Source organism: Sciurus vulgaris (assembly GCF_902686455.1).
Source record: "Sciurus vulgaris genome assembly, chromosome: X".
Lineage (NCBI taxonomy): Eukaryota > Metazoa > Chordata > Mammalia > Rodentia > Sciuridae > Sciurus > Sciurus vulgaris.
In genome coordinates this window covers 49525424-49597512 of record NC_136471.1, presented here as the reverse complement: position 1 = coordinate 49597512, position 72089 = coordinate 49525424, and the positions used below count along the sequence as shown (strand labels likewise).

The 72089-nt window shown below is 37.6% G+C and overlaps 2 protein-coding genes across 9 annotated transcripts; one reads left to right on the top strand and one right to left on the bottom strand.

The window, feature by feature from the left end:
- The first annotated feature begins 15574 nt into the window (after positions 1-15574).
- On the top strand, positions 15575-37833 carry CSTF2 (cleavage stimulation factor subunit 2). 3 transcript variants are annotated; one of them, XM_079124064.1, is made up of 16 exons: positions 15575-15711; positions 16768-16846; positions 17196-17365; positions 17965-18101; positions 18727-18846; positions 19135-19272; positions 21955-22078; positions 25714-25773; positions 28482-28541; positions 28725-28826; positions 29190-29331; positions 30080-30255; positions 30519-30811; positions 34329-34424; positions 35204-35329; positions 37617-37833. In XM_079124064.1, the coding sequence occupies exons 1-15, from the start codon at positions 15654-15656 to the stop codon at positions 35324-35326; spliced, it is 1878 nt and encodes a 625-aa protein (XP_078980190.1). In that variant the 5' UTR covers positions 15575-15653; the 3' UTR covers positions 35327-35329; positions 37617-37833. The 3 variants fall into 3 exon arrangements, with proteins under 3 accessions (XP_078980190.1, XP_078980188.1, XP_078980189.1); XM_079124062.1 differs by lacking the exon at positions 28725-28826; XM_079124063.1 differs by lacking the exons at positions 28482-28541; positions 28725-28826.
- Positions 30820-64499, bottom strand: NOX1 (NADPH oxidase 1). 6 transcript variants are annotated; one of them, XM_079124066.1, is made up of 13 exons: positions 58291-58425; positions 54521-54616; positions 49639-49749; positions 49311-49395; positions 48853-49001; positions 48568-48749; positions 48351-48483; positions 45529-45621; positions 44392-44627; positions 44017-44179; positions 43442-43588; positions 43125-43249; positions 30820-31607 (listed from the first exon to the last, which is right to left on the bottom strand). In XM_079124066.1, the coding sequence occupies exons 1-13, from the start codon at positions 58333-58335 to the stop codon at positions 31580-31582; spliced, it is 1593 nt and encodes a 530-aa protein (XP_078980192.1). In that variant the 5' UTR covers positions 58336-58425; the 3' UTR covers positions 30820-31579. The 6 variants fall into 6 exon arrangements, 5 of the variants coding, with proteins under 5 accessions (XP_078980192.1, XP_078980193.1, XP_078980191.1 ...); XM_079124067.1 differs by lacking the exons at positions 30820-31607; positions 58291-58425 and adding exons at positions 39685-40881; positions 63028-64499; XM_079124065.1 differs by lacking the exon at positions 30820-31607 and adding an exon at positions 39685-40881.
- Between the last annotated feature and the right edge of the window lie 7590 nt (positions 64500-72089).

The window sequence follows — 72089 nt, the reverse complement described above, 5'->3', positions numbered from 1 at the left end:
GAACATACAAAATAAAGACAGAATTTTAAAGGCTGTGAGAGAAAAGAACCAAATTACATTCAGGGGGAAACCAATACGGATATCAGCAGATTTTTCAATCCAGACCCTAAAAGCTAGAAGGGCCTGGAACAACATTTACCAAGCCCTGAAAGAAAATGGATGCCAACCAAGAATCTTATACCCAGCAAAACTTACCTTCAAATTTGACGACGAAATAAAATCCTTCCATGATAAACAAAAGCTAAAAGAATTTACAAAAAGAAAGCCAGCATTACAGAACATTCTCAGCAAAATATTCCATGAGGAAGAGATGAAAAACAAAGAAGCAAATCAGCAAAGGGAGGAATTATCCTAAAGGAATTGTCAAATAAAGGAGGAAACAAGTTGTGTCAAACAAATAAATAAATAAAATTTTAAAAATGAACCAAATGACCAGGAAACCAAATCATATCTCTATAATAACCCTGAATGTTAATGGCCTGAATTCATCAATCAAAAGACATAGACTGGCAGATTGGATTAAAAAGAAAGATCCAACAATATGTTGCCTGCAAGAGACTCACCTCATAGAAAAAGATACCCATAGACTAAAGGTGAAAGGATGGGGAAAAACATACCATGCACATGGACTCAGCAAAAAAGCTGGAGTATCCATCCTCATTTCAGATAATGTGGACTTCAAGCCAAAGTTAGTCAGAAGGGATAAAGAAGGTCATTTCATACTGCTTAAGGGAAGCATAAATCAGCAAGATATAACAATCATAAACATCTATGCCCCAAACAGTGGCTCATCCATGTATGTCAAACAAATCCTTCTCAATTTCAGAAACCAAATAGACCATAACACAATAATACTAGGTGATTTTAACACGCCTCTCTCACCACTGGACAGATCTTCCAGACAAAAATTGAACAAAGAAACCATAGATCTCAATAACACAATCAATAATTTAGACTTAACGGACATTTATAGAATATACCATCCAACCAAGAGCGAATACACTTTCTTCTCAGCAGCACATGGATCCTTCTCTAAAATAGACCATATATTATGCCACAAAGCTAATGTTAGCAAATACAAGAAGATAGAGACACTAGCATGTATTCTATCAGATCATAATGGATTGAAATTAGAAATAAATGAAAGAGTAAAACACAGAAACTATTCCAACATCTGGAGATTAAACAATATGCTATTATATGATGAATGGATAACAGAAGATATTAGGAAGGAAATTAAAAAATTCTTAGAGGTAAATGAGAACAAAGACACATCATATCAAAATCTCTGGGACACTATGAAAGCAGTACTTAGAGGGAAATTTATTTCATGGAGCGCATTTAATAAAAGAAGTAAAACTCAACAAATAAACGACCTAACACTACAGCTCAAAGCCCTAGAAAAAGAAGAACAGAACAGCACCAAAAGTAGTAGAAGACAGGAAATAGTTAAACTCAGAGCTGAAATCAATGAAATTGAAACAAAAGAAACAATACAAAAAATTGACAAAATAATAGTTGGTTCTTCGAAAAAATAAACAAAATTGATAAACCTTTAGCCACACTAACAAAGAGAAGACGAGAGAAAACCCAAATCACTAAAATTCGGAATGAACAAGGAAATATCACAACAGACAAGATTGAAATACAAAACATAATTAGAAGCTATTTTGAAAATCTATACTCCAACAAAATAGAAAATTTTGAAGGCATCAACAGGTTTCTAGAGACATATGAATTGCCTAAACTGAACGAGGAGGACATAAACAATTTAAATAGACCAATTTCAAGTACTGAAATAGAAGAAGTCATCAAAAGCCTACCAACAAAGGAAAGTCCGGGACCAGATGGGTTCTCAGCTGAGTTCTACAAAACCTTTAAAGAAGAGCTCATTCCAATACTTCTCAAAGTATTCCATAAAATAGAAGAGGAGGGAACCCTCCCAAACTCATTCTATGAAGCCAATATCACCCTGATACCTAAACCAGACAGAAACTCATCAAGGAAAGAAAATTTCAGACCAATATCCTTAATGAACATTGATGCAAAAATTCTCAACAAAATTTTAGCAAATCGCATACAAAAACATATTAAAAAGATAGTGCACCATGATCAAGTTGGTTTCATCAAGGGATGCAAGGTTGGTTCAACATCAGGAAATCAATAAACGTAATTCACCACATTAATAGAGTTAAAGTCAAGAATCACATGATTATTTCAATAGATGCAGAAAAAGCATTTGATAAAATACAGCACCCCTTCATGCTCAAAACACTAGAAAAAATAGGGATAGTGGGAACATTCCTTAACATTGTAAAGGCCATTTATGCTAAGCCCATGGCTAATATCATTCTAAATGGTGAAAAACTGAAAGCATTCTCCCTAAAAACTGGAACAAGGCAGGGATGCCCTCTTTCACCATTTCTATTCAACATCGTTCTTGAGACTCTGGTCAGAGCAATTAGACAAACCAAAGAGATTAAAGGGATACGAATTGGGAAAGAAGAACTCAAACTATCCCTGTTCGCTGATGACATGATTATATATTTAGAGGAACCTGGAAATTCCACCAGAAAACTCTTAGAACTCATAAGTGAATTCAGTAAAGTAGCAGGTTACAAGATCAATGCCCATAAATCCAACGCATTTTTATACATAAGTGATGAATCTTCAGAAAGAGAAATTAGGAAAACTACCCCATTCACAATAGCCTCGAAAAAAATAAAATACTTGGGAATCAATCTCACAAAAGAGGTGAAAGACCTCTACAATGAGAACTATACAACACTAAAGAAAGAAATTAAAGAACACCTTAGAAGATGGAAAGATCTTCCATGTTCTTGGATAGGAAGAATTAATATTGTCAAAATGGCCATACTACCTAAAGTGCTATACAAATTCAATGCAATTCCAATTAAAATCCCAATGACGTACCTTACAGAAATAGAGCAGGCAATTATGAAATTCATCTGGAAGAATAAGAAACCCAGAATAGCTAAAGCAATCCTTAGCAGGAAGAGTGAAACAGGGGGTATTGCAATACCAGATCTTCAACTCTACTACAAAGCAATAGTAACAAAAACGGCATGGTATTGGTACCAAAATAGAAAGGTAGATCAATGGTACAGAATAGAGGACACGGACACAAACCCAAATAAATACAATTTTCTCATACTAGACAAAGGGGCCAAAAATATGCAATGGAGAAAAGATAGCCTCTTCAACAAATGGTGCTGGGAGAATTGGAAATCCATATGCAACAGAATGAAACTAAACCCATATCTCTCACCATGCACGAAACTAAACTCAAAATGGATTAAGGACCTCGGAATCAGACCAGAGACCCTGCAGATTATAGAAGAAAAAGTAGGTCCAAATCTTCATCTTGTTGGTCTAGGACCAGACTTCCTTAACAGGACTCCCATAGCACAAGAAATAAAAGCTAGAATCAACCACTGGGATAGATTCAAACTAAAAAGCTTTCTCTCAGCAAAGGAAACTATCAGCAATGCGAAGAAAGAGCCTACAGAGTGGGAGAATATCTTTGCCAATCATACTTCAGATAGAGCACTAATCTCCAGAATCTATAAAGAACTCAAAAAACTCTACTCCAAGAATTCAAACAGTCCAGTCAACAAATGGGCTAAGGAAATGAGCAGACACTTCACAGAAGAAGATCTACAAGCAATCAACAAACATATGGAAAAATGTTCAACATCTCTAGTAATAAGAGAAATGCAAATCAAAACCACCCTAAGGTTCCATCTCACCCCAATTAGAATGGCGATTATCAAGAATACGAGCAACAACAGGTGTTGGCGAGGATGTGGGGAGAAAGGTACACTCATACACTGCTGGTGGGGCTGCAAATTAGTGCAGCCGCTATGGAAAGCAGTGTGGAGATTCCTTAGAAAACTTGGAATGGAACCACCATTTGACCCAGCTATCCCACTCCTTGGCCTATACCCAAAGGACTTAAAATCTGCATACTACAGAAATACAGCCACATCAATGTTCATAGCTGCTCAATTCACAATAGCCAGACTGTGGAACCAACCTAGATGCCCTTCAATTGATGAGTGGATAAAGAAACTGTGGTATATATATACTATGGAATATTACTCAGCCATAAAGAATGATAAAATTATGACATTTGCAGGCAAATGGATGAAATTGGAGAATATCATGCTAAGTGAGATAAGCCAATCTCAAAAAGCCAAAGGACGAATGATATCGCTAATAAGTGGAGGTTGACACATAATGGGGGGGAGGGAAGGGTTAGAGTTAGGGTTAGGGAGGGGGGCAAGTATAGAGGAAGGAACTACTGTATAGAGGGTAAAGAGGGGTGGGAGGGGTGGGGGGAAGGGAAAAAAATAACAGAATGAATCAAACAACATTGCTCTATGTAAATTTATGATTACACAAATGGTATGCCTTTACGCCATGTACAAACAGAGAAACAACATGTATCCCATTTGTTTACAATAAAAAAAAAAAAAAAAAAAAAAAAAAAAAAAAAAAGAAGATGGAAAGATCTTCCATGTTCTTGGATAGGAAGAATTAATATTGTGAAAATGGCCATACTACCTAAAGTGCTATACAAATTCAATGCAATTCCAATTAAAATCCCAATGATATACCTTAGAGAAATAGAGCAAGCAATTATGAAATTCATCTGGAAGAATAAGAAACCCAGAATAGCTAAAGCAATCCTTAGCAGGAAGAGTGAAACAGGGGGTATTGCAATACTAGATCTTCAACTCTACTACAAAGCAATAGTAACCAAAACGGCATGGTATTAGTACCAAAATAGAAAGGTAGATCAATGGTACAGAATAGAGGACACGGACACAAACCCAAATAAATACAATTTTCTCATACTAGACAAAGGTGCCAAATGTACGCAATGGAGAAAAGATAGCCTCTTCAACAAATGGTGCTGGGAGAATTGGAAATCCATATGCAACAGAATGAAACTAAACCCATATCTCTCACCATGCACGAAACTAAACTCAAAATGGATTAAGGACCTCGGAATCAGACCAGAGACCCTGCAGATTATAGAAGAAAAAGTAGGTCCAAATCTTCACCTTGTTGGTCTAGGATCAGACTTCCTTAACAGGACTCCCATAGCACAAGAAATAAAAGCTAGAATCAACCACTGGGATAGATTCAAATTAAAAAGCTTTCTCTCAGCAAAGGAAACTATCAGCAATGCGAAGAAAGAGCCTACAGAATGGGAGAATATCTTTGCCAATCATACTTCAGATAGAGCACTAATCTCCAGAACCTATAAAGAACTCAAAAAACTCTACTCCAAGAATTCAAATAATCCAGTCGACAAATGGGCTAAGGAAATGAATAGACACTTCACAGAAGAAGATCTACAAGCAATCAACAAACATATGGAAAAATGTTCAACATCTCTAGTAATAAGAGAAATGCAAATCAAAACCACCCTAAGATTCCATCTCACCCCAATTAGAATGGCGATTATCAAGAATACAAGCAACAACAGGTGTTGGCGAGGATGTGGGGAGAAAGGTACACTCATACATTGCTGGTGGGGCTGCAAATTAGTGCAGCCACTCTGGAAAGCAGTGTGGAGATTCCTTAGAAAACTTGGAATGGACCCGCCATTTGACCCGGCTATCCCACTCCTTGGCCTATACCCAAAGGACTTAAAATCAGCATACTACAGAGACACAGCCACATCAATGTTCATAGCTGCTCAATTCACAATAGCCAGACTGTGGAACCAACCTAGATGCCCTTCAATTGATGAGTGGATAAAGAAACTGTGGTATATATATACAATGGAATATTACTCAGCCATAAAGAATGATAAAATTATGGCATTTGCAGGCAAATGGATGAAATTGGAGAATATCATGCTAAGTGAGATAAGCCAATCTCAAAAAGCCAAAGGACGAATGATATCGCTAATAAGTGGAGGATGACACATAATGGGGGGGGAGGGAAGGGTTAGTGTTAGGGTTAGAGTTAGGGTTAGGGAGGGGGGCAAGTATGGAGGAAGGAAGTACTGTATAGAGGGTAAAGAGGGGTGGGAGGGGTGGGGGGAAGGGAAAAAATAACAGAATGAATCAAACAACATTACTCTATGTAAATTTATGATTACACAAATGGTATGCCTTTACGCCATGTACAGAGAAACAACATGTATCCCATTTGTTTACAATAAAAAAAAAAAAAGATTACACCTCAAAGCCCTAGAAAAAGAACAGATCAACACCAAAAGCAGTAGAAGTCTGGAAAAATAATAAAAATCAGGCCTGAAATCAATGAAATTGAAACAAAAGAAACAATTCAAAAAATCGACAAAAAGTTGTTTCTTTGAAAAAAAATAAACAAAATTGATAAACCCTTAGCCACATTAACAAAGGGAAGGAGAAAGAAAACTCAAATTACTAACATTCATGATAAAAAAGGAAATATCATGATAGACACTTTGGAAATATAAAACATAATTACAAGCTATTTTGAAAATCTATACTCCAACAAAATAGAAAATCTCAAAGACATCTACAGCTTTCTAGAGACATATGATCCACCCAAACTGAATCTGGAGGACATACAAAATTTAAATAGATCAATTTCAAGCAATGAAATAGAAGAAGTCATCAAAAGCCTACCAATCAAGAAAAGTCCGGGACCAGATGGATTCTCAGCAGAGTTTTACAAGACGTTCAAAGAAGAGTTCATTCTAATACTCTTCAAAGTATTCCATGAAATACAAGAGAAGGGAACCCTTCCAAACTCATTCTATGAAGCTAATATCACCCTGATACCAAAACCAGAGAGAGAAACATCAAGGAAAGAAAACATCAGACCAATATCCCTAATGAACATGAATGCAAATGTTCTTAACAAATTTTAGCAAATTACATACAAAACCAAATTAAAAAATAGTGCACAATGATCAAGTGGTTTCATCCCAGGGATCCAGGGTTGATTCAACATCTGGAAATCAATAAATGTAATTCACCACATCAACAACCTTAATGTTAAGAATCACATGATTGGGCTGGGGAGATAGCTCAGTAAATGGAGTGCTTGCCTTGCAAGCACAAGGCCCTGGGTTCGATCCCCAGCACTGAAAAAAAAAAAAAAAAAAAAGAATCACATGATTATTTCAATAGATACAGAAAAAGCATTTGATAAAATATAGCATCCCTTCATGCTTAAAACACTAGAAAAATTAGGGATAGTAGAAACATACCTCAACATTGTAAAGACTATCTAAGCTAAACCCATGGCCAACATCATTCTAAATGGAGAAAAACTGAAAGCATTCCCTCTAAAAACTGGAGCAAGGCAGGGATGCCCTCTTTCACCACTTCTATTCAACATCATCCTTGAAACTCTAGCCAGAGTAATTAGACAGACCAAAGAAATTAAAGGGATATGAACAGGAAAAGAAGAACTCAAACTATCACTATTTGTCAATGACATGATTCTATATTAGAGGAGCCAAAAATTCCACCAGAAAACTTCTAGAACTCATAAATGAATTCAGAAAAGCAGCAGGATATAAAATCAACACTCATGAATCTAATTCATTTTTATTCATAAGTGATGAACCCTCTGAAAGGGAAATTAGGAAAACTGTCCCATTCACAATAGCCTCGAAAAAAAAAAATACTTGGGAATCAATCTAACAAATGATGCAAAAACCTTTACAATGAGAACTACAGAACACTAAAGAAAGAAATTAAAGAAAACATTAGAATATGGAAAGATCTCCCATATTCTTGGATAGGCAGAATTAATTTGTCAAAATGGCCATACTACCAAAAGTGCTATACAGATTCAATGCAATTCCAATTAAAATCCCAATGACATACCTCATAGAAATAGAGAAAGCAATCATGAAATTCATTTGGAAGAATAAGAGACCCAGAATAGCTAAAGCAATACTTAGCAGGAAGAGCGAAGCAGGTGGTATCACAATACCAGATTTTCAACTATACTACAAAGCAATAGTAACAAAAACGGCATGGTATTGGCACCAAAATAGACAGGTAGTTCAATGGTACAGAATAGAGGACACAGAGACAAACCCAAATAAATACAGTTTTCTCACACTAGACAAAGGTGCCAAAAACATACAACGGAGAAAAGATAGCCTCTTCAACAAATGGTGCTGGGAAACCTGGAAATCCATATGCAGCAGAGTGAAACTAAACCCCTATCTCTCACCCTGCACAAAAATCAACTCCAAATGGATCAAAGACCTTGGAATCAGACCAGAGACCCTGCACCTAATAGAAGAAAAAGTAGGTCCAAATCTTCATCATGTCGGCTTAAGATCAGACTTCCTTAACATGACTCCCAAAGCACAAGAAATAAAAGCAGGAATCAATCATTGGGATAGATTCAAACTAAAAAGCTTTTTCTAAGCAAAGGAAACTATCAGCAATGTGAAGAGAGAGCCTACAGAGTGAGAGAAAATTATTAACACACACACTTCAGATAGAGCACTAATCTCCAGAATCTATAAAGAACTAAAAAAACTTTACACCAAGAATACAAATAACCCGGGCTGGGGAGATAGCTCAGCTGGTAGAGTGCTTGCCTTGCAAGCACAAGACCCTGAGTTTGATCCCCAGTACTGCAAAAAAAAAAAAAAAAATAAAGAAAAAAAAAAAAGAATACAAACAACCCAAACAACAAATGGGCTAAGGAAATGAGCAGACACTTCACAGAAGAAGATCTACAAGCAATCAACAGATATATGAAAAAATGTTCAACATTTCTCGTAATAAGAGAAATGGCATTCAAAACTACCCTAAGATCCCATCTCTCTCCAATTAGAATGTCTATTATCAAGAATACAAGCAACAACAGGTGTTGGCGAGGATGTGAGGAAAAAGGTACACTCATACATTGCTGGTGGGGTTGCAAATTGGTGTAGCCACTCTGGAAAGCAGTATGGAGATTCCTTAGAAAATTTGGAATCGAACCACCATTTGACCCAGCTATCCCACTCCTTGGCCTATACCCAAAGGATTTAAAATCAGCAAACTACAGTGATGCAGCTATATCAATATTTATAGTGGCTCAATTCACAATAGCTAGATTGTGGAACCAACCTAAATGCACTTCAATAGATGAATAGATAAAGAGACTGTGGTATATATACACAATGGAATATTACTCAGCCATAAAGAAGAATAAAATTATGGCATTTTCAGGTAAATGCATGGAGTTGGAGAATATCGTGCTAACTGAAATAAGCCAATCCCTAAAAACCAAAGGCTGAATGATTTCTCTGATAAATGGATGATGATACATAATGGTGGTGGGGGACAAGGAGGTAAGGGAAGAATGGAACAAGAATGGATTGTATAGATGAAAATGAAGGATAGGGAGGGGCGGGGGGAAGGAAAGATAGAATGAGACAGACATCATTACCTTATGTGTATGTATGATTACACAAATGGTATGACTCTACTTTGTGTACAACCAGAGAAACAATAGTTGTCCCCCATTTGTATACAATGAATTAAAAAAAAAAACCTAAATACCAGTAAAATTTAGCACAGTTTAATTTATCTGGCATATTTGGGGAATAAGGAGTACAAAAAAAGTTTTTGTTGTTGTGTTGTTTTTAGATGATGACAATATTTGCTTTAAATATTAAAATTCTTCTTTAATCTTCAAAAAAAAGAGGTAGATGGAAATACAACTAAGTCATTAAGAACCCTTGAGTTAAATCTCCAGTACAAAAAAAACAACAACAACAACAAAAAGAGGGCTGGGGGTGTGTCTCAGGAGTAGAGGTCTTGTCTAGCATGTATAGACCCTGAGTCCGATCTGTAGCACTGGGGAATTTGGAGGAAGGTCAGACAAATAGTCCAATGGAACAGAATAAAGGGCCTACAGAAAATCCATATATCTACTGGCAACTGATCTTTCACAAATGTACTAAGAACACACATTGGAGAAAGAACAGTTCTTTCAATAAATAGTGCTGAGAAAATCAGAAACCCACATACAGAAGAATGAAATTTGATCCCTACCTCTCACCAACTACAAAAAGCAAGTCAAAATGGATTAAAAAGTTAAATGTAAAATCCAAAACTATGAAATTAGTCAAAGAAAACATGGGCAAAATACTTAAGAACATTGAAATGGGCAAGGATTTTTTTTTAACAAAATTCCAAAAGGAAAGGAAACAAAAGCAAAAACAGACAGATGGGATTGCTTCAAACTAAATCTGCACAATAAAGGAAATAATCATCAAAGTGAAGAGATGACCTACCGAATTGGAGAAAATATTTGCAAACTATACATCTGACAAAATGTTTATATCTAGAATGTATATTGAACTAAAAAAACTCAACATAAAAAAAACCAAATAACCCAATTTTAAAATGGGCACTAGACCTAAATAGACATTTCTGAAAAAAAATAGCCAACAGTGGTGTTGAAAAATGGAAGCATCACTAGTCACCATGGAAATGAAAATCAAAACCACAATGAGATTTCACCTCACTCTAGTTTGAATTACCATTATCAAAAAGACAAAAGATAATAAGTGCTGGTAAGAATGTGGAGAAAAAGAAAGTCTTGCACACTGGGACTATAAATTAGCACAGACATTATGGGAAACAATGTGGGTGTTCCTCAAAAAAATAAACCTAAAAATAGAACTAGTATATGATCCAGCAGTCTCACTACTAGATATATATATCCAAAGGAAATGAAATCAGTATGTCCTATGTTTTTTTCCTCTTATCCCTCTGGTGCCAGAGATTGAACTCAGGGGCACTCGACCACTGAGCCACATCCCCAGCTCTATTTTGTATTTTACTTAGCGACAGGGTCTCACTGAGTTACTTAGTGCCTTGCAGTTTCTGATGCTGGCTTTGAACTCCCAATTCTCCTGCCTCAGCCTCCCAAACCACTGGGATTACAGGCATGCACCAGCATGCCTGGAGCACTCCCATATTTATTGCAGCACCATACAGAATAGTCAAGAAATGGAAACAACATGAACGTGTTATTATCTGGTGAATAGACAGACACAATGTGGTACATATGCACAATGGAATATTATTCAATAGTAAAAAATGAAATTCTATCATTTGTGAAACATGGATGAACCTGGAGGACATTATACTAAGTGAAATAAGCCAGGCACAGAACTAGTGCTGCATGGTCTCATCCATATGTGGAATCTAAAGATTTAATCTCATAAAAGTTGGGAATAGAATGCTGGTTACCAGAGTCTTGGGGAGAGTTGAGGAGGGTTGAGGGATGGGGAAAGGTTGATCAAAAGGTGCTAAGTTATAGTTAGATAGGAGTAAGAAGTTCTGGTGTGCTATTACAGAGTTGGGCGAATATAGATATTGATAAAGTACTCTACATTTCAAAAAGCAAGAAGAAAGTTGAATGTTCTCAACACAAACAAATGTTTGAGTAGATATGCTTACCCTGATTTAAACAATACATAATGTATACATGCCCAAGGTACCACTTAAATATGTACAATTTTATGTTTTTATTTGTCAATTAAAAATAAATTTAAGCTGGGTGTGGTGGTACATACCTGAAGTTCCAGGTACTTGGGAAATTGAGGCAGAAGAATTCCTTGAGCACAGGAGTTAGGACCAGCCTAAATTTTTTAAAAGGATATTATCAACCAAGTGAAAAGACAACTTAAGGAATGCAAGAGAATATTTGCAAATCATCTACGTGATAAGGGGCTAATATCTGGAGTATAAAGAACTCCTATGACTCAAAATTAAATGAAAGCAAAGTTTGATTTAAAAAGGATCAGAGAATTGAAATCGAATTCCATGCATGAATGAGTGTGTTGGGATAAACCTACTACATATAACTATAAAGTTCTAATAAAAATAAATAGATAAAAATTTTTAAAAAGAAAAATGGTCAGGGGACATGAATAGAGATTTCTCCAAAGATATACAAATGACCAAAAACACAGGAGAAGATACTCAACATCACTAATCATTAGAGAAATGTAAATCAAAACCACAATGATTACTGGGTGTGGCAGCACACACCTGTAATCCCAGTGACTTACAACATAGATGAACATTGAAGACATGCTCAGTGAAATAAGCCACCCACAAAGGGACAAATATTGTATGATTCCACTTATATGAGTTACTTAGAGTAGTCAAATTCACAGAAACAAAGAATTGTGGTTACCAGGGGCTGGGAGGAGGGAATGGAGAGTTAGTGTTTAATAGGTATAGAGTTTCATTTGGGGAAAACTTTCTTAAAGTTCTAGAGATGGATGACGGTGACAGGTGCACAACCTTATGAATGTACTTCATTCCTAAAAATGGTTAAAATGGTAAATTTTAAGTTTATAGGTGCATTTTACCACAATAAAAAAGATATCATACTAAAACTACCTCATGGGTTTTGCAAGAATCAGATGAGATCCATGTAGAAAAGACTTTTAATCTATACATCCTGTCACAAAAGTTAGCTCTTAGTCATTATCACTCCCATTTCCCCAACCTGATAACATTATTCATGTACTCTACGGAGCCATGTTTACCAAGCAGCATACTGTTGGAGTTTGAGTGCTATCTGATGATATTTACCTCTCATTTTGCTAAACCCTGGATGCTGTATTCTAGGTAACAACATCCTAGAGTTCTGGTTATGAAGCTGAACCAAATTATATGCTCTACACTTTTCCCAAATATGTTGAGTCATTTGCAGTTTCTCAGTTATACTGGGTGACAATGGATAACAGTGGTTAAGCAGCCTCTGGCACCAGAGCAACCTGTTCAAACCATGCCTTAGCTACTTGTTGTGGGGCCAAAAGCAAGTTACTTAAACTTCTTTAAATTTGTTAATCAATAAAATAGTAGTGGTAGGCAGAAGTTAAGATGACCTCCAACATTTCCTGACCCCCTGATAATATTGGCATGCATGATTGTAATGGATTTTACTCTCATGACTTCGTTGTTACATAATATAGTTGATCTCAACACAAGAAGATTATCTGGGCAGGCCTGGCCTAAACACAAAAGCCTTTTAAAAGCAGAATACTGGGCTTGGTATGTAGCTCAATGGTAAAGCATTTGCATAGCATGTGCAAAGCCCCCACTTCAGTCCCCAGCACCACAAAAAATCAAAATAAATAAAATAAATAAAAGCAGAGTATTCCCCAGTTGGTCACAGAAAAGGAAGTAAAAGATTCAAAGCATAAGGTTTTAATGTGCCATTATTGGTTCTGAGATACAGTAGTATCAGTCTGTAGACAAGGACCAGAGAGAATCTTCTAGGAGCTAAGAAACACTCCCCCTGAAAATAATCAGCAAGGAAACAAGAACCCCAGTCCCATGACCACAAAGAACCAAATTCTGCCAATAAATATGAAGTAGGAATCTAATTCTTCCTCCAGAGACTCCAGAGAAGAGTCCAACACTCTGATTCTAGTTTTGTGAGACCCCCAAGCAGAGAAACAACCAAGTCTTCTGACTAGAACTCAGACTTCTGACCTCTAGAACTGTAAGCTAATAAATTAGTATTGTTATAAGTCACGAAGTTTGTGGAACTGGTTACAGAGCCATAGAAAACTAATACAATGATGCTGGCCAGAGTGGTGCATGCCTGTAATCCCAGCAGCTCAGGAGGCTGAGGCAGGAGAATCAAGAGTTCAAAGGCCAGCCTCAGCAACAGTGAGGCACTAAGCAACTCAGTGAGAACATGCCTTTAAATAAAAATATAAAAAAGGGCTGGGGATGTGGTTTACTGGTTGAGTACCCCTGAGTTCAATCGCAGTACCCCCCCCCAATAAAAAGTAATACAATGAGGATAGGACAAATGCTCAATAATTTTTTTTTATTGGGATCAATTGTGAGCTGGTTAAAATATGGATTTTCCATGCAAAAGCTGGCAAAGCAACAAGTTCTTCAGGTCCAGGGCCCATTTGATCTAGTATGGCTTGATTTTAACAGTGTTTTTCAAGGGGAGAGAACATTATTTGCATTTGATGGGGTTAAGAGGCTCATTGAGTAGGACTGCCCTGGATATTCCAACCCACTTAACATCTCCGGTTCCTCTTCTCCCAGTAAGAGTGCTCACCCACTCATTGCAGCAACCCCAAACACCCTTCTCCACAAGGGATAGATCTGGACTGAGAACATTGAGAACTGCTGTAAGGGAAGTTTCCTAAAATGTGGTTGTCCTAAATGGTGCCATGAAGCTATCTCAGTAACTGCTACCAAATTTCTTGACCCTAAGAATCACTAGGCCTGTTTAAAAATAAGGACTTCCAAGGTCCCTGTCTGGAATCTCATTCCACAGAACTCAGGGGGAACACCCAGAAATCTCTAATTTTACCTAAGCACCCCAGGTGAAGCTTCTGTTCATCCAAGTTTGCAAAATACGAGGTTAGAAATATATTTAGCCATACAAGAATTTGACAAACACACACACACACACATTGGAACAGTGACTCACACAAAACTCTTTGAAATCATGCCTTTTGTAGAGACATAAATCTCATATTGGACAATTCTATTATACAAGATGAGTTCTCTCCATTGCACAGCTATTGTAAATGGTACTCAAGTCCTGAAAATGGGAGTCCTCTTCCAAAACTTTCTCTTTACCAGAATTACTCCTTGAAATGATATGCCCCACTATGTAAAGTAGCACTGTTTTTCAAAATTTCTCACATTTCAAGAGCTTATGTACGCTCTCTTCTAATAAAAACGTCCTTGCCTCAAATTCCAAGCCTATTTTACTATCTCTGGCTTTCTCTTTTCAGACAGCAAAAAGATAACTCTCTAAACTCTCCTTTTTCTCTCCTCTAACCTTGTTCTCATTAGGTGTTCTACTCAGGATTTCCTCCAACCCCGATAGGGTCTGTGTTTACCCAGATTGGTAACTAGAGCGGCACGCCATACCCCAAGAGCATGGGCACCAGAGAGTGATATCACGGATCAATGATGTTTCCTGTTCTGTTTTCAAACCCTGCCTGCTAATGTGACCTGCTGCAGCGCTCCACTATAAACCCCTGGAACTCACAGGCCACATGAGAGAATGCAGGGGTCTATTCTTTCTTTTCATCCCCATCTCCACACTAATGTTGTCCCACAGACATTAGTGCAACATTCTCTTGGCTAGCGCAAAACTCATCTCACTCCGTAGTCACAACTTCTGCAAAATAATAGGATGATCGCCTCTTGGGCGCACGCCTCTGGGCGGCTCAAGCATGTCCCTCCACCAACAGGACAGAACTAAAATTAAAGTGCCAAGGCTAAAAATGACTTCCCTGTTACCAAGGCAAAGCTGCTGCCTCTCTGTTTATTATGGCCGACTAATACTCGCGTCAGCCTAACAAAAAAAGAATAACAAATTCTCCAGACTGAAAGTCTTCAAATTCGCCTAGACCCGCCTGAATCCCGTTTGGAACGGAGTTAGCCCCTAGACGCAGCCCAGACCCAGACGCAGTTGGTCCTTCCCTGCACTGCACGCAAGCCTGAGGCTGACGAAATGACGTCAGGGGCGTGGCTCTGCGTCCGCTTCGCTCAGGCGCTTCCGGTTCATGCGCGGTACGGAAGCGTGGTCGGCGCTGGGCTCACGCGCCGTTCGGAAGTGTGTTTGGGCGCACCGGAAGCCGCCGGAAGATAGCGATGGCGGGTTTGACTGTGAGAGACCCTGCGGTGGATCGTTCTCTACGTTCTGTATTCGGTGAGAGGAATTCGGTGGAACCAAGCATCAGGGAGGGACAGAAAGAGGCAGGGGAGCTGCGAGGAACGCCCCCCTTCACCTCCCACCTCATGGATCGCCACGAAAGCCGGTGTTGGGTCGGGCATGCAGCGCTCCCTGCCTATCCTGTGGGGGGCCAACCTGGTGGACCCATGAGCAAAAAGATGTCCCGCTTCCGTTGAGGTCTTGTAGATTTTCCGCAATATCATTGAGGGAGTTAGACTAGCCTTCATCTTTTATGTATTTCCCTCTTCATGATCTTCAGTTATTTTTTAGAAGAGAGGGCACATGGCAAAATTGCCTCAGTGTTCAGTAGTTCTCACTCCATCCCAGAATATAGAGTATATGCTGAGAGTGTAGATCCCTGAGGCCACTTCCCGCCCTTTAATAAGGACTTACATCCTTTGCTTTTTACCCATAACACTTTAGTTCATCCATAGTTGTAGCAGCCATCTGGCATCTTGAGGTGGATTGCAAATAAATGAATGAATGAATGAATGAATGATTAAGACTCTGTCCGAGGAATCTTTAAGAGGATTGAAACTATTCTGAGTAATCTTTTCTGCTGGAATAAGATGATTTTAAAAATACGTGTGGTGATTTTAAAGCACCTTTTGAAAATAATGTGTTGAAACAGTTCAGAATAATTTCCTCCACTCCATTCATGGTTATTCTCCTGTAAGTGTGTGTATGTGTGGAAATATGGACATTATGTGCCTGTTTTGACATGTGTTTTTAGTAGTCACTGGTAAGACTTGAAGACCTTCATACCAATGCTTAAGTATTTATTTTTGTCAAAGTTAAGGAAAATCTAACACCGTTAGATCCATTGGAGAACTCTTTGGGAGTATCTTCATTTTTTTGTATTTAGTGTCAGTCGTTTATTTTCCTTGTTAAGAGGTCTGAAGAAACACAGTGGAAGTAGGTTTTTGGAGCCAGTCGTTGCATTTTCAGTGAAAGTAGAAATTCTACTGTTTACTCTCTCGTTAAAGATCTAGGTTACAAATCCACAATTTTAATATGCTATCTGTTCCTTAGTGGGTAACATTCCTTATGAAGCTACTGAAGAGCAATTGAAGGACATCTTTTCTGAGGTTGGACCTGTTGTTAGTTTCAGGTGAGATCCTCTTCTTGGTGGGAGAGTCTTATAAACCACCACAAATTTGGCCTTTAGTAATAATGGCAGGGTTTTTTTTTTTTTTTTTTCTTTTTACTGGTAATTTTCACATGCATTTTATTTTTGTTAACAGCTTTATTGAGACATAATTTACATTCCATATAATCCACATTCATTCTTATCTAAAAGATATGGGTTTTCTTTTTTCAACTGCTTTAAAAATACTTCAATGAGGCAATCCACTATAAAGCTATTTATCTTACAGAGGGCCAAATTAAAGCATGGCAGTGTTAGCAAGAACCCTGTATGTTTGTAGCATTTGTGCCTGATACTTGGTTTTGCTCTCCAGATTGGTATATGATAGAGAAACAGGAAAACCAAAGGGTTATGGCTTCTGCGAATACCAAGATCAAGAAACGGCACTTAGTGCCATGCGAAACCTGAATGGGCGAGAATTCAGTGGGAGAGCACTTCGAGTAGACAATGCCGCCAGTGAAAAAAACAAAGAAGAGCTGAAGAGTGAGTATAATCCCAGGTTGTATGCATTATGAGTTAATACATATGTAGCAATGAAATTTTTCCATTCATGGTATGTTTTAGAATATGCTGAATTGGTTAGTGACATAGCTTTACTTGACAGCCTGAGGTGCCTGAATTAGGGAAGTACATGTCTTGAGAAACAAGGTAAAGTTGACTTTAGAAATCCTTCTGTTAATTTCCAGTTAGAGACGAATTCAGGTCCACCAAGCCATTAATTATTCTGTGTCATTAATCACTCCTATGACGATGTTGCCAGATCTATAGCTGCTAGAGGTAACGAGGCATATTTTGGCTTTTTTATGAGGTAATAGATCCAGGAATTCTATCTTGAAATTAACATCTTTATCTATTTAAAGCTTTTTCTTTTGAAAGAAGTCAGTATGTCTGATTCCTTAACATTGACCATCTAAGTGGTCATGCTCCCAGCCGTCCTCTGAGAACACAGAAAATTTAGAAGAGACTTTCACATCATTTATTTCTCAGCTCTAGAAAATTTATCTATTGGTTCTCACAGCAACCGTAAAAAATAGATACTTGAAGTGATTTTTTTCCCTTTCTTGTACTTTCTTTCTGATCAGGCCTTGGCACTGGTGCCCCTGTCATTGAGTCACCTTATGGAGAGACCATCAGTCCTGAAGATGCCCCTGAGTCTATTAGCAAAGCAGTTGCCAGTCTTCCACCAGAGCAGATGTTTGAGCTGATGAAACAAATGAAGGTAAGAGGAGGCATTGGGTTATGAGTAAAGCAATTTGCCTCAGATTTTTAAGGAGTTAATTGGTAATTTAATGGAAATAGTTCCTGAGCTCAAGTAGAATTTGTGCCTTTAGGTACTATTTCTTACACCTTCAATATTTCCTTTTTTATATATTTTTAGATGTTGATAGACCTTAATTTTATTCATTTATTTATATGTGGTGCTGAGAATCAAACCCAGTGCCTCACACATGCTAGGCAAGCGCTCCACCACTGAGCTGCAATCCCAGCCCCACACCTTCAATATTTCATGTGTGAACAATATACTTTACATTTTGTGCCAAGAGCTTTCTATTTCTATAAAAGCACACCTACCCAAATAATCCAGCTTGTTTTTTTGTAGCCCCCATAGATATCAGACACAGATATTAAAAATGCAGCTTTTTCCTAAATGACAGTATTTTGGTATTTGAAATGCCTCTTCCTGCCATTGCTAAGATTTTGTGTGCCATGTAAAAACTGATGATAATTTAAGAGCCCCTTGAGTATTACATTTCTCAGATGTAATACACAAACTCTAAATCACCATCAGTTTCTAAGTAGATAGTATTTAACTTGATAATGAATGAATCTGCTTATCTTTTCAGCTCTGTGTCCAGAATAGTCCCCAGGAAGCACGGAACATGTTGCTTCAAAACCCACAACTGGCTTATGCTTTGCTGCAAGCACAGGTAGTGATGAGAATTGTGGACCCAGAGATTGCCCTGGTGAGTGCTTCTGGTTCTTTTATAGAAATGATAGGGTAGGGCTGGGGAATGTAGCTTAGTGTTAGAGAGTGTGCCTAACATGCGTGAGTCCCTGGATTTGATCCCCAGCACTACAAAAGAAAGAAAGAAGGCGGGGGATGTGGCTCAGTGGTTAAGCATCCCTCGGTTCAATCCCTGGTACCAAAAAAAGAAAGAAAAATAAATGGCATGATAAACCTTGAGTGGGTTAGGAATTACCTGATTGCTTTATTAAACAGACAGCTCATAGGTTTGTCTTTTCATTTTTAGAAAATTCTACATCGCCAGACAAATATCCCAACGCTGATTGCAGGCAACCCTCAGCCAGTCCATGGTGCTGGTCCTGGCTCAGGATCCAATGTGCCAATGAACCAGCAGAATCCTCAGGCCCCTCAGGCCCAGACTTTGGTAGGGCTTTGCCCCTTTCCCTTTATTTTATCTGTCTTAGAATCTCATTTTCTTTTTAGGAGAATATGTTGAAAGAAGAATGGTCAAAAACCAGAGATGATAATTTTAACTTCCAGACATAAAAGCAGTTTCCAGGTTGCAGAGCACATGACATCTGACTGAATATAGATTTGGTTCCAAGTTTGTAAAACAAAGAGATTTTTCCTGTATGCCCTTTTCTTATAAGCTAACTTACAAGAAATGTGTAGATGCATGTCTGGCTTTGTGGTTGGCACTTTGTTATTCCATGTGCATTATCTCATTTAGTCCTCATAAGAGTTGTATAAGGTAGGCACTAGTATTTAAATCTTTTTCCAGATTAAAAAAGTAAAATTTTCCAACCATGACACAAAACCTTGAATCCATAACAAAATTGATAACATTTAAAAACTGAAAAAATTGGGGCTTGGGCTGTAGCTCAGTGGTAGAGTGCTTGCCTGGCACATGTGAGACCCTGGGTTTGATCCTCAGCACCACATAAAAATAAATAAATAAAGTAAAAGTATTGTGTCCACTCACACGAAAAAAAATTTTAAAAAATTGAAAAAATTCTGTATAGAGGATGTGAAGTAAACATCAAATACAGATGACAAAATGGAGAAAGAATTTGCCAATCATAAATGGACAAGAGGCAAATTATTTGATTAAAGTCCATAGATATGTTAAAAAATGTTTATTGCTACTTTATACTAGTGGAAATTGGCAACATCCTAAATGTAAATCAGTGGAAGAATGAAAACTATGTGGTATATTTATCCCATGAAATACTTTAAACAGTTAAACCACATATTATAACATGAACGACTTTCAAGAATTTCATTCCATGTAGCATTAGATGAACTAGAACTGGGCACAGTGGCACATATCTGTAATTCCAGTGGCTTGGGAGGCAGGAGATTTCAAGTCAAAGCCAGCCTCAGCAACTTAGCAAGGCCCTAAGCAACTCAGCAAGCCCCTGTCTCAAAATAAAATTTTAAAAAGGGCTTGGGATATAGCTCAGTGGTTAAGTGCCATGGGATTCAATCCCTGGTACCAAAAAATAAAAAATAAAAAGATGAACTAGAACACATGGTATCAACACAGATAACTCAAAAACATAACACCATATAATGTGGAAACATTCCCAAAATGTGGGATATACGTGTCTTCATAAATCCCAAAAATACATTGAGTGAGATGCAAACAATATATTCAGTATGTAATGATTCATATAAAATTTTTAATAATCTATGAGAATTCTTAGTGGTTATCTAAGAAGACAGGGTTCTTAGGTGAAATTGGGGAAGACCATATAGATTTTGTTTGTGTATATAATTTATTTCCTAAGATGAGTGGTTATATCTATAATTTTTCATAGTAAACCAAAAAAGGACTTGTATGAATTAGTAAGAAAATTGCAAATAATTTACTAGGAAAATGGGCAGTGGACATAAACAATGGAAATATAAATACATGAAAGTGTTCAGTCTAAAAATGGGTAAATGTATATAGAAACTACAGGAAGCTACTATTTTTCACCTATCAGATTGGCAGAGGTAAACAACCTGGATGAATCCTTGAAAGTTACAGTGCATGGGTTGGCATAGATTTAATATAAATGATCAGATAGCAAACATGTTTGACTTTACAGGCCATAGACTCTGTCACAACTACCATAATAGTGTGAAATCAGCCAAAAACAGAATGTAAAAAAGTATATGTGGTTGTGTTTCAGTAAAACTTTATAAAACCAGTTAGCCAGATTTGACCCATGAGTCACAGTTTACCAGCCCCTTCTCTAAATAGATAGTTTTTCAAAGATGAAAGGAAATGAACTAAGACCCAGAGAGGTTAAATGATCGAAGAACAGAGTTTTAAGCAGCAAATGCAGGTTCTAAACTTTGTCCTGTCTGACCTCATAGCCTGTTTTCTCCTAACCACCTACCTATACAGTTTCCTTTCTTCTGTTTTAGTTTTGTTTGTGTTTACTGTGTATGTGATTTTATTTCTAATAACTTTTATTCTTATTGAACTTATTCTGTTCCAAAGGACTCAGTTCTCTAGGGAATTCTCAGATGAAAAATTCATATTCCTCCCTCTGCCCTCAAACCAGAATTATGTCCAAGAACAAGAGTAAGAAAAGCTTAGTTAAATGAAAATTATTTTCACTTTTAAAATGTGAACTACCACTTTTTAAAATTAAAGTCCTAGCCCCTTCTTTGTCTTCTTGGGTTCAAATACTTTTTTATTTCAACTCTTATTGCTAAGCCTCAGTCATGAAGTCAAGAATAGTTGCTAGGGCTGGGGAGATAGCTCAGTTGGTAGAGTGCTTGCCCCATAAGCATAAGGCCCTTGGTTCAATCCCCAGCACTACAAAAAAAAAATTGCTGCTATATGCTGCCTTGCCACACAGATAATTTGTCCACCTCTACATTGAGGTTATGCTCCATTACACATAACAAAATTCATGGCATGTATCACAACTTGGCTTCTGTGAAATTGAAAATGTGTGATAAATCTAATGCCACATAAGACATGCTATACAGAAAAGGGGTTTGATAGAATATTTGGGATATCAATTTGAAGAGGTCTTTAAGATTGTAAACTTACAAGTATTGAGAATCCACAGAGGCATGTACCTACTTTGGTTTTTCTCTTGATCAGGGTGGAATGCATGTCAATGGCGCACCTCCTCTGATGCAAGCTTCTATGCAAGGTGGAGTTCCAGCACCAGGTCAGATACCAACTGCTGTAACAGGACCTGGCCCCGGTTCCTTAGCTCCTGGAGGTAAGTCTCATTTAGAATCTTCACCATCTTGTTACTTTGCTAAAGTTTTGTCTTACCAACAGCTGCAATATAGCCAATTATTTGATAATAGAATCATGATATCACACACATACATATGTATCACACAAACACACATGCTGGGGATTGAACCCAAGGTCTAATGCCTAGTCAGGCTCTACCTCTGAGCTACACTCTCAGCCCTAAGTGATTTCTTATATACAAATTCTGTGTTTGACTATGAGAGCAGGGAAAGGGGCTAGAAAAGTAAAAAAGTATACAGAAACATCCAGAATAAGGAGAAGAAGATTGAATGAATAGAAACTAATTTGAGCTGGCAAAAATAGAGAAAAGGAAAAACAGAAAGGGCAATGTGAAGTAAATAATGAATGTAAAATAAGATGGGAGGACTAAAAACTACTACAGTCTTTATTCTGGCAAATGCAAACGGACCAAACTCTCCCATTGAAGCCCCAAAATTTTTAGATTAGGTTAAACTCATGAAGAAAATAGGCATAAAATACATTCAAACCAAGTAACAAAAAGAAGAAAGAAATGTAAGGACAGGGAAGGTAGTTCAATAGTAGAGCAAAGTTTTCTTTGAATTTTTTTGTTGTAGATGGACACAATACCTTTATTAGTTTTTTTGTGGTGCTAAGGATCAAACCCAGAGCCTCACATGTGCTAGGCAAGCACTCTACCACTGAGCCACAACCACAGCCCTCAGTACTGTTTTTTATGCAAGTAAATTTGTTATCTAATCTGGGTTAGATTGACTGCAACAGTATTCCTGGGAAATGATTTAAATCTAAATTCTTCCAAGAACTAAGGTGACAGGAATAGGAAATTTTTAAAGAAATTTTAGCAAACTCAAAATTTTTATCCACTGTATCCTAAAGCAGTTATAATTAGATTTTATTTCTATGAAAGTAATGGATTCTATGTCTTATACTTACCTTAAAATATCACCACAATTTAGGAATGTGGTCCTACTGCACATAAAAAGGTCGTAGTCCAAGACATACATCTCATTACATGAATTGGTAAACACTCAGACTGACCTATACCCAGTGAGACAGGTAAATTGATCACACTCTTGGGATGTGACAGCAATGTCAAATTGCTCTAGAAATTTCTAAATGTCTGCTCTCCCTTTCTATATTTAACCTTATCATGAAATGGTTGCCTTTGGATTATAGATCACCATTTGTGGACCACACTGAGTAGCATTGTTCTACTAAACAAAAAAATAACTGCTGATAGAGAAATTAAATAATAAGCTCTTCTTAATACATAGAGGGAAGCTTATATCTTTTGACTACAGAAATATACTCCCCACTCCAAATGACCATAGAACCAGTTTTTTATTATTTTTTAAAATTTATTGATTGTGGTGCTTGGGATTGAATCCAGGAGTGCTCCACCATTGAGCTTCACCCCCAGGCCCTTTGTGTTTTTTATTTTGAGACAGGGTCCCACTAAGTTGCTGAGGATGGCTCCAAGCTAAAACTTTGTCAAGATTTTTGAGATACCCTATATAGAGTTCTTTGGTAATTGATGAGAAGTGGGGAAACAACCTAATAGAAAAGTACACAAAGAAAACACGTAGGAAAAAATGCATAGAAAAGCAGCACCAAATGGCCAACAGAAACAGATTTATTTACTGTTAAAAGATTACAAATTAACAATGAGATTCCCCTTAAACCCATCTGACTAGCAAATCTCAAATAGAGTTGACACTTAATTTTGGTGGAGAAAGTGGTACTTAAACATTGATGGTGGAATTATGAAGTTTTTCAGCCTTTCTTTCTTGAAGTAGTCTAACATTAGAAATTAACACACATTTTGACCCATCAGTTCTACTTCTGGGAATGTAACCCACATAAATCAAAGCACCATTATGTGATAATGTATAATATGAGAAAGGCAATTAATGCCTTCTGCTATCACTTTCCTTAAATCCTAAATTCTTATATTGTTTTAGAGATTGGTCTGGATAGAAGGAGTAGAATAGAATGTTACATCTCCAAGGGAGCTTTGAAATCATTTAGACCAGTGGTTTTCAAACTTGGATATACCTGCTTGCACTTAAAAAACACAGATTGCGAGTCCTCATCCCTAGACTCTAACCCAATAGATCTGAGACGGGAACCCCAGAATTTGCATTCTAACAAATTTTCTGGTGATGCTGACGCTGGCTGGTCTTTGTACCACTCTGAACCGCTGTTTGGACCAACTCATTCATTTTATAGATAAAGAAGCCTGAAAATGTAATAATTTTATCAAATTGCTTGTTCAGAATCTTTAAGGTCTTCAAAGGTCTTCAAGTTCTTAATCCATAACTCTTTGGTGCTTGGCCTGTTAAATGAAAATGAGGAGTATGATGTGTTCTTGTTATTTTAGGGAAGTATTAATGAACTGCAAACATCAACTTGTCTTTTCTTCCCACTCACAGCATATATTGCTCCTTTGAGGAAAAGAGGATTATTGTTACGTTGAAGGGAACAGACAAGGACTTGTAGTACATGATTATTCTTTGTGTAACAGTCATTATACCCCAACAAATTAGAGTAGACCCTTGGTTCTTGACCCTATTAGAGTCTCCTTACCATAACATATTATTTTGCAGTGACTTTACTATCCTGAAATGAAATGCACAGATGATATGACCTATGTAACATGATTTTTTAAATTAGTATAATGCCCTATAATATTGAAGAGAAGTAAAAGGACATTAATATATAATTAAAATAATTTAATGTGCAAGTGTTCAGGCACAGTTACACTAGAATATAAAATGTAGTAGTCAGATGCTTACATCTATGCCATGAATGTAAAAACTTAAAATGGAGATAGATATAAGCATGGTCTTTTGGTTTGGGGTTTTTTTGGTGGAATGGCAACTCAGAATGCCATAAGGACTATTGACATTGGTAATATAACTTTCTGAAGTAGTGCAAACTTAATAATAAAATTCTGAAAACAAATTGCAGTATCCATAATTTACTCAGTAATTGCATTTCTAGAAAATTCAGTGTATGTACATTAAAACGGTGCAAAGAATCTTTGTGTTTACAAATAAAACAAACTGAGGTTCTAGGTTCAGGTGGCTATAAATGGTTTTTCATTTGTGTGAATGTTCAGTGAGACATTTAAAAAATTTATAAGACATGATAATTCTTGATTTTGTGGGATTGTGTCATACATTGCAGGACATCTAATATCCCTGGCACCTTCTCATTCAATGCCAGCTGTGCCCCCCCAAAATCTTTGTCACAACTGAAATAATATACCCACACATTTATAGAATACTCCAGGAAGAGTACTGCCTCCCATGAGAGGAGGTTTATGGGTAAGTGGCAATGTTTTCCTGTATTACAGAAGAGCTTTTTGCCACAATTTTGGTAACCAGTGAGATGAAGCATTCTAACTGAACTCACCTTTCTGTCACTGAAGCATGAAGTATACTAACCCCATCTTCGTTCTTGCTGCATTGTAGAGTGGTAGTTTCCATCTTCCTTTGTAGGTTTCTCCTTGTGAAGCAGAATGAGAAAATTTGTAAACTCAGCCACTCTTCCAATTTTTTCCACTGTCCTCTAATTTGTGCTTTCCTTTCCTGCCCTTTTTTTTCCCACCAGGAATGCAGGCCCAGGTTGGAATGCCAGGAAGTGGACCAGTGTCCATAGAGCGGGGACAAGGTAAGTAAATATTAATTCCTAATTAATATGGACTGACCTTAGAAATGTTTCATATCTGCACTATCTTAATATAGCAACCACTAATCACCAGTAGCTTAATTGAAATTAAGTAAAATTTAAAAGTCAGCTTCTTAATCACCCTACTCACATTCCAAGCACATAGTAACCACATGTGGCTAATGGATACTGCACTGGACATTGTGGATATAGAACATTTCTATCATAGAAATTTCTATTGGGCAGAGCTGATCTGGACTTTCTACCCAGTAAGTCAGAACCCAACTCTACAAACATCATCAATTCTTAATAGTGTAATGAGTTTCCTAGTAGTCTAACGAGTCCACTGATGAGTTCTCTCTCCCTCTATGGGTATCTGTTGACTTAGTAAGGAATTTTAATAGCAAGCATTATAATATATTACTGAGGAGGTAGAAGACTAGATTTAAACCCCAGAGCAAACTGGAAGGGAATTATAGGTCTATAAAGCCTACTTGAGAAGTATCCATTGTACTGCAGCAGGAACACTGATCTCCACATTATTTCTCCATGTTACTGAAATTTGAAGAAGAAAATGCAGCAGCTCAGTTGAAAACAAAGTTTAGGAGGAGAGATTAGAAAAGAAAAGGAACTAAAGGCATACTATATGCCAGGTACTTTGATTTTCATAAACACCCTTGTGAGTTGGGTGGTGGCACCTGAGCTTTACAGGTGAAGAGATGGAAGTTCAGAGTTTTTAAAGTTTCTCAAGAGGACAAGGTAAGTAAATACTGATGTCTAAGTATTATGGACCAGATTTGATGCTCTCTTCTTCTGTTCCAATTAGTAAATGGCAGAGCTAAGATTGAGAAATATCCGACTTCAAAATCTATCCTTTTCCTTTCATTTCACACTACCTCTATTAACTTCCAAAAATATTTTTCATTGTATTCTACTCTTATTCTTTGGGTCACTGTAATGGGAAAAGATTGCTTTGTTCTAGCATAGAGAAGTTTAAGTTTTTTTTTTTTCTGAGCACACGGTCATTTAAAAAGCAAAATGGTGCTGGGGGTGGTGGTACACACCTGTGATCCCAGCAGCCTAGGATGCTAAGGCAGAGGATCTCCAGTTCAAAGCCAGCCTTAGCAACTTAGCAAGGCACTTAGCAACTCAGCGAGACCCTGTCTCTAAAAAAAATACCAAAAAGGGCTGGGGATGTAGCTCAGTGGTTAAGTGCCTCTGGGTTCAATCCCCAGTATCCCTCCCCTGCCAAAAAAAATAAATGAAAAGCCGAATGGTAAGATATAGGTCAATGGTTTGTTTGCTGGGATTGGTGGTTAAAGTGATAAAACTAATAATTCTTTTCATGAGATGTCATGTCTAACAGCAGGATGAACTCCTGACCAAATACTAAATCTTTTCTAAGCATCCCATGCTTTTGCACTGTTGTGTCTCCCCACCTCACCACCATCAATAGAGCATGTTTGTACCCCAGGGTATTTTTGCAGTAATGAGAAGGGATTAGGGTTTTAGTCATATGTATACCTTTCCCTGAGCCATTAATCAATCAATCAAGCTTTAGCTATTTAATGCATACTTCCACATGATGTGCCTTCTTGTTACATTTATCTTCATCTTTCTGGTAAAAAACTAACATAGGAAAACAACTCACATTTTAAGGGTATTTCAAAGATATCTTCATGAAGCGATAAAGTGAGATTTCTTTTATAGTTTCCTTTTGTGCCCAGCAGAGGAAGCAAAACTCTCATTTGTGCCCAGATTGTCTCACTTTTCCTGCAATCCATGCTTCTTCTGCACATTTGTAGTTGTAAAAGGAGACAGATGTTTGAGATACTTTTTTGTTTACCTTTGTTTCCTGTTGGTACCCTTCTTATCTCGTTAGTCTTTGCTATTGTCATGTTTATTATCCAAAACTTGCTGCAGGGACTGGGATCATAGCTCACTGGTGGAGCTCTTACCTTGCATGTGTGAGGCACTGGGTTTGATTCTCAGCACCACATATAAGTGAATAAAATAAAGGTTCCCTGACAAATAAAAAAATATTTTAATAAAAACAACTTGTAGCAGATTATTTCATGTGGAGTGGTATTCTCTTTTCTCATCTAAAATTCATGCACTGCAATTTCCCCATTTAATAATATTTTGATAGCAGAAATTTTGTGCTTTAAGATATGACAAAAATAGTACTACTCACTTCTGTTATAGCCTCCCAGAATAAATATTGCCTTCCAGATTCGTTCATGTTTTACCTCTGAAAATATAACGTTCTTTGATTAACAAGAGATTCAAAAATATCCTTTTTATATTTTGTTTTGTTCTGGGTTAGTTTCTCTCTCTCTCTCTCTCTCTCTCTTTTTTTTTTTTTTTTTTGTAATAATGCCATAGGTAATATGGGGAAAACATAATAAGAGGAAGGAGAAGTTGAAAAAAAATCACTGGTTATTACTGCCCAGATAAAACCCAGTGACCTGTGGTTTCCCTTTGGGAAACTGCCTGGTCAAAGTGGTACTTTTTCACATACCCAGAGGAACTAGTGTTACTTAAGAAGATTTTGTAGCTTGGGGCAAAGTACGCTATAAACTCTTGGCTTTTTAACTTAGATCTCCAGTCTGCATATGTGTATGTTTCTGTGCGCACGCGTGTGTGGGTGTGCGCGCGCAAGCTATTTTAAGTGTCTGCTCTTTCTCCTTTTGAACTTACTGCTTACCTAGGAACCCTACAGCACTCGCCCGTGGGACCCGCCGGGCCTGCATCAATTGAGCGAGTTCAAGGTACCCATTGTATCTGCGGGTTTCCTTTTGCTTGTGGTGTTCAGGGTGGGACGTTGAGAGGAAAAGAGCTGCTTGGCAGTCATCCTCACGTTCAGAACCCAAAAGGGTAGTGTTTTTGGGTTTTTGTTTTTCTTAATTTTTTCCTATTGAGGCCACAAGCCTAAGATTGACCTCTTCACACAGGGCAGAGAACATGGATGATATGGGCATCTGTCCGAGGCTGTACTCCCTCCCTACTGGTGTCAGGAGGCTTGGATGGAATAGCAGTCTGTAAGGAGACAGCGGGTTCTTGCAGAGCCATGGCAGTGTTCACATATGCCAAGACCCTACCTCTCTTTTGTGACTCTGGTCCTTGAACTAAGATTGATTAGAAGGAAAACCAGGAGCATAAGTTTCTTCAGGTTGCAGTGCTAGTCCTTGGCAGGTTGCTCCCCAGTTTGCTCTTTATATAATTCCATCCATACCTCTGACATGGCACAGATTCTGCCTACACCCTGCTTCTGTTCTTGAGCTGCAAGAGGATTCTGCTGTGGTGAGGTTTCACCCACTCTAAGGTGTCTGAATTATGTTGTCAGTGGTATATAGAGTCATTTCTTGTTTCCTTATATGTCCTTCACAGCAGTAACTCCCCGTTTGTTTCCCTGTCAGTGCCGATGCAAGACCCCAGGGCAGCTATGCAGCGGGGATCCTTGCCTGCCAATGTCCCAACTCCTCGAGGTCTGTTAGGAGATGCTCCAAATGACCCACGGGGCGGCACTTTACTTTCTGTAACTGGAGAAGTAGAACCTAGGTAAGTGTTGATATAGAAGGAAACAGATATGAAGCCAGGATTTCCCCTTGCTTTGAGAACAAAGTCTTTCTGCACCAGTTGTACTTGTTTGCCCACTTCAAAAGATAAACATAGCCACTATCCAAGACTAAGCACTTATACTCAGGCAAAACTGTGTAATTGAGTATGTAATTTTGAACTAATCATGAATACTGTATATTCAGAAATTGGAAATTCTAGTACACATACCTGAGCAGGGAAAACTTGTGGTGGTGGTATTAATATTATTAATAGCAATAATAGTAGTAGTTGATGTTAATGGGGATCATACCTATGATTCTGCTCTGAGTACTTTACTTCGGTTATCTCATTAAGTCCACACAACCGAGGCTGGGGATGTATAGCTTGGTGGTAGAGCAGGTGCCTAGCATGCACAAAGCCCTGGGTTCATTTCCCAGCCCTGCAATTAATTAATTAATCCACACAATTCTAGAAGATGAATATGTTTAGTCCCATTTTATAGATGAAGAAAACAAGGCATAGAAAAGTACATGTGCCCAACATCATACCACTCATAAATGATAGAGCCTAGATTTGAACCCATACAGTCCAGAACCTGTGTTCTTAAGCACTATGTTGCATATTTGTTATGTCTATAATGAATATCCACTAAGGTTTGCATCAGTTCTTTGTTTGATATTTACTTATTGATCTTCTATTGACACTTTACTGTTGTTATGTTTTGAAATATATTTCTTTCCATCTCTAGAGGTTACTTGGGACCACCTCATCAGGGTCCACCCATGCACCATGTTCCTGGCCATGAAGGCCGTGGACCACCCCCACATGAGATGAGAGGAGGGCCATTAGCTGAGCCCAGACCTCTAATGGCTGAGCCAAGAGGACCCATGCTAGATCAGAGGGGTCCACCCTTGGATGGCAGAGGTAAGGGTAGTTAACATCACAAGGCTAACTGCTAGTCATGGATTGATAAAGAACTCAGCTATCTCTCTTTCTAATCTGGGATAAAGACTGCTAGGGCAATTGAGTTGGCAAGAATCTTTTAAGTTTTATCTGCAAATCCAAGAAACTAGGGGGAGACAACAATCTCAGTTGAGGGGAGATGTGAGTAGAGGAATAGATTTCTGTCTTTTCTAGAATTGTTCTTACAATACAGGTGAACTGCACATTGATTTTCAACTTTATAGGTGGAAGAGACCCCCGAGGAATAGATGCACGAGGGATGGAGGCCCGAGCAATGGAGGCAAGAGGATTAGATGCTAGAGGATTGGAGGCCCGTGCAATGGAAGCTCGTGCCATGGAGGCCCGTGCCATGGAGGCCCGTGCAATGGAAGCCCGTGCAATGGAAGTCCGGGGAATGGAGGCCAGGGGCATGGATACCAGGGGCCCAGTGCCTGGCCCTAGAGGACCTATGCCTAGTGGAATCCAGGGTCCTAATCCAATGAACATGGGGGGGGTTGGCCCCCAGGGATCCAGACAGGTATGCATATTACTTCTAGCACCTGTATGAAATCTTGATCTATTCAGGAATTGGTTATTGAGCCCTATATTACTGCCTTCTGGCTTGAACTTTTCTTAGCTTGTTAGAGAAGGAAGACTAAAATCTCCCTACACTTTGTCTGTTAGGCAAGGGATTTTTCTGGCCACCAGAATTATAATCCAAAAGAACAATCTTGTCCTACAATTTCAGTAACTATTCCATTCAGAGCAGAGACCCTGAAAATTTAGGAGTCGGACTATACTTCACTGGGGGTACAAACCAACATCATATATAAGTTTTTTCCAAAATATGCTTGCCTGGATCTCAGCCCAGGTCTAATTCTCAGCATGTCTTATTAGTAGGATCTGGGCATGGATGACTTGGAAAAACCTCCCCCAAATGACTCTCGATATGCAACCCTTACTAAGAACCACTGGGTTAAAGCATATGAAGAGCAGTGGTCATTTTGTTAATCTTAAATATGCAGAAACCTGTATTAATTATTGTCATCACATAGCCTAAATAAATGGGCATGGGTAGGAAAGGCAATTCACTAATGATCACCTTAAAATTTGTCTCTTCTTTATTTGACTCTCCAGGTGTGTGTGTGGTGCTCTGCGGTTATCTCTTTCCTCCCTCTTCATTCACATTTGATTGTGGGCAAGTGGTATATATGTATCTTCCCTGAGTTTTTATATGCCATTTGCCTGTAGCCCCTGCACCTTCCTTTTTCTTCGTTCTTCTTTGTATTTCTCTCCTCTTTCATGTTTATATATCTTCCTCCACATGTATATGTCTGTGTGAGAGAGAGAAGAAAGTTATTAAAGCCAGAATAAATACATCTTCATGTAGTTCTCTCATTTTATAGATTTGAAAACTGAGGCCCAGAAATTCAGATGACTTTACCAAATTCACATAACTAAACAATGGTAGAGTAAGGAATAGAGCCTACTGTTTTTTCCCCCTCTACTACTCTGTTCTGTTATCTGCACATTGGTGCATCTGTATATGTGTAGGTTAGGTATCTTATCTACACTTCTTTAATTTGAAATAAAATTTGTTTTCCTAATCTGTGGAGAATAAACGTATTCAAGTTTTGCTTTTAAATGGACCTTGATTTTTATTGTTCACTCTATGATCAGTAGCCTCATAATAGAAATATTTTATGTATTCATTCAACTATTATCTATTGAGCACCTACTATGTATGAAACATAGGTACTGGGGATATAACAGTATGAACAACTAAGTCCCCCCATGTAGCTTATGTACTAACTGGGGAGACAGGCAACAAATAACTACATAATGTGCTTATTTATGTAGTTCTGCTGGTAATTCTCTAAAGACATTGAAAAATAGTGGTTGAAAGACCATTTCTGGGTAACATCTTGCTCCTTTTTTTTCCACTAGTGCTTCAACTCATGAGTTGTAATACTGAATTTTTTGTTTTTATATTTGTTATATTTTTGTAATGCTGGGTATCAAACATAGGCAAGTGCTCTACCACTAAGCTATACACCCCAGTCTGATGTAGTTTTTATTAACATAGTCTGTGAGGCCAGTTAGATCCAAGGTAGAGAAATTGTTATAAAGAATCTTTAAACTATAAAAAAATGAATATATTCACTTATGAATAAATACATATAATACATTCACTCATCTATAAGAGATATGCCTTAAGAACCTTACTTCCTCTCCTGTGCCTCTCTTGCTTGTGATAATTGCTTTTATTAGAATTTTTATGTAGCTTTCCAGAAAATATAAATATTATAGGTTTTTATTTTCTTCTCACTGTACTTTTTGTTTTTGTTTTACTTAACAACATGTCCTTAATTTGTTATTTTAAATCAGATTTCAAAAATTTTACTCCAGTTCATCCAGTTGGAAACTTGTGGGTAAAAGGCTTATTATTACTGGGGTGATTATATAATTTACTATACAAAGAAGGACATATTTGAGAGTTAAGAGAGTACAGTTAATAATTTACTCTGAGGTAAAAACTTAAACTGGGACTGCTTTAGGCAAATGAAGATGTATGGTTACTCTTGCTAGTACTTATCTGCCTAAAACAGGTACCCCTATAAACTTAAAATGGCCATTTTTGAGTGGTTATTTCAAATCGAAGTACCTGAAATTATTATTGGTATTACTAAACTTTAGAAAGATTATATTATAGGTGCTTCAGATCTATAGAAATCATTAAGATTCAGACCAGTCTCTGAATTCAGTATTAATAAAGAATAGAACAATGATAATATTTTAAGTCTATACAAACCTGTACTGATACTTCTTCTGCCCATTGTCTGGGAAATGAGTTAGTGCATGTATGTGAATGTTCCAGATGATAGAACTGTTCCATCAAATTTTAAAATTCTTTTAATGAAAGAAGGTATACTTCATGCTTCCTTTCTAATTCAACAAAATATAAAAAACAGGATATAATAAAGTATTATTTAATCATTTTGATTACTCAGGGTCATCATTAAGTAGACCTGTTATTTTGCATATGCTGTAATATAAAGCATAGTTATCTCCTGGATGGTTTCTAGTCTCCTTCACTGTCAGGCTGTCACCTGGTTCTTTACATTGATGCCATAAATTTGCTCCTAACAGTTGTTTATATTTTTTATGTTTTGCTGCTTCTAATATGCTGGGGAAGCAGGTAATGAGTTTATTAACAATTTGTGTTTAATAAGACTACTTAAGCTCTGGGTGAATGCCTGAATGTGAACGTAACTCTGGTGTAGGGCCCATCTGATAGTTACACTAGGTTCTCAGAGGCTTTTTCCTTGGGTTCTTATAATCTTCCAAAGGGTTGAACTCACTGAAGATCTGAAATACCAATAAGTTTGCTATATCTTATACTTTGTTCTTTTACTCAGGTCAGTTGTATTTCTTGGTCTCTATTAAGCAGGACCGCATATGCTGCATGTTCTCTATGGAACTCTGTAAAAAGCAACTGTTGGTCTAATATAGTCTTTCTCCCAGAGACCTTCCCAACTCTTTGTGCCTCTCTGATATGATTGTCTCTCCCTTACTTGTGGGATAGGGCCCTTTGGGATGAACTACCTATGTCTGATTGAACCAGAGGTAGGCAGTAGCCCTCTGAATGTAGCTTCCCCAGTGGACCAGCATACATTATCTCTAGAATCTGTTGGCTTTCATGTTTCCTCTGAGCACTAGTTTGCAGAATGCTCACAATTTTCCCTCTGCTTATTTGGCTGAATTTGCTTAGTGTGATGGTATCCACTTGCGCTGTGTGGTGTTTGTTGATGATGCTAGAGCTGTTGTAAGTATGTCTAACTTGCTAGTTGATTTCTGGCTAAACCCTGCCTTCTGCCATTGCTAGTAGTAGAAACTGATTCAGAGTCATTTGCTTATTTTTATTCCTATCAGTAGAGATATCCTAATTTTTCACACTGCCATTACCGTATTTGAGTTCACTATATGTCAGGAATTCTAAAAAAAAAAAAAAAAAAAAAAAAAAAAAAAAATCTCTATTTTCTCTGTGCACATAGGTTCCAGTCATGCAAGGAGCAAGCATGCAAGGTGGAAGCCAGCCTGGTGGCTTTAGTCCTGGGCAGAACCAGGTCACACCACAGGATCATGAGAAGGTAAGCAACACTGTCTGACTTCCTCCTTATGCACAAATCTAGTCTTTTTGATTCCTCTTTTCACAGTTACCATGTGGCGATCCTGGGTCTTCAAAGTCCCTTTGGAGGTGATGTTTACCCTAACTTAGAACTCTCTTCCGACTTACTGCCTGAAAATTTGTGGACCTGGTTCTAAAGTTTTCAAATGTATATAAATGGCAGCTTATCTTACATTTCAGACTCATCTACCACTAGCAGATTTTGTGTGTGTGTGTGTGTGTGTGTGTGTGTGTGTGTGTGTGTGTAGGCCACATTGAACTGGAAACCCAAACCCTTTTCTTCCTCCCCTTTCTACTTCATCCCTAAAAACACTAGCAGATTCCCCACAAGTATGTCTTTTTTTATATATATATTTAGTCATTGTGGGAAGCTCATGTCCAATGGAAAGGGAAAACGTTTGAATAAGAGAGACTTTCAAAACAATTAAAAACTGAAGAATTCCCAGGGTTCTTAGATACCATCTTAGTCTGCAGGAACTTTGAGTTCATAAAAGTGTCTGTTTTGAATCATCTAATCTTAGGTATTTTAATTTATACTTGTTCTTTTCATTTCGCCTTTTCTCACCAGATTTTTTTTTTCCTTTTTGGCCTGCTGTTTGTTTTCTGTGTGTAAAAGATCCTCCCTTTTTCCATTTGCTTCATATTCCACTACAGTAGCTTTTTAGACAGAAGTTGGTAGTAGTTTTTGTTGTTTTTTAGTTGCCATAACTGAAACTCACTACCTTCTTTTCCTCTGCACAGGCTGCTTTAATTATGCAAGTTCTTCAACTTACTGCAGACCAGATTGCCATGCTCCCTCCTGAGCAAAGGCAGAGTATTCTAATCTTAAAGGAACAAATACAGAAATCCACTGGAGCACCTTGAAAGGTGAGCAAACTTCATTCCAACTGAGCAGGATTATCTCCTTGTATATTTAGAGTATATACTTTCAAACTTAACCAGAGATTGTTCTCTCTGGAGCCCTCGGTCCTCTTAAGTAGACTCTCCTTACCCTTTAGTAGTCAGTGCTCTGGGGATAGGGTAAAACCATAGAGCATTTCTTCAGTTGTTGATTTGTTTAGAATATTTTTTTAACTTTTCCAAATGAAAAAAAAGTAATATATGATCAGTTTAACAAAATTAATCAGATAGAGAAGTATAGAAAGTTAAAAGTACAAAACCCTGCTTCCTCAATGTCATTCCCCAAACAGAACTTCTCAATATAGTTTCGTGTGTATCCTTCCAAAATCAGTTGTATTATTTCATTTCAAACTGTGCCTTCATAATGAAGGCAATACAAGGCATTTAAATAAAATGTAGAACTATTTTAGTTTCCAGTAATTGTTTTTAATGAATATTTTGATGTTAAAATATTACTTTATATTTAAGGTAGTAAATGTCCACCATCACCATCAGTTCTATACATTTTGGACATTGCTGTACACTGCCACCCTTATTTTTCTTGCTCATCAGTTAGGTAAAAAGGTCTCAGGTAAGATGCCTCATAAATAATCATATGATCTAACTCAATATACAGGAATTGTTTCTTTTTAAAAATTTCCCCTTTATTTTTGAATCTCATAAATAATTCTATTTTCAAAATAATTTAAAGATCACATTGTACCAGTATCTGCTGCATGTCTCCTTTTGAAATTCTTTTTACCTCATCTGTATCATAATTTCTATCCATATATTATCATACAGTAGTGAACCCATTTATAAAAATTAGCAGTCTTAATAAATATATATTTTAATCCATATTTATAATATCTTTAAAACATCTAAACTAAATGAACTTTAATTGGAAGCTGTCATGGATGGCTGTTTGGATTTTTGGTATGACCAGCACTTCTTAACTTTTTTTCCATATACTCCAAACATTCTATTTTCTTCAGTGAAAACATGGACTCTGTATTATATTCGGAGGAATTTACTTTTCTAATTTACTTATGCCAAAGAAGGAAGCATTCTCTGCAATGTGATAAAATTGTCAGTTTTGGCTAGTGAAGGTAGAAGTATTTCTGAAAGTTCTTTATGTATTCTTGCTTATGAGATATCTAATTTAAAGCCTTGCACATTAAACATGGGCAATCATGGATTCACAGGAAGTTAGGGAAAAAATGCAGAGCCTTGTGTACCAGCTTCCCCCAATGGTAACATCCTCCCTTTTTGCTTTTAGTCAAAACCAAGAAATTGACAGTGGTACATTACTCTGAACTAGACTACAAACCTCATACAGTGTTCACCATTTTTTTAAACCCACAGTAGTTTGTGCCTGTGTGTGAAACTACAATTGTGCAATTTTAGGCTGGCAAGGTTTTACTATGTCTGCTGATATTTATGCAAAATATGGCCAAAGCATTGGCTATCCTTTTATTCTATACCTAGCTTGTTGTGATCCCTCTGTGCTGTCACCAATAGGCTTCTTTATTATTACTATTAGAGATAAGTGTTTCTCAGTTAGGGACAGTTTTGCCTCTGAAGGGACATTCTGGCAATGTCTAGAGACATTTTGGTTGTCAAACTTTAGGGAGCATGGTATGCCACTGGCATTCAGTGGGTAGAGATCAGAGATGCTTCTGACCATCCCATAATGCATAGGACATTCCCCTCACCTGCTAATACCAAAGTGTACTCTGGCACAAAATGTCAATATAGTGCTGAGATTAAGAGACCCTGTTAAGCCAGGCATAGTGGCACATGCCTGTAATCCCAGCGGCTCAGGAGGCTGAGGCAGGAGGATTTTGAATTGAAAGCCAGTCTCAGCAAAAGCGAGGTGTCACAAGGCCTTGGGTTCAAATCCCCAGCACTGCAAAAAAAAAAAAAAAAAAAAAAAGGCAAGGTGCTAAGCAACTCAGTGAGACCCTGTCTCTGAATAAAATACAAAATAGGGCCAAGGATGTGGCTCAGTGGTTGAGTGCCCCTGAGTTCAATCCCTGGTACCAAAAAAAAAAAAAAAGAGAGAGAGAGAGAGAAAGAGAGACCCTGCTACAAAAGATAATTGCTTTGGGGAAGTGGGAAGCAGGAGACAAACACCTAGAAATTCTGCCCTGGGAATTTGATCTTATGCACATTCTCCGCCCCTAGCCTTTTTTTTTTTTTTTTTTCCCCTAATGTTTAGGGAAGAGAACTTTGTCTCCACACCTAATGGCTCTCTCCCAATTTTTTCCTACAGGTTTTCAAAAATACCTGGCAACAAATGTGGAAACTTAATTCCATGATTTTGTTGAAATGTTGAAAAAAGGTGACTTCTGCATCCTAACCCTTGAATGACTCAATTTGGTGCCAGGTGGAGGACTCCCATCACCTTCTCTCAGAACAAAATCAGTTCATTTTGTTGTCTTAGTTTGTATATTTTCTGTGACTTGAAATAAACTTTGAACACAATTTTAGTACACTGCAAGTTGATATACATGACCTTTTTGCTTTTAAAAAGCTGATTACCAAGGGTGAAACCGTAGTTATGTTTTCTACCCTTACTGCAGCATTGTACTTTATGTTAAATTGTCATAACTGTTTTTTACTTTAGGTTAATAACCATTTATTCTTCTTGATGATATTTGAGAATTTTTCAGAAGCATTGTTTTCTGGAACTTAGTTTTTGTTTAATTTGCTTCCAGCAAGAAAAAGGCTTTGCCCTTTGAAAACTTTCTAGAACTTCCAAAATTCCTGGGAGAGAATAGCATGTGCATGGAGCTGTAAAATGATCAGGAGGTCAACAAAGCAATGGTCCTACCACAACAATATGTTTAGTTTAGAAAAATCCAAATATAAAAATGCAATTTTTTTGTCAGTAGCAGTTCTGAACATGCATAGTTCAGAGTTAAGACAAAGATTGTGTTGACACTAGCTGGAGTGTATGTTGACAACACAAGAGATTGTTGACATTAACTTGTGTTTTCTAAAACTCTTCAGTCTAGGTAGTAAACTTTAAAAGTTTAAAAAGTCACAAGCTTTTCACATGTTCAAGATAATTGAAAATGGAACAGAAAACAAATGAACAAAATACATTTCATCCTATCTTCCAGGAAATCACTGACTTGCTGCCCTACCCTATAACCAAATTATTCTGGGAACTTAAAACATAGAAACCCCTAAAACTTTACATTCTTCTCAATGATTTTAAGAGGACCAAATGTATAGCACAAGCAGTCAAATTGCCCTTTAGGTCTGCCCTTGCCCACTTCCTTACAGATAAGTAAGACCATACTTAGTGCCACTAGCTCTAACTTATGGTTCTCCTTGCCTGGTATTCTCTCTCTTACAATGGCAATGAGGGGGGACATGGTTTCTCTCTATCAGGCCAACCTTGAGAGGTTAAGAGTTGCCTTAATAATTAGTAAAGTTCTACTGGAACTACTTTTGACCCTATTTATATTCTCAGAATCCTATCCTCTGGGTTAGGATTATGGTCAGGTGAATTAAAAGTCTGGCATAGGCTTAAAGAATGTAATAGCATATTGCTTACATGTCAAGCAAAAGAGTGCAAAGATAATCAACTTCAGAGTGACATTAAAATTGAGGGATTTTCTACTCTGATGTATAGACATTTATAATGAAAATTGGATATTTCATATTTCAACCTCACAAAACAGCCGAGGAGCTTTCTGGGTATCCTGCATATCCCAAATTCAGTTTGAATGTTAGTTGTGCATAGAGTTTATTGTTTTCATTCATTTTTCTGCCTATTTCCATGAATAGTCAGTCCTTGATATGTTGGTTTTGGCAGCTGTCGTCTCTTAAAATGTCAATATATTTAGACATTGAAACCAAAAGTGAAACATTTCCTGTTAAGAACTCAAGTTTCAAAGAACTCAGATTTCGAATCAAGGTCATTGAAGATTAAATTACTTAGTAAGCAGTTATCAGGAAGCATATCTTCAAGTTCCATTGTACATGCTCCCAAATCCTTACTAAACTTAATTTAGACAGCTGAAATTCAAATGAACAAATTGGAAGCAGCAGTGGCATTCCAGTTTATCCCTACAGAAACATTCATTGGTATGTTTTACTGATGAATGACAATTTAGCTACCATGAGTTCATGACCTACCTTTATTGTGTTCAGACTAGTGACTGAAAAAAGCAATCTTACTAATCTAAGCCATGGAGGTTCCTGGATAATTAGAGACAACCTTTTGTTCATTCTTGATCAGTTAATTGTAGAAAAATAGGTGCTGTAGTGCTTATTCAGTAGAATCATTCTTATAAATCTATAATGAGTTGAATTGTCTTTGAGCACAATGAGGTATGTATTTTTCTTCTCTTAAAAGCCTGGGGCTTCTTTCCTCCTGGTTATTCACTGTGACAACTAACATCTCAGCCAGTTGTGGTCATTGTACCCTAAGTTGGGTAGATGGGAGAAATAACATTTTGGTAGGAGAAAGAAAGGCATTTTGCTTATGTCCATTAGTTGATTCTTTAGTGAAAAGTAAGTAGCCAAAAAATTTTATCAAAATTATACATTCTTTATTTTTTACATTAGATGTTAATAAACCCCCTTAACAAAAATGGGGAAAAAGAGCTTCTGCTAAGTCATCCCGTGATAATGATCAAATATTCCCAATTATTCCTAAATACAACAATACAAAATGACAGTATAGCTGACTTTGAATTATAAGTTTCATTTACAAATCACGTTTTCAAGGTTTTCTTTCCCAAATGGAAAGCCCAGAAAAAGTAACAGACTCATTCATTAAGCAAAAAGAAAATCCTTCATTTTTGACAAGCAAAAATAAAAGTATAAGTTGCTGTTCACACTGGATAAGATCATATTTAAAGTAACAATGTACCTAGTTGGCATTATATGGGGATGGGGTTCTTGGTAATTTTATGTTCATTGTTATTTATGGTTATTATGTTTTGTCATTAATTCAATAAATTTTTATTTAAAAAAATCACCCTACTTAGACATCTTCTGTAATGGCAGAAGGGAGGGGGGATTATGAACTAAAGTCCAGGAGATGGTAACACTTGGAATCAATAAAGTCACCAGGGGTTAAATAGTGTAACTTGTCAACCACCAAAACTCTGCTATCAAGCTTCACGGTGGTTATGGATTTCCAGGATTGACAATTACTTTCCCAAGAAAGGATCCATGGGCTTTGCAATTATTGACTTCTCAAGTTCTTAGGTTGTTGAAGCTCAAGTATCAACAAAGTCGAATGCATTTCTTTTAATACCAGCGAGTCAAGTCAAGGCTTGAGAGGCACAGTATTATCATGAAGTGACTGAACAAACTTGACCAGACAAAGTAAGTTGCTGAAGATTCAAAAGAGGGACAAAATGCAAACTATTCTGTTTATTCCTATAGTTCAAAAATTTTCTTTGTTGAAGTAGAATTGAACCTTTCGAGGATCCAGACTGGAGTATCGGTGACAACATTTGCGCAGGCTCTTTGCCAAAGTCCGAGGACCACATAAGAAAACCCCCACCACAGACCTGTGTGAATAGAACAATTTTAAGAGCCAGAATATTGCAAAGGCTGCTGATACAAAAATGGAGAAACGGCCTCTGGTACTCCATCAACACTGAACATAAATTCCATCATTGACTCCCACATTCTTCATGGTAAGTGTTTTTTAACCTTTTCCATTTGCAAGTCCCACATAAGCTGTCAATCCTTATCACTCTCAGCGCTAGACCTTACCCATGTTATTGAGAACACAAACACACAAGAAATATATATGACATAATGGTTAAGTGTGAAACTCTGGAGCCAATCTACCCGAGTTTAAATAATCACCTCTGGCATTTAACCCACCTGCATGACTTTAGGCAAGTTGCTTAACCTCTCTGTTTTAGCTTTCCCTTCTATAAAACGGGAATAAAAATAGTACCAATCTCATAGGTTTGTTTTGAGAATTAAATGAGACAATTAGAAAAGTTCCTAGCACACAGCAAGTGCATATATGATAGCTGACATTAAAGCCATTCACTGTGAACTTATCCCCACCTCAAAATTTCCCACACTGAAGAGGTGATTTTCTTGCCAAAGCTAACCTTTCCAATTGTACTCTGGGTCTCACCTTTTTCCTCCTCTTTTTAATAAAATCTAATTATGGTGCAGTTCACATACCATAAAATTTACCCTTCTGAAGTGTGCATTTAGTGCTTTTTAGTATAGCCACAAAGTTGCTCAACTCTCACCACTAATTCCAAAACATTTTCATTATCCCCAAAGTAAACCCCATTCATATTAGCTAGTCAATCCCCATTTCTTCACAACCACACCCCCTGCCCTAATCTACTTTCTCTATTTAGATCTCCTATTAAAGATTTCCTATAAGTAGAATCATGGAATAAGTTACTCTTTGTGTCTGCTTTCATTCAGTATAAGGTTTTCAAGGTTCATCCATGTAGCATGTGTCAGTACTTCCCTTTCTATAGCTAAGTTATATTTCCATTATGTGGATGTACATCTGTTAATGGACACAGGTAGTTTCCACTTTTTGGTTATTGTGAATAATATTGCTATGTTGACTCATATACAGGTTTTTGTGTGTGTATGTTTTCATTTCTCTTGGGTATATACTGAGTAATGGAATTACCGGATCATATTGAAACTGTTCAACACTCTGAGGATTTGCCAAAGGGTTTTCCCCCAAGTGCTACAGTCTCATGCATTCTCACAGCTTCAACTATGTTCAACTCAAACAAGATGATAATTAGCATAACCTCATTTGCTTTTATGCTGCTGCTCTAAAATTTACAGAGCAATTTTCATATATTGTCTCAATCCTCACAACAACCCTGCAAGTGAGTAGAGTAGGTATTTATTAATGTAAGGATTAATGTAATGCAATGTAATGTACAGATAAGGAATCTGAAAATCAGAGGGTTTTCTACCTCAAGGTCCCAGAGCTGGAAAGTATCAAAACCAACATTAGGACCCAGGATCATCCAAATCGTGACTAAGGGCTCTTGCCACTGCCTTTGCAAAGTCTTTCCCAATCATCTCATGTGTTTTCCACCTCAGGTGTCCATGCACCTATTTCATGTAATGCATCATTCTACTTTGAATTGATCGTATGCATCTTTTATTCAAATGTGTGCTCCTTGAGGACAAAAACCAAAACCTATTTCTCTTCCAATGACTAAAGTCTCTGTAATAGTGAATGCTGAGTTTATAGAAAGTAACCATAATGTTTATAATGTTGAACTGATTTCAGCCAGTTTGTTCAGGGAGTTTATCTACCATAACCAGCATCATCTCCTTCCCATTGGAATGGCTACTTTCATAGCACCAGGGTTTACCTTTATGCTCGAACATGATTCAAAAATCTCCAAACAGGCTGGAATCAGTTGATCAGCAAAGTAGATAATACATTCCAAACCCCTGTTTCTGTAGAAATGCCACCCAAAAAACCCCACATGTTTAAGCTCCATGGAACTGGAGAAGGTGCTCCAGTTCTCTGTTTTGTTTGGTAGTATGGATCAGAACTGAGTCTCTTTGCCTCACTGTTTGAATGGAGGCTTGCTGAGGCAGCAACATCTTCTCATCACTTACAAGATCACAACTCCTACTTTGCTAAAACCCCAGATGAAATTTCCTCAGTTTTAAACAAGAACCTAAGAATATTCCGTTTCTGCCCCAGAGATCTTTTCCCAAGAGTGTTCAACATGCTGAAGTACCTTTCCTAAATTCTAACTCCGCAAACTCAACTAGAGGAAAATACACTTACTTGGGGTGGGAGGTAGCTATTGTAGAAAACTCATTGTCCCACATTGGTCTCCCAAAGGAGGTTTTCTGTTTCAGGCCTGTTAGGATGTCAGTGGCCTTGTCAAAGTTTAATGCTGCATGACCAGCCTAAAGACAGAAATAAGTTAGAAAAACAATGTCCTCATACCTGCCTTCAGTCACTTTTAAGCTTGGGTGTCAGGGTGAGGGCAGGTAGGAAATCATAAGGAATGAATATTTCTAATCAGCATGCCATATCTTTTGTCTGACATTCATTCATCTTACATTTAACATGGGAATTAATGTGTTATTTGAACTCACAATTTTGCTGTTCCATCCAGTGAGGAAGAGACGGTAGTTTAAAAAACCCACTTTGCCTGATTCTTCCATCTCCTGTTCCAGGGAAGTCAGTAGGTCCTTGAACCAGGCAAAGGCACCAGTTTCCCTGCAGATCCAGTAGAAATAAATCTGGAATCAGCAAGAGAGACCACAGCATCGTTAAGTGCCCTTTACAATGTACACTGTTGTGATGGGAATATACACATGCACACACTCTATATTTGTTGATCAAGTCTAAGGGTGATCTGACAAATCGTGTACACAGTGGAAGATCTTAGGCATCATGAATGTCAAAAGTTCTGACAATTTACCTAATGGAAGTAGTCCTCCAGGGTCATCTTTGGTTCAGGGTGATTTAAAACTACAGATTGAAAAGAAGGTCATGCTTTTCTAATGAAACTGTAGAAGTAGATTCTTTGGCAGAGAGAAGTGATTGCTCACTCTTATAAACTCTCTAAAAACAGTTTATTCCCTTATCAACTGTAAAGACCTTAGCCTATGAAGGCACTAGAACTGTCAGGCACAGGCAATATAAAGAGTGATATGCTGGAGGGTACCTTTTGTGTTTTGAGGTTGTGATCTGAATGCTGCATTTTGAACCAGATGGATTTCAAGATGGAAGCAAAGGGGGTAACCCCAATTCCTGCCCCAACCAACACAGCCACTTCATACTGGAAAACATCTTCACTGACTGTGCCATAGGGACCATCCACCTCAATCCTAGCAGAAGGGAGAAGACAATATACAAGTGAAGTCTCACCTCCTCTCCCAACCTCAAACATCCTCCCACAAATAGCAGTTCCCATAACTGACTTCTGCCTGTTTGTTTTAATCACAGTTTATCTTACCAGACCAGAGCTTAAGCAAGGAATTGTTTTCTCTCTTCTGTATCTATATCCTGGTATGAGTCTCTGCTGATTTCAAGGACCTACCTGGGAAGGGGTGAATTCTGTTGGTCAAATGCCCTTATGAGATTTTCTGTCCAGTCCCCTGCTGCTCGGATATGAATGGAGAAGAAATCTTCCTCTGGAGCAGAGGTCAGAGTAAAGGGATGCCACTCCAGGAGAGAGATTGAGGGGCAATTAACAAAGATGTACTGTCCCACTTCCATGCTAAAGCCACGCTTTTTCATCTGCAATTCCAAAACTTTGGATGGATGCATGACAACCTGTGATGGAAGCACATAGACCAAAGGAGACAAACTCAAATGGTGACAAAGGCAGGCGTTTAAAGTAAATGAGCAAAGCTGGAGGGCTGGTGACAATGATAAACTGTGAGAACAAGTCTTTTCTAAAGGGGGCGGCAGCTACTTAGCTCCAGACAATGTTTGCACTATAAAACTGACTCAGTGTTACCGGGTTTTCTGATTCCTCAGGAGAAGTAAAAAAATGCCTCTTTTTTTAAATATGAAAGCCTCCCTCCAGATTTCTAAATAACAGCAACCAGGGCTGGGGATATAGCTCAGTTGATAGAGTGCTTGCCTTGCAAGCACAAGGCCCTGGGTTCAATCCCCAGCACCGCAAAAAAATAAATAAATAAATAACAGCAACCAGTTCAAAATTTCCTTTTTTACAGTGCTAAGGATCAAACCCAAGACTTTGCACATGCTAGGGAAATGCACCTCTGAGCTATACCTCCAGCTCTAGTTTAACTTTTTAAACATTTTAAGGCTAAACAAAATATATCTGAATGGAGGTTGGGAGGGTAGCTCAGTGGTAGAATGCTTGCCTAGCATGTTCAAGGCCCTGGTTTCAATCCTCAGGAGCACGCATGCACACACACACACACACACACACACACACACACACACACACACACACAATCTTCACTGGCTAGATCTTTCCAGGCCACCTGTTTGCATTCTCTAACATAGACCCATCCTGGTGGTTTTTGCCAAACCACACTTCCCCTCTTTCCCATAATTCTGTCCAGCACGGGAGAAACATATATTGCCTCCACACATTCTTTTTTGTTCCTTTCAATGTGACATCATGACAATTTAGTTCTATGCTCAGAACAGAACACCTATCACAGCAAGATGAATGTGCATATTTTTTTTATTTCTTTACCTTGGTGATCACAACCTTCTGCTGGGAACGATAAAATCGGAGGAACTTTTCGAAGATATATAGAACAACTGGTGCCAGGATCCACTTCCAAGACTGTACAGGGATTAAAGAATGAGATTACCCATTAATCTCTTATTTAGGACTTTTTGTGTAGCAGTTCATTGCTACACAAAATATTTGTCAAGGAAATATTTGTCAAGTTATTGATGTGTATCATTATTAAGTCACTAATTTCACCAAATCCTGAAAACAGAAGTAGAAATGAATACACTGCAATAGTTTTTTTTTGCTAATCTCTTACTTATAGAACAGCCCATTCTTTGAAAATTTACATTTTTGATAGAAGGCAAAAGCAAAAGATAGAAAGAAAATACATGGTACTATATGTCTATATATTTATATTGTTAAATATATAAATTTAATCTTGAAAATCTAAGACTATCTTCCAAGAAAACTTGTCCAATTTGAAAAACCCACAGAAATGGTAAATGTAAAATAAAAGCAAATGATTTAAAACAAACGAAAACAGGAAAATATTGGATGGTATTTTTGGTAACAATATATAAACCTTGATATTAATTTGTTATTTCCTCAGGTATTCAAAACATTTAGCATAAATGTGGTTTTTAAAAACCATTTTAAATTATAATTATTAGCACATATTACTTATACAAAATAATGGTTTACTTTGTGATATTTTCATAATACATATTATGTAATTTGTATCCATCCTCCCTATTATCCTGCCTTACCCATGCCCACCCTTCCTCTTCCCCTTCCCTAATATCCCCCTTCTACTTTCATGTCATCTTTTAGTAGTTTGTTTTCATCTCGTCTATATATATATATATATTTTTTTTTTTTTTTTTTTTGGGTGCTGGGGATCGAACCCAGGGCCTTGTGCTTGCAAGGCAAGCACTCTACTGACTGAGCTATCTCCTCAGCCCCTTGTCTATATATTTTTTAAAGCAGACTTTCTATCCCTCAAGATCTTCCCAAGGTAGCAGGTTACTTCAATATGCACAGAATCTACTAAAAATGTATTTCATAGAAATACTAAGTCATGTCCTTTCTTGCACAATTGTTCAAGTAATGATATATTGGAGCCATATAGAATGAGGTTTCTTATGCTGTTGCAGGTCAATAACTTCCTTGGATATCTCTGGGGAGGGAAGTAACAGAGATCTGGCTAGTGTTAGAGTAGACATTATACAATTTAATGTTATTTGTTATTTGAGAAAAAAATCTCCAGCTGTACTCAGAATACATGAAAAAAATATACTTAAGAAATAGGTAATAACAATGTGGAAAAAGTATTGGCCTCAGAAATAGAGAAATGGATATTAACAAGATAGCATTTTAGTCTCTCAAACTTTGAGCAATAATTCCCAGAACTAGGATTCAGGGAAATGGGCATGTTCACATATATAGCTAATGGAAGTACGAATTGGTAGCATCTTCCCAGAGAGCAATCTGGCAAGTACATCTCAACAGTTTCAGGAGCATTCCTTCTCTTTGACCTGGGAATTTCACTTCTAGAAAATGGAGATAAAGAAATAATTAAGGTACACACACAGTACATGGCACACCTATGGCCCTAATATTTACCCCTCCCTCCCTTCCTTCCTTCCTTCCTTCCTTCCTTCCTTCCTTCCTTCCTTCCTTCCTTCCTTCCTTCCTTCCTTCCCTCCCTCCCTCCCTCCCTCCCTCCCTCCCTCTCTCCCAGGGGCATCATATGATGACCATTAATCCTTCTTTTTCAGTATTCCCTATTAATTGCCATTTTACCAGTGATGTGGGAAGTTCCTTGAAGGTAGGAATCCTGTGGCTATCCTTCATAGGACCCAGTACAGAGCCGAGCTTCCTTCCTTCCTTCCTTCCTTCCTTCCTTCCTTCCTTCCTTCCTTCCTTCCTTCCTTCCTTCCTTCCTTCCTTCCTTCCTTCCTTCCTTCCTTCTGCTAGGGATCAAACTCAGGACCTTGCACATGTTAGGCAAGCACTCTTCCACACATCTCAATCAAGAATTCAGTTTCAGCTGGGTGTGGTGGCACACACCTGTAATCCCAGTGACTCAGGAGGCTGAGGCAGGAGGATTGTGTGCTCAGAACCAGCCTCAGCAACTTAGTGAGGCCCTAAGCAACTCAGCAAGACCCCGTCTCTAAAATGACATAAAAAAGTGCTAAGGATGTGGCTCAGTGGTTAAGTGACCCTGTGTTCAATCCCAAGTATGAAAAAAAAAAAGTAGCCAAAAAAAAAAACTCAGTTTCTTAGTCTTCCACTATCTAGCAATTTCCAAGCATAATACTAAAGAAAACCCACTTCAACAATGCTTCAACAATGCTTAGTTCCACAAGAAAATTCGATTGGGATTTCATAACTGAGTTTTGGGATGGTACAATTGTCAAGACTCTGAAAAGCCTGGGCTTGAATTTAATCATTTGGAATCCTAGTTCTTTTATTCCCAATGGACACAAAAGAAGTACCTACTTCAGAGGTCATTGCCATATATAAAAGATAATCCATATTATGCTGCAAGACTGAGACATGGCAAAAACTATCAATAACATGGACCATCATTATTACCTTTACAGGGGCATCATATGATGACCATTAATCCTTCTTTTTCAGTATTCCCTATTAATTGCCATTTTACCAGTGATGTGGGAAGTTCCTTGAAGGTAGGAATCCTGTGGCTATCCTTCATAGGACCCAGTACAGAGCCGAGCTAATAATGATGATAATTACAATAATAAGAGTAATATTAACAACAATAATAGTAATAGCACCTAATAAGAGACTGTCCTTGTCCATATGGTTCTTACCTCAGGGGGATGTCCTTCAAATTGAGGTCGCTTGCAGTCAGGGTCATGATCACCCCAGTTTTCAAAAGACTGTGCACACTTATAAGGATGATTCTCTTTTATGCTCTTCTCTGTTTGGCCCCGGACAATTCCACTGAAACAAAGAAGGACAGTTTAAGGTAAAGAATTATGCAAGGTTGACAGCTAGAACCTGAGAATGAGGGTTTGCAAACCTTACCCCATGCCATGAATCCCTAAACAGATGATATAGATGATAAATAGGTGGTGTGTATACCAGAAGAGCTCAAAATAATTCCTCCGAATAAACTCCATTGATGAAGTTACCATGAGAATCAAAGCTATGGTGAGGATCACTCCAGAGAGACCGGCAATACTGGTGAAAGTCACATACAAGACTGTCTGTGAAAGGAGAAATGTCAGCCTGACATGATGTCCAACAAGGATATTTTGACCTTCCTACTCATGACCAGATCCCAGATGCTTTGCCATTGAGTCAACTCACCATGTCTGGGGACTGTATGGGATTTAGCCAAAAGCCCCCCTCTTTCTCATGATGTAGGCTGGAGAGAACAGAGGCAAGAGATACAGTTGTCTCATGTTGGCTTCTGCTGTAGCGTTCAAAGTTAAACAGGTGTGCAATGATGTGGATAGCTAAAAGGAAAGAGGTGTCTCAGGAACATTGTGGCAGGCACAACTCACTAAAATAAGAGAATCTCACATATAATACTAGTAGATTTCTGAGTCCATAGAAGGTGCCCAGTAATGCAGAGAGATCCAAGATCTTTTTATACCTACTCACTTCCCAAAGGAATAGAATGTAAGCTCCAGGAATCTAGGCCTAGAACAATGCATGACAAATAGTTCCAGGTGCTCAATATTTTTTGAATGTTTATATGCATGGGTAAATAAACTAGACCCTGAATACCCTGGAATTTGCAGTTTCACGGTTTCCTGAGTTACCTGTGAGTATGCAGATCATATATGCCACCAGCTTATGGAAGGTGAGGTTGTGATCCAATGACTTTCTCAGTGTGCGACTGCAAAACTACAAATATAAAGTGATTCTGGTCAGGTGCCACCATCCAGCCTTATGAAATTCACTAACCTCTAGCCAACTTGTCTTAGATATAGCATGCCAATCAATACCCACCCATCCTTACCCACCTTCTTAGTCACTAAAAGAGACCACTAGCTCCCATTCCTAGGGACTTGGTATTAGACTAACATCAAGGATATTGGGGTCTCTTTCTTTAATGTGGAAGTTAACCTAGGAGTAGCTGGGACTCACTGAGCAGGATCCTCTCAGGAAAGACAGCAAATTGCGACACACAGGAATCAGGATCAGCATGCTGTTAAAATTCAAGCAGAAAGCAGAGGCTCGGGCCACAGCCAATGCGGTCTAGAGTAGAGGAGAAGAGAGTCAGACTGCTACTTCATGTTAACTATCAGGTGAGCAATGACCCAGTCCACTTGTCTGAGATCTGCAAATTGACAAAGGTGCAGCTTCTTCCCCTCTTTCTCAGGCCATCAGGCCAGTCAGAAAATGTGCTGAGCTTATCACTGAACTAAGAAATTCCCATGACAGTGGTTTAGAAATATTTAACTATATATGAATTAGTATGAAAGAGAACAGGATTTAATGATTCCATGTTAGCAAATACATCCCATGGATATAATATTTTGAATGAGTACTTCTGTTTAATACACTTAATTATGATTTTATTATTTTTCATTCATAAGACAGTCTTCAGGATCATACATACTTTTTTTGTACTGGGGAATGAACTCAGGGATGCTTAACTACTGAGCTACATTCCCAACCTCTTTTGTTTTTTATTTTGAGTCAGGGTCTCATTAAGTTGCTTAAGGCCTCACTAAGTTACTTAGGGCCTCACTAAGTTGCTGAGGCTAGCCTCAAACTTGTGATCCTTCAGCCTCAGCCTCCCAAGTTGCTTGGATTATAGGCATATGCCATTATACCTGGCTTATATATAATTTTATATGCATTTTAAATAAAGCCCATATTTATAGGTATAATTACAGATGGTGACTATTTTATTCTCTTTTCTGTATGTTTTAATATTTACATTATAATCATGTAATATAATTGATAACAATAACTAAAAATTTAACCACTTGCTGGGTTGTGGCTCAGCAGTAGAGCACTTGCCTAGAACGTGTGAGGCACTGGATTTGTTCCTCAACACCACATAAAAATAAATAAATAAATAAAGGTATTGTGTCCAACAAAAACTAAATTTTTTTTAGAAATCTAACCACTTATATTTAAGATGTCTTTAACAATTGATTCAAGCTTGAGCAAGACTAGCAAACTCCTTGGAGTAAAATTCTCAAACTTAGGTAGAGATTTAAGAAGGGAGAACTTTTTTTGGGGGGGTAGGGACAGTGCCGGGGATTAAACCCAGAACCGAGTATATACTAGGCAAGCACTCTACCACTGAGCTACAAACCCAACTCTGGGAAGGGAGAACTTCCAAGAGCAGAATTTCAAGCTGAATTCCTAAGATGGCCAGGTGTCATAAATCAAGAACAACCTGGTAGAGCCGTAGAAGCTTCTAGAAAAGGAGACAAGAAGTGAATGCTTTACAGAAGCTCAACAACAAGCCTGATTAGGTATAGACTGGACAGAATATGCTCAACTTCATGGCAGCTAAACTTGACTACTCAACTCTGTGCCACTGGTTTCTGAGTCTGTGTCATGTACTTGAGACTGTAGCCTATGGAGTGTGACAATCTTGTAGTAGTGGTGGGGGTGGTGGCAGCAGCCAGGCAATTTTTGTTGCACATCAGTTGACTGCCAGTCTTACATGTGTGCCTGTCAAAGATTCGCTAGAAAGACAACTAAAGGTCATAGTTAAAAATTTCTCAGTCATTTCCTAATAATCTTTAAAGTACAAAACTATTTTTCCATACAACCTAAATCCAGGACAATGTAATATCACTTTGATAAGTGAGGTTGAGATTTGCCTAGGGTCCATAATGGTTTACAATGTAGGCAGTGCAATGAACAAGAGCTGCCCTACTGTTTTCCATTTCTGGCTCTTCCACATGACCTCTGTTTTCTCCCTCTGCTGAGTCACACTCTGACTGTTTTAGGTAGAGACAGCCTGTTCCATTTCAGAGTAAATTTTCTCTGCTCATCTCAGACATCCTGCATTTCCACATTGGTTCCCACAGCTTGCTTATTTGAGTCACAGAGGTTTCTTAAAGCTAAAATTGGCAAGTGAATTGAAAATGTAGGACTATAATTTCACAGCTCCATATTCTGGGGCAGCTATCTATATGGGATGAATTCTTTTTAGATAAAATCTTTTTTTTCTCCATTGCAGCACATTGAAATATCCCATTGTATATTCATTTCTCTATATCAACTCTCACTGATGTTATAATTGAAATTCTGCTATCATTAATGGCTCATCGACAATGAATTTAAACTCTTTCCTCTGCTACTTATTTTCTCTGCTTCATAGTGAATCAAATTGCTCTCTGTGTTCTCCCAAGGTGAGCATGAATTTAAGAAATACCCGATGGAATGATTAAATCAATGTGATGTACTGTTACTCTCTTCAAAGGCTGAGAGCTATATGTGGTGGTATAGTGGCAGTAAATATTTTAACAACCAGGTTTTTTTTTTTTTTTTGGTGGGGGGAGATTCCCAATTTCCAGCATTTGCCTATTTTGATGATGTAACTACTCCCACTACAGTAGATTTCAAGACACCAACTTGATATCACTGAACATCACTGCATGCAGAGTTGGGAAGAGATTCACACAACTGGATATTGCAAATTAGTATGAGTTGGTTCCAGCACACCACTGGTTAGGATCTCACATGGAAAGATACCTGAGATACATTAAGCATGGGAAGCATTTTGAGTTAAGATCTACCATATGAGCCTTTTTTTTTTTTATTTTAAAAAAGTATAAGTATCCTATCTTTGTTTATCAAAACTCATAGCATGTCCAGGGGTGGTGGCACATGCCTGTAATCCCCGCAGGCTGGGAGGCTGAGGCAGGAGGATTGCAAATTCAAAGCCAGTCTCAGCAATTTAGTGAGGCCCTAAGCAACTTAGCAAGACTCTGTCTCTAAAAAAAAAAGAAGAAGAAAACCTCATAGCACAACAAAAAAGCAAATTTCACTGTATGGAAATTAAAAACATTAGTACCTACCTCAAAAACAAAAACAAAAACAAAATCAATGTGATGCATTTGTGAGTGTATGTCAGCATATCTATATACACACCAAACTATTAATGGCGGTTTTCTTTATGCAACCATTAATGGGGAGAGGGATTAGAGGGGAATTTTCACATTTCACTTGTATACGTCTATGTGGCTTGGTCTCATTGAAAGTAATATTATCTATAATTAATTTATTTTTTAAAAAAAGACTTTCAAAATGATTTGTCCACAGGATATCAGTATGATTCATTTTTATGCTGCTGACTTTTCGTCATGAAGTAATCAAGCTCTTAATAACTAGTCACATTTATTGTATCATTCTGTTAATAAAAAGCTATTTTTAAAATGAATTAACATTTCCTTTGAAGTTTTAGTTTCTAAACAGGGATCAGCAGGGTGAAATAAACCATGAACAGAACATTCAAATTCATTGTGATCTCAACATGGATCCTTTGATTATGAAAAGAAAAGGATTTTTTAAAGGACAAGCTGTCTTTAAATATGTACATTGAGTGGGCCTTTGTGGGTAGCTATTGGAAAATAAGCACTATCAGGATAAAAGTGATTTAAACAAATCCCTAACCTGTTACTGCATAATAGACTAGAGATGGCAATCAAATTTGCTGTTCTAACCAGGTATGGAGGTGCATTAACTTGGGAAAAAACCAGCCTCACCTCCATACTACCTCTACACAGTGTGCCCAACCCACCCCCTCTTCCACACTTAATATGCTACTTTCCCAGACTTCTCCATTTGGTACATTAACCTGGCCCACCTTTCTGCAAGCGTAGGGTTCTGCAACACTACACATCTCCCAGGCCCCACATCCCTCTTGTTTTATAGAAAGAAGACGTTAGTACCCAGGAGTAGTTTTCTGATTATCTTCCTCTCTCTCTCTCTTTCCCTCCTTTCTTTTTTCCCAAACTCTTTCTTAAAATGATAAACAGGAGTTTGTAAGACAGGTAAAGTTTGCTCTGACTGAAGTAAAGGCAGAGGCAGTAACACTGCCCAGTTAGACTTCTCTCACACCATATAGGAGCACCTGAGTTTCTGGAAATCAGTTTGTTTGTTTTAATTTGGGGTACTAGGGATTGAACTCAGGGGCACTTGACCACTAAGCCACATTCCCAGCCCTATTTTGTATTTAGAGACTGGGTCTCACTGATTTGCTTAGCACCTTGCTTTTGCTGAGGCTAACTTTGAACTTGCAATCCTCCTGTCTCAGCCTCCTGAGCCTCTGGGATTACAGGCATGCACATTTGAAAAACACTGCCTAATAGTATGTTTTCTTTATGCAGCCTAGGGAGTGTGTCCTTAAAGACGGTTGTTATATTTACTAATAAAATTATAGTCCAGGAGTGGTAGTGCATGCCTGTAATCCCAGCAGCCCAGGATGCTGAGGCAGGAGGATCACAAGATCAAAGGCAGCCTCAGCAACTTACTGAGGTCCTAAGCAACTCAACAAGACCCTGTCTCTAAATAGAATATAAAAAAGGACTGGGGAGGTGGCTCAGGAATTAATCACTCCTGGGTTCAATCCCAGGCATAAACAAACAAACAAACAAACAAATAAATAAATATAAAATTATAGGCTGCCCAGCTAAATTTGAATTTCAGATATAAAAATAAATATTTTTGTATACCCATATTCCATATGATATTTGTAACACACTTATGTAAAAAATGATTCCTTGTTTTTCTGAAATTCAAACTTAAGTGGGCATCCTGTATTTTTTCTGGCAATCCTAGCCCTAGAGGAAATCAGAGCATTGGGTTACAAAGGAGCCAGAATCATATACCATGTATATGTATATCTCTCTCTACATATTCCAAGTGTAGTGGCACATGCCTATAATTCCCGCTACTCAGGCTGAGGCAGGAGGATTGCAAGTTCAAGATCCCTGGGTTAGTAAAACCCCCATCTAAAAATAATAGTGATTTATCACATCACAACTGTGATACTCACCCCAAGAATTTCTCTTGTGTAGTAGTACTTTTCTCCCATCTCATATTTCAGGAAGGCATGTACAAACAGAAAAACATTTAGCCCCAACCAGCCAACCTAGAGGAAGAATAAAACAAGCAAGGAAAACAGTGGAATTTGGAAAGGAGTAGATAAGGAATAGGAAGCAGTGTCACAATTCTGATTATTTTGTGTTTGTTTTTGTTTTAAATGTGTACAATCCTGCCAGTATCTAATCTACTTTCAGAGTAAGCTAACACTTCAAGGCATGCATTAGATGCTAATGACAGGGTCAGCAATCTAAGGTCCGTGGACCAAATATCTGATTTGTTACCTGTTTTGTACAACCTGCAAGCTCAAATTTTTTGTTTTTATTTTTTAAAAATTTTTTGCACTGCTGAGGATTGAACCCAGGTTCACATGCATGCCAGGCAAATGCTCTACCACTGAGTGTTTTCACAGTTTTAAACAGTTAAAAATAGCAAAAGAAGAATAATATTTCATGACATGAAAATTATATGAAATTCAAATTTCAGTGACCATAAACAAAGTGGTATTGGAACTAAACCACACCTACTCATTTCTGTAATGTTTATGGCTGTTTTTGTGATAGGATGGCAAAGTTGAGTAGCTGGGACAGAGACCACATGGCTCACAAAGCCTAAAATATATAGTATCTAGATATGTACTGAAACACTTGCCAATTCTTGGACTAGAGCTTTCAAACTATTGCACCTAAAAGATGGCAATAAGTGAATAAGTGAATTTCTGAAGAAACAAAGAGTAAATTTAGCATCTATAACAATACCCATCTGAAGTGCACTAAACCATTCCCAGCTGGCCCTGCCTCTTTAATTACACCCTGACATATATTTTCCTGTTTTTAGATTGTCTTTTTTTAAATTAACCTATTGTTACTTCTACTCATTTTAGCCCTTAAGACTGCTTTTGCCTGTCCAAAGCTCTGACCATATTGGCTAAGAAGGCAATTTGGAACCCAGTGCTCATTGCCTTAGAGACCAGCTAGTTGAGCTCTAGCCCAAGTTTGCAGGTGCTAGTCTGTAATTCAACAGGTCTTTATGGTACTGGGATACCTCTAGAATATATTCTTGGCATCAAGTTGGATAAGAACCATTTCATCCGACGATTAAAAGCCCTTTAGCCTAGGACATAGTTATTTCAGATTCACTAGATCTGGACCACTTGAAGACCTCTAGCAGCAAAGCATAGTGATTCCAAGTGTGAGAATGGAATCAAACTCCAATTTCTAGCACCACCACTTACTAGCTCTATGATTTAAGCTCTGTGATTAAAGCTCTCTGAACATCAATTTCTTCACCCATAAAAACAAGGATAATAGGGTTGGGCATGGTGAAGCTCATGCCCAACAGCTCAGGAGGCTGAGGCAGGAGGATCACAAGTTCAAAGCCAGCCTCAGTAATACTGAGGCCCTAAGCAACTTAGTGAGACCCCGTTCCAAAATAAAAAATTTAAAAAGGGTGATTAAGATGTGGATCAGTGGTTAAGCACCCCTGGGTTTAATCTCTGGTACCAAAAAAAAAAAAAAAGGAGTCTAATAACAAACTATCTCACAGTAATTATGTTAGTCTTAGATGAAATAATGCACTCAAAGTGATCAATGCAATGCTTTGTGCTTAGTAAGAGCTTGTTACACAGTTACATAGTTACATCCTTACAGAACTGACTTTGCCAATCATTTTCTTCCTGCCTCCTTTTTTCAGGATACTTTTCCAGAGTTGAGTATCTCCTAGAGTCTCTTCAACTCCAATAGAAAAAGAGAGTTGAAATCCACAGATACTTCAAAAATTTGAATAACAGAGAAGAGAAGCTCATTTAGAGGGAGCAGAACTATTTCATATTCTGAGAGGGACTCAGGAACAAAGAACTCTGCATCAGAGGTAGTTGTAGGCAAAGTAAATGATAAAATACAGTGGTATGTAGGAATAAGGAATTTCATTTCCCACCTTGGCTATCATTTTTCCCACTATGAATGGAAAAAAGCAATGAAATAAAAGACTTGGAAGAAGGAGGAGTAAAAATATTTTTGAGTGATTTATTCTTTATTTAAAATAATAGTGCATAGGAGTATATATCAGAAACAGCAAGAAGTCTGAAACTGCCAGCATGGTTGGTGGGGGGATGGAAATTCAGAGTTAAAGCATTAAATGTGAGTCATCACCACATGTGATGAATTCCCAGAGCAAAATTGAGAGGGATAGAGAAGAGGGGATTTTAGAGCAAATAACAACTTTATATTTGTAGCTAATTCACTTACTGCATTAATCCCCTGCTCCCCCACCAACCCACCCAAAGTCTAGAGAATAAATAATTTGAGCAAGGTCACTCAGTAGCATAAGTGAAATTATTGGCCAGGTTCTCTTTCTCTTAAACAAGTGCTCTTTCTGCTATCGTGAAAAAGGAACTAAACATAACATATTTAGTGTGAAAAATATAAGTGATGGAACAACCTGACAGCTCTTCGCCTTTTATTAAATGCAAAACAAACAATGCTGCAGGGGAATGCTACACTTTTCCCCAGGAGCACCTGGACAGTCCTATGGGCCCCAAAAGAAAAGCAAGAGAAAAGAAGACTCCCAGAAGAACAACGAATGAAGTCCTGGGAAAGTGAGGAAGGACCTGGAACCCTAGGGGCTTAGGCGTGGCTCAGAAATAGAAGAATGAAGTGGGGAAAGGTGTGTGTGTGTGTGTGTGTGTGTGTAAGAAAGGATCATGTAGGTATGATGATGAAGATGGAATTTGTAGGTGTCCTAAACATCAGGGAGCTGTGTTTGAGTGAGGACTCACCAGTCAATTCACTGTGTGGCATTTGGATTACTTTTCTTTGTAAAAATTAAGGAGTTGGTTTATATCTCCACTATGCAATGCTGTAGCCCCTACCCATATGTGATTGCTAAGCATTTGAAATGTGGCTATAGCTCTAACTGAGATGTGCTGTTGGTGTAAAATACACATAGAATCTCAAAGACAGAAAAAATTAAAGTATATAAATTATCTTAATATTTCCAACATTGATTACATCTGAAAGGATATTTTTATAAATTGGGTTAAAATTTATTTCACCTGGCCAGGTGTGGTGGCACACAACTGTAATCCCAGTGACTCTGGAGGCTGAGGCAGGAGGATTGCAATTTCAAAACCAGTCTCAGCAACTTAGCAAGGCCCCAAGAAACTTAGTGAGACCCTGTCTCAGAAGAAAAAATAAAAATGGCTGGGGATGTGGCTCAGTGGTAAAGCATACCTGGGTTTAATCCCTGGTACCAAAAACTTTTTTTCATCTCATTTACCTTTAGTCTAGTTACTAGAAAATTTAGCAATTACATGGGTGGGTCATAATATATTTCTAGTGGGTACTGCTGGGTCAAGATGGTCTCTAAGATCACATCCATCTGAAACATTTAATTATTTTATGAAATCTCAATGACAGCAATATAAAAAGGGGAGAAACTAAATGCTCCATGGCAACAGTTAGAAGTGGGATGGTGAAGAAAATAAGTCAGAGAATGAAAACAAATTGAAATCCCAAGTATGGCAACATGAACAATTGCATATATATTTTTCTGTCCCTGTTCTCTCTTCTGACCTAGAATTCAAGTTTCTAAATGTTAATTGGCCTTGATGAGCCCAATGATTGCCACCAACTTTTTTACTTTTTAATAATTTTACAAATATTAACAAACATGATGTCTCCTGTGTTAACATTCCTAACTAATAGGAAGTGAAACATCACTTACCAGAAACAAAACTGCAAACCAGTGGTTAACCACCCAGTTTCCCATTGTCAAGAAGTGGTTTGGAGCCTGTCTAGGCACAAAGCAGATTCAGCAATCTGAATTTGGAAGAGGTTCTTCAGGGTTGGGACTTCTGTCCAGTTCTGAGTCTTTTGAATCTTTAAGATGTGAACAGTGCACACCTACCCAGAAATGACTAAGTATATTCTGCCTTCCTCCTTTGGACGGAACTATGTTATCAGTTTAGGTAGACCAACCCTACATAGAATAACCACCGGGGGGTTTTCCCTGTTAGGGATTTTACACCTTCAGGAAATAGCAATCTTCTTGGGTGAAAATATTCTTGCTCATCATCTTATCAACATGACCTAATGTGAAGCATTACTTTCCTTGATAAGAGCTTTGTTATAGTTTCTAACAAGAAAAATAAATAGGCTGAGATTATACTCAGATTACCTAAGGAGAAGCAGAGAGGGAAGTATGTGTTTCAAAGAAGCTGCTTTGAGTTGGGCTTTTGGAAGAATTGTCCTATTTGCCAGCTGTCACTTGAACCTCGGCCTGAATAGCTCAGAAATTTTAGTATAACAGTTTCTATGGAGGATGATCCATGATTGATGGATATGACAATAGCTCTGAGGAAAACTTCACTGGCTGAAAGGACAAACAGAGTAAGAGAAAAATTAACAGTATAAATACATGCTTTAGTTCAAAACAGAGGCAGAACACTCAGAATAAGGGAGATAATTGTCTTCTAGTGTGATGGATTAGATAGAGTTGTATGTTCAGCTCAGGGCACTATTTTTTTCCTTTTATAAAATGGTGAAATATACATTGAAATTATATAAAGCATATATATATGTATCTTAAAGAATAATTTTAAGGAATGACTATCTATGTTCTCCCCACCAGGTTTTCCAGTGTTTTAAAGATCCCAGTGTGAGCCAGGTGTGGTGGCACATGCCTGTTATCCCAGCTATTCGGGAGGCTGAGGCAGGAAGATCAAGAGTCCAAAGTCAGCCTCAGTAACTTAGCAAGGCCCTAATCGACTTAGCGAGACACTGTCTCAAAAAAATAATTAAAAAGGCTGGGAATTTGCTCAGTGGTTAAGTGCACCTGGGTTCAATCCCCGGTGAAAGAAAGAAAAGGAAAAGGAGAGGGAAGGAAAGGAAAAGAAGAGGAAAGAAAAGGAAAGGAAAGAGAAAAAGAAAAGATTGCAGTCTGTCCCTCTTTTTCTCCTCCTCCTCTCCCATCAGAAGAAACCTAAACTTTGGGTTAATTATTCCCTTGCTTTTGTTTATAGTTTTACTAACTTTAAATACATCTCTAAACAATATTTAGTTTTTCCTCTTTTGAACTTTTTGGAAATGGAAACCAACTGAATGTATGTATGTTTGTGATTTGTTTCTTTCAACATTGCTTTTTTGAGATTCATACATGTTGGTACATGTAGTAGCAGTTTGTTTACATTGCAATTTAAAGTGTCATTGCATGAATATACCTTAATTAATTTATTCATTCTACTATTGATGGGTAGGATGATGGAATAATTTTAATGGAATGACACTTATGTGTTTGTCTAAGGTATATACCCAGGAGTGGAATTCTTGGGTCCTGAGATTTGCACATGTTCAACTGTAGTACATATTGCCAAAGTCTGTTCCAAAGTGTTAACATAAATGAACACTCCAGTGAGTTTTGGATGAGTTGTACTTTCTGCACATGTTAACCAACACTTGGTATTCTCCAAATCTTATTAGTTTTCTTTATTTTTTAAATTGTTTTTAGTTGTAGATGGACACTATACCTTTATCTTATTTATTAATTTTTATATGGTGCTGAGGATCGAGCCTAGTGCCTCACAGGTGCTAGGCAAGCACTCTACCACTGAGTCACAACTCCAGCCCAAGAACTTATTAGTTTTATAGCAAGTGTAAACACTATTTTATAATTATTTTAATTTGCATTTCCCTGATAACTAATGGGCATCTTTCAATACAACCACTGGTCATTTGAGTTTTCTCTTTTAATAAGTGCCTTTTCTAGTTCATGGCCTTTATTTCTATTGGTCTAGTTTTTTTGTGGGGGCAGGTACTGAGGATTGAACTCAGGGGCACTCCAACCACTGAGCAACATCCCCAGCCCTATTTTGTATTTTATTTAGAGACAGGGTCTCACTGAGTTGCTTAGCGCCTCGAGGTTTCTGAGGCTGGCTTTGAACTCTCGATCCTCCTGCCTCAGCCTCCTGAGCAACTGTTTCCAGCTCTATTGGTCTACTTTTAAAGTTCTATTTACAATCTGATATTAGTCCTTTACTGGTTATGTTTATGGCTTCTCTTTTCACTCAATACTATTTTCTGATAAATAGTTCTTAGTTTTAATGTACTCTGATTACCAGTATTTTCCTTCATTTATGAGATATACTTTGTGTCTTTTTTTCAGAAATCCATTACTATCCTCGATCAAGATAGTATATTTCCTTCTAAAATTTTTTATTTTTGCTTTTTTACATTTATATTTTGAATTCACATGGGTTTTTTTCTTTAATGTATAGTGTGAAAGTTTCAATGGACTATTTTTCACATGGAAAACTAATCATCCCAGCACCATTTTTGAAAAGTACACTTTCTTTATTAATGTAAAATGTCATTTCTATCATATATCAAATGTCTACATACATGTAAGCTTGTTCTTGAGCTCTCTATTCAATTCTTTCATGCTACTGCCCTAATTCATATTAATTACTATGGTTTTATAATAAGTCTTAATATCTGATAGGACAGATTTTCCCACCTTGCTCTTCAAGAGTTTTTTGAATACTCTTGGCCTTTTGTACTTTCCTGTAATGTTAATTCCTAAATATTGTACATATTTTATGCAATTTTAAATTCTATATTTTTATTTTAATTGGGCTGTTATATAGATGCAACTGGTTTTTATACATTGATTTTTATTTCTGTCAACAGTTCTAAACTCATTTGTCAATTCTAGCAATATTTCTGTATTTAGTCTTTATTATTTTATATAACCACAGTTATAGTTTTGGCTCTAATCATGGTTTTTCTTCCTTCCCTATTCTTACATCTTTTATTTGTTTTTCTTGGGTTACTGGACTCAATATAACATCTAGTACAAAGTTGAACAAAAGCAGTAATAGTGATCCCTTGCCTAACTTCCAGTCTCAAAGAGGATTCTTTCTTCCACCCTTAAGTAGAATGTTTATTGTGAGTTTGAGTAGATACCCAGCTACAAATTCTTACTTTACTTTGTATTAGTCACAAAAGAGAATATTTATTTTTAAAAAAGAAAATAAATCGTAGCGCATTTTAACAGTCTTATTAAGGTATAATTTATATACCATAAATTTTTTTTCATTGTAAAAATACAGCTCAATATACAACATATTTTGTAGTTTTTTAAAAAATATTTTTAGATGTTGATGGACCTTTATTTTATTCATTTACTTATACGTGGTGCTGAAGATTGAACCCAGTGCTTTACACATGCCAGGCAAGCACTCTACCACCAAGCCACAACCCCAACTATAAGTTATTTTTAAAAGCTGAAAAATCTCTTTAATATCACAAGCCCGATAAAATAACATTTCATTAGCTGCCTAACACACCTACAGCACAGTGTCAGACAATGCTGAGTGAAATTAGCACAGCAGATGGTAGGAGCATTTCTTGAAGCCATTCTTACACTAAAGTAGCTAGAAATCAGTTCACTATGCACAGAAGTGTCAGAGAACCATACAGTGTATATTCTCCTAAACTCAAACTAAATGTACCACCAACACAACATCCTTTAGCTGTCTTCTGAAATGCTTGTGGTCATTCCAGGATCACTAGATGTGAGGGGAAGTGTAACAATTAATTTGAAGTGGAAAGAGGCAGTCATTTTAACCACTTGTCATGAAAATATCTTCCTTTTGCAAATTGTATAAAAACAGTTGATAAGGCAAAGACCATACCTTTAAAAAGAAACTAAAGTTTCTTTGTGGGAGGGTGATCAAGATGGTATAATGATTGAAAAGCATCTGTATTTGGAGGAGTTAAAGATTTTCAGGAATTTAGCCAGGAAAAGAGATTGGTCATGGATATGAGTTTACACATATTTTTTTCAGAGGTCTAGATTATGCTGTATGTGAACCCAAGGGGTCTACTTAAGAATGGAGGCTCTACAATATCAAGCCCATTCAAACAGAGGCATGGGAAAAGGTGACAGCCAGCCAAGACAATCAGCCAACCCAGCAGTTTTATCAACCTCCACAGACTCAGGACTAATAAGAAAAGAGTCATTTGAAGAAAGGAGCCACTGACTGAAACATCCTGGTCAAAACCTGTTGATAGAACGTCTACTTTCTCGGCAGAGTAAGATGCAGCCATGGTGGATATTTTTATCTGAAGAAAGAAAAAGCAGATTTTTAGGGAGAAAACTTTCACATATAATGAATGGGGAAAATACTGAGTTAAATGAAGCGAAAACTTTTATAAGTGAAAGAATTTTTTTCTTTTGCCTATCAATAAAACCATTGTGCTATTATTTAAAAAAAAAAGAAGAGGGCTGAGGATATAGCTCAGTTGGTAGCATGCTTGCCTCACGAGCACGAGGCCCTGGGTTCCAATCCCTAGCACTGCAAAAAATTTTTTTTAAAAAATAAAGTAACACATTTTTGTTCAATATAAAACAATTTTTTAACACAGATGTTCAAAGAAGTAAAGATAGTGACTTTCATCTTACCGGAGATGTTCAAGGAAAAATGGACAATTCCTTGCTAGCTATTTTACAGTAGAAATATCATCACCAAATGTATGGTTAATTAAATATCTTTTAAGTATCCTCCAACCTTGAGATCCTGTAATTCAGAAGAGAATGACATATAATCCAGATGAAAATGTATGTTTTATCTAAAGGATTATAAATACCATGCTGAAATGGATCTCTGTGCCTGTGGTTGGGTCCCCCATTTCCAATATCAGAGTATTAGGAAGTCAATTGCTAAGTTGGTGAGCATGGAATTTGGACAAAGACAGTTAGATGATCATAATGGAAAACTTTACTAAGCTGCTGTAGCAGGATCAGTTGAACTTCTTCAATATAAGATTAGACCAGTTACTTCAAAAATATTCATGCCTCAAATCTGGACACACTGACATTTTTTACTGTCATCTCCCTTTTGTTTAAATTATACAAGAATTGCTTTCTTTCTGTTGGCTTCAGACATACAATAGTCTCCCTCCACCCTGTGTTGTTTCACCAGACTGTCTTAGTGTTTGCATTTCCCAGGTTTATAGATTATTTGACATTGATTAAATTTGAGGGTGACTGCTTCCTGGAGATATCTAGGGAGTATTTAAATGTATCAGTAACTTATCCACAGTCATAACGTAGGCTACAGTGTTTTTGAAAGACTTCCTGTAAACGGTTGATCCCACCCATGGTAGATGGATTCTTGTAAGTTGTGAACAAAGAACCCTTCCCTGACTTACCTGTACTATCTTCTTCCTGATCACTTGTCTTGGTCGTCATTTGTCCTAAACTTACCTTTGCAGTTACATTCTTGTACACCTCTTCCAGGAATTAATATGTAACAGATGGTGTTGAATTACTTTTCAGTTTAAACATGTGCTTAGGATACCAAAAAAACTTCTTTAAAAAGTTTTTAAAGAATTTGATGGGAGGCATTTTTAAAAGAAAATTGTAAGTACTCATGATGGGAAAAATATGGTACTTTGTTGTACTTATTTTATTGTTTAATTCGAATTCATAGAAGATAGTGTTGGGAAGACATCTTTTTCCTCTTAGATCTTAGCGCCTTTAAACATATTATTCTGGTCTTAATAACTGTGTCCAAAGTGAAACATCCCATATAATAAGAGCGATTGATGCATGTGGAATCATTTGAAATCAATTCTTTTCAGTTTGTTGAAGCAGACCTCATCAAACTAGCCAGTCTTAAAGACAACACACTATGATAGAGCTGGGTTTGGCCCCCTGCTCCCCACTTGTTATTGATACTGCCTTGGAAAAGTCTAACTCTTCTAGACTTCAGTTCCTTCATCTGTAACTTAGTGTACTGGATGGATAAAGTATCCAAATAGTAGCCCATATTTTTTATTGGTTCTTTTTGGTTATACATGACAGCAGAATACATTTTGAAATAATTATACAAGCATGGAATATATCTCATTCTAGCTAGAGTCCCATTCTTATAAATGTACATGGTGGTGGAATTTACTGTAAGGTTTTCATATATAAACATGGGCAAATTATGTCAGATTCATTCCATTGTCTTTCCTTTGCTTATCCCCCTGACCTTCCCTCCATTCCCCATTGTTCAATCTACTGCACTTCTATTCTTCCCCTCACCGCCCCCCTTTTCTGTGGTTTAGCTTCCATATATCAGAGAAAACATTATACCTTGGGATTTGGGGGACTGGATTATTTCAGTTAGCATAATATTCTCCAAATTCATCAATTTGCTGGCAAATGTCATAAAGTCATTCTTCTTTATGACAGAGTAATACTCCATTGTGTATATATACCACATTTTCTTTCATCTGTTGAAGGGCACCTAGGTTGGTTTCATAGCCTAGCTATTGTGAATTGAGCTGCTATGAACATTCGTATGGCTATATCACTGTAATATGCTGATTTTAAGTCCTTTGGGTATATAACAAGCAGTGGGATAACTGGGTCAAATGGTGGTTCCATTCCAAGTTTTCTGAGGAATCTCCACACTGCTTTCCAGAGTGGCTGCACTAATTTGCAGTCCCACCAGCAATCCTTGCCAATATTGGCCTATATTGATAGGCAGAAGTCAAAGTGGTGGTAATGAAGAGGTAGTGAGGCAGTATGGTATAGTGGTAACATCCATCTTCTATGAATTTGAATTTAAAATAATTATAAACAATAAAGTAAGCAAAATAAAGTACCACTTTTTTCCTTTTTTTTAACATGGCAAGGGGGAATGAAGATCATAAACAGACTCCAGAACCAGTCTACCTAGGTTTGAAGTCTGCCTCATTATACTTACCTGCAAAATGGGTTGTCGTGATAATTAAATGAGTTAAAATATGTAAAGCAATTTGAATAGTACCTGACATATAAAAGCACTCCATAGCTGCTTGCTGTGATGATGATGATAATGATGGTAATCACTAAGAAAATATAAGCAAGGAGCTGGACTTGGTGGCACATGTCCATAATCCCAGCTACTCAGGAGGATGAGGCAGGAGAATTACAATTCCAAAACAGTCACAAAATCTTAGTGAGGCCCCGTCTCAAAATTCAAAAACAAAAAGGGTTGGGGATGTAGCCCAGTGGTAGAGTACCCCTAAATTCAATTTCCAGTATAAGAAGAAGTAGAGGGGGGAGAAGGTGAAGGCAAAGATAAAGAAGAAGAGGAACCAAGTCCAATGTTATTCTTTTGCCACTGAAAAAGGAACAGAAACTATAGGTCAGAGGCCATAATTATATAAACTGTAAGATTTTGGAGTCTTCTCTAAAATCTGTTAGTTTTATCACTTGTTTTCTCCAGAGTGTCAGATTAATCTTAAAATTAAAAGAGCCTATGTGTTTGGTTTCAATGGCAGCCAAGAAAGTGTGCAGGTGGGGAAACTGTCTCATTCTGAAGCCAGGCTTGGACAGTTACCAAAAGGAGAGAAAAAAGGCTGTGTCCCTGTAGTTGGAAAGAGCAAAGAACATGGGAAGTGGCCCTAGACTTGGAAAGGGGCCTGTGGACTCAGTAGTGGAAATATACATGTGATTCTGTCTTCCTGACTTCTCTCACAGGGCTGTGGTAAGCAACAAATGAGCTGATGTGTACAACAGTGCTTTTTAAGCTTCTCAGTGCTACAAACATCACTTGAATAGCACTGAGTACTTTCAGGTACAACTGCTACATTGAAAGCCTGCACTCAAAAGTGTATATGTAAAGCTGGGCATGGTAGTGTAGTCCTGTAATCCGAAAGACTCAGGAGGATGAGGCAGAAGGATCAAAAGTTTGAGGCCAGCCTCAGCAAATTAGCAAGGCCCTCAGCAACTTAGTCAACTCTATCTCAAAATATAAATAAATAAATAAATTTATTTGGGATGTAGCTCAATGTTGAAGTGCCCCTGGGTTCAATCCCCAGTACCAAAAAAAAAAAGTTATAAAAAAGCCCCAAAACAAAATTCAGGTCTTGCCTCCTGCCTTTCAGTATGAGGGCTCAAACCCAGGGCCTTTCTCATGTTAAGCAAGTGCTCTACCACTGAACTGCATCCCCAACCCTTTTAATATTTTATTTTGAAACAGTCTCATTAAGTTGCCCAGGCTGCCCTTGAACTTGTGATCCTCCTGCCTCAGCTTCCAGAGTAACTGAGATTACAGGCGTTGGCCACCATGCCCTGCTGGTCTCACCCTTTCTAACTAATTAAGCAAGTTCTGCCTCTTCCAGGAAGCTTTTTCTGATCAGCTCAGTAATCATACCACACCCTCTTCTAATTTTCATAGCAAGAGTTCCTCTTACCTCTTTTGTAGCCTTTGAAATCTTCTGTTATTTACCTTTTTCTGAATGAGTCCTCTCTCATCCTCATTGCCCCTTAAGACAGAACACAAAACTCTCTACACACATTAGGTGTTCAATAAACATTTGTCAAATTGTGATGTGATAAGCAGAACTATGTCTCCCCCAAAATGTTCACATCCTAAGCCCTGGAACCTGTGAAAATGTGACCTTTGGCAAAAAGGAATGTAGGTTGAAGGTGGAATTAGGGTGACTAATCAGCTGACCTCAAACTAGGATTATATGAATGGGCCTAATGTAATCATGAGAATCCTTTAAAAATAAAAAAAGAGAGGCAGATAAAGGTCAGAGTGAGTGACATGAGAAAAACACAATCTGCTGTTGCTAACTCTGAGTTAGAGAAAGGTGTCTAGGAGCCAAGGAATGTAGGTAGTCTCCAGAAACTGAAAAAGGCAGGGATATGGATTCTCCCCTAGAAATTCCAGGAAGAAATATAGCCTGCCAACACCTTGAGTTTACCCCCAATGAAATCCATTGCACACATCTGACATCCAGAATTGTAAGATAATACATTTATGTTATTTTTAGCCATCAATTTTGTAGTAATTTGTTGTAGGAGCAATAGAAAACTATTACAAGCAATAAGAAAGGACTTTGCTGCAACCGTATTTACTACCTCCAAACTTCTGGCTTTATCTGGGACAGTTAGACAAAGCCACAAGTTGCCAAAGCTAAACCTGACAATTCACAACCTCTACCACGAACATAACAGGCACTATGAGGTAAATGATTTAGAAGTATTTTAGTTGCTTGAAAAGCAGCATGTAAATTATATGTCTTTTAAATAAGAGAAGGAAACTACTTTAAAAAAAAAAAACATTTCCCCTCTAGCCCGGTGTGGTGGCAAACACCAGTAATCCCAGCAGCTCAGGAGCCTGAGGCAGGAGGATTGAGAGTTCAAAGCCAGCTTTAGTAACAGTGAGGTGCTAAGCAACTCAGTGAGACCCTGTCTCTAAATAAAATACAAAATAGGGCTGGGGATGTGGCTCAGTGGTTGAGTGCCCCTGAGTTCAACCCCAGTACCAAAAAAAAAAAAAAAAAAAAAAAATTCCCTTCTAATTCAATCCCCTCCTATTATTTCCTCCCCTGTTCCCTTCCCTCTACTGATCTTTCTTCTATTTACTTCTAGTTTTTTTTTTTTTAATTAGTATCTTGTGGATATACATGATGGTGGGATTCACTGTGGTGTATTCATATATGAACATAGGAAACTTAGGTCAGATTCATTCCACTGTCTTTCCCTATCTCATCCCTTCCACCCTTCCCTTCCTTTCCCTTTGCTACTGAACTGATCATTTTTCTATTTTTTATTCCCCCCTTATTTTGGATTAGCTTCCACATATTAGAAAAAACATCCAACCTTTGAGTTTTTGGGACTAACAGTGGGATTAATTATGCTATATTCATACATGCACATAATTTGCTCCATCTCCTTCCTAGTGCCTTTTCTTTCTCTTCCTTCTTCCTTCTCTCCCATCCATTTGCTCTACTCAACTGATCTCCCTTCTTTGGTTATTATTATTATTAATATTAATATTAATTAGTGCATTATCATTTTATATATATTGATATATATACATGCAGGATTCATTGTGGTTTATCTGTACTTGGACATAGCAAATAGTATACTTTTTATGATTACAAAAATAGTACAGATCCCTGTAGAAAACCTTTAAAGTACATGTAAAGCATAAAGAGGAATATGAAAATTACCCTGTGTAATGAAAAAAAAATTCCCTTTGTTGTATTATAAGCATTCAGCTAATTTGGGGGGAAGGGATCTCTCTCAGAACAGAAAGCAAATATTTACTTCCAGAGAGAATGAGATGAGACTGTCTGAATTTGGTCAATTGAGCTGTCCTTTACTATCAAGAAAAAAAATTTGATTGTTTAGCATTTGGACTCTGGTTTGGAGCTCTTCACCATGGATCATCAAAGTCTCATGATTAAACAAGCAAATAAAAAAAAAACACAGAAGAAATAGGTTATGGATACCCTGAAACTCAGGAAAGACTTGGAGTAGGGAAGAGGATAAAGAATCACTGGATAAATTAGGGGAAATGGTCCAGGTGCTCTAGGGCTCACTCCTAAAATGCCATCTTCACACCTATTAAATGTAGTAAGAGAAGAGTCATGCTGAAGGGCAACAGCTATACCCAGGACCTGTACTTCCTGGTCCTCCAGTCTGCACATGGACAAAAACATGACTATTCTGCCTCAGTTCTTTATGAGCTAACCATTCTGTGGGAGGGAGCAAAGCCTGGACTTCGATAAGGGTCTTATTGTGGTAAGATACACATAAAATACATCATTTTTATCACTTAAAAGCGTATAATTTGTGGTATTTTGTACATTCACAATTCTGTGCAATCATTGCCAGTATCTGGTTGCAAAACATTTTCATCAACATAAATGGAAACCCCATGCCCATTAAGAAATTGCTCCCCAATGGGCATGGTAATGTAATCCCAGTGATTGGGAGGCTGAGGCAGAAGGATCATGAGTTCAAAGCCAGCCTCAGCAACTCAGCAAGTCCCTAGGCAACTTAGTGAGATCCTGTCTCTAAATATAAAAAGGGCTGGGAATGTGGCTCAGTGGTTAAGTGCCCTGGGTTCAATCCCTGGTACCAAAAAAAAAAAAAAGAAAAGAAAAGAAATTGCTCCCCATCCCCACCTCCCTAGCAACTGTTCTTGGCTTTCTGGTATCTGCTTCTGGCCTGTATGGATTTGTCTATTCTGAATATTTCATGTAAATGGAATCATACAATATATGATCACATGACATTTTCTGTCTGGTTTCTTTTCTTTGGCATAGGTATTCAAGGTTCATCTATATTGTACCATGTACCAGAACTTCCTTTTCTATGATGAATAATATTACATTCTGTGGATACACCAAATTTTGTTTATTCATTCATTTATGGCACATTTGGGGTCTTCCATCTTTTAGCTATCATGAATATAGTGCTGCTATTAACTTTCATACATGTTTTTGTTTGAACACTATTTTCAATTCTTTTGGGTATATACCTATGAGTGAAATTGATAGGTCATATGGTAATTCTGTTTAATTTATTGTGGATATGCCAAACCATTTTCCATAGTGGTTGCACCATTTTACTTACAAAAAGATTTTGCTCTGTCACTAACCACCTATCCCATGCAGATACCAACAACTCTGCAATACCAACAAATGCCCATTGTTGGGGGTGATACACCTCTATAGGTCTCTTTGCTCCTAAAAATCTTGCTGGCTATGCTAAGAATGTGAGACCTTAAACCACTTTATACTCAAGCCATTTCTCAAGTTCTATTTGCAGTTAGCAACCTTGAGAGATGAAGTAATATCTCCACACAAATAAACAGTGGGCTTGCTTCTGCTTGCTATAAATCAGTGAATTACTCTAGCTAAGTGTTTCTCTGCCACAGAGCAAAACTAGGTTATGTGTAGCATCCACCTGGCCCTCCTCTACTCTGATGACATCTCCCCTGTGGGATTTGAAAGGCAGGAGAAACCAGTGCAAATCAACCTGAAGCTCATGCTGCCTGCTGTGCTATGAGTAATAGAGTCCTTCATCTTTGACCCAGGAGTCTTGTGTCTTTGCCAGGATTCATGACACAAGTAGTTTCACATACTACAGCTTATAAGTAAGTAAAAATCCCAGACCCTTCAGTTCTCAATACGTACAAGTCTTCAGTGTCCATCAGGATCGTGAAGATGAGCCTCCACATCTGCTCGGAAGGGCTTGTGAACTAAGCAAGCTTAAACGTCAGGGCTGGGACACAGCAAAATGGTCTTTAGAAATGCCTTTGCATGACATTATTATTTCACTGTCTAAAATTTATCTTTCTGTTTGTGTATTCACAATAGTTCATATTTTTATTACATAACATTGCAAATGGTACTTTTAATTTCATTTTTTTATTTGTCATCTATATAGGATTTTATTGATATATTTACTTTGTTTCTAGGAATCTGGCTCAATTCTCCTTCATTCTAATAATTTATCTGAACTTTCTCTTGAACTCTACAATAAGAAAATTGATTAAAGTTCATAGTCATTTTCTTTAAAAATATTATTACTTAATGCAGACAACATTTTTTTAAAAAAGTCTTTGGAGCAAAATAAAGGAAAGAAGTCCTCAGTGACAAAAAGTCGGGGAACTTACCAAACTCTGCTATCTGATCTTTTGATGACTTTCATTTTTATAGAAAATTGAATTTTATATTGAATATTTATTGCCTACCTGTTCTATGCAAGTTGTGAAGAAGTCAAATATGAATAAGACATAACCTTTTTCCTTTGAGGAGCTCACAGTACTGTAGCAGGAAGGATGGAATGATCTCTAAAGTTCTATTTATGCCGAAGCCATGTTTTAGGTCCACCATTTAGTTATCCCTTCAGAATTCAGCATTTTTTCTTTTATTGTTATTTTCTCCCCCCCCCTCCCCCGTGATTCAAAACACAGAAACCAACACACTGAGAAAAATGGAGGCATATGTTGAGGCGGATCTTCTCTTTTCTATCTATGGATTCCTTTCCCTCTCTTCTCTATATCTTTTCTGTTCCTTCACCATCTTGCTTTGTCCTGACCCCTATATGATTTCATGACATCCTTTTACTTTCAACTCTAGTGCTAACAAGATCTGTCCCTGTTCCTCAACTCCTATTCCTTACGATAAAGTTTCATTGATCTAGTTTTCCTTATACTGCAAGTCAGATGTGGTTGCTGGCCAGTCTATGGAATGGGGTGGCTTATCCTTGGGTTAGGTGACAATCCCTTGGTAAAACAGTTAATGTGATTGTAAATTAGAACTTGGATGCTGACGCAAGAGAAGGATATGAAATCCTTTACAGTCATGTCATATACAGAGTAGATAATCATTTATACCTCTAATATGGAAAATTCGACTCTTGAAGATCCTATTTTGTGGCATTCTGTGGCTTGAGTTGCAGGCCTAAATGAATAGGTTTGGATAATGAGTTTCAATTCTACCATGGAGAAATTATAGGAGAATTATTAGGTGAATATGGGTCAAGTAATATCAAGATTCTTAATGCTTCAGTGAACAACATGGAATGTACTATGGTCTGCAAAGAAACCTTCACTCAGATCTCTGTTGCCTCCATTGCTTTGGAATTGGAACTTCTTTGGCTCTGACCATGAAATATCTGGTCACTTGACAGTTCCACAGCCCCCTCTTCTAAAAAAAAGACAATGTTGCTTTTAATGA

Coding starts and splice junctions, on each gene's coding strand:
- CSTF2 (XM_079124064.1), top strand. CDS start 15,654: ATGGCGGGTTTGACTGTGAGAGACCCTGCGGTGGATCGTTCTCTACGT. Junction 22,079..25,713: donor CGGTTCCTTAGCTCCTGGAG/GTAAGTCTCATT, acceptor TTTTCCCACCAG/GAATGCAGGCCCAGGTTGGA. Junction 34,425..35,203: donor CACCACAGGATCATGAGAAG/GTAAGCAACACT, acceptor TCCTCTGCACAG/GCTGCTTTAATTATGCAAGT.
- NOX1 (XM_079124065.1), bottom strand. CDS start 58,335: ATGGGAAACTGGGTGGTTAACCACTGGTTTGCAGTTTTGTTTCTG. Junction 49,396..49,638: donor TCCTGAGAGGATCCTGCTCA/GTGAGTCCCAGC, acceptor TTATATTTGTAG/TTTTGCAGTCGCACACTGAG. Junction 45,622..48,350: donor TTGAAGGACATCCCCCTGAG/GTAAGAACCATA, acceptor ATCCCTGTACAG/TCTTGGAAGTGGATCCTGGC.